This window comes from Dreissena polymorpha, chromosome 4 (genome assembly GCF_020536995.1).
Source record: "Dreissena polymorpha isolate Duluth1 chromosome 4, UMN_Dpol_1.0, whole genome shotgun sequence".
NCBI lineage: Eukaryota > Metazoa > Mollusca > Bivalvia > Myida > Dreissenidae > Dreissena > Dreissena polymorpha.
Window position 1 is genome coordinate 144,398,208 of NC_068358.1, and position 72,089 is coordinate 144,470,296.

Below are 72,089 nucleotides of genomic sequence, written 5' to 3' on the forward strand. Positions count from 1 at the left end.
AACTATGTTAATGCATGTATTTAATTGATAAACATAATAGAATAACCATCGCTTTTGCTTAGATACAGCAGACCTCATATTTGATTATTTCATATATGATACGATGTTTCCTACAAAGGTCATGTACTGAACACGAAAATTTGGTTTACTAATATTATAACCTGGCTGAAAAGCGCTTCTGAATAAATTTGCAATTAAATTAGTGGAAGCTTTTCACGTTTTAAAACATATCGTAAATGTATATGTATGATATAGTAAAAACGATTTTTTAATTAGGCTCAAACGCTGTAAGGGAACATTTTAGAGCTTAACTGTAATCATTAAATATGTTTAAGGTAAACATAAACATTGACAGATTTTCTTTGTAGAGAAAGATCAACCTATTAACAGCGGCTGTGAAACAGGAAAATTTGGGATTGATTGCAGCTTAGAATGTGGAAATTGTATAAATAATACCTTCTGTAACAATATTTCTGGCCGGTGTCCGGACGGATGTGATCCCGGATGGACTGGTCAATTGTGTAATATAGGTTAGTTGTTCCATACATTGTAATATACATTTACATATCCTCGTATCAAAATAACAAAATACAAAACAACATCTCCGTTTAACTATACTTATTATTTTCATATTAGTTGCATTTTTTAGTTCCTTTCCGTCCTTTTGACGATTCATAGTTATTCATTTTAACACTATCACAGTCCTTTAAGATTGATATTTCAATCTCCACCTCCTTCAACCTTCTGGTTTTATGAACATTACCAATGTTTAACGATTACATGATTCAGCCTCGTTTTGCATCTATCACCACAGGTAGAAATTAATGAAAAACGTGTTGAAAACGGCACTTTAATATATCCATTAAGTACAATGTTTCAAAAGAGATCATCTGACAATGAATGACGAAGGCTAAGCTGTATTCCACTTTGCTCATTATTTTATTTATCATAGACTAAACCTATTGTTACAAAAGCGTATTTTGTGCATTTAGCATTCTTATGTTAATTTGACAGAATGCGCAAATAAAACGTTCGGTTTAAACTGCTCCAATCGTTGCGGGAATAATTGCAATTCTGATGGAAGATGTTACAAAAATAACGGAATATGTATAGGCGGCTGTACATCTGGGTACGACTACAACCATGATAAGACATGTAATACCGGTAAGTAAAGTAATAAGGAAACTCGAAAAACATTCATAGGAGAGAATATCTTATTAACGTATTCTGGTATTTTATTTAATGTGAGTGGTCATTTAAATGATACCATGTCCCATGATCCAAGCGCTTAAGCGAGTCGCTGCAAAAAATGAAAATTTGGGATCGTTTGCATATTTATATTTTGCTTCTGCATCGATAATAACTTCTATAAAAACTTTTTTGTTTCAATAACTTAATGTGATCATAGCTTTAATACCATTATTTCCACGAAGATAAGATATATCATGTTAATGGCTTTGAAAAAACTATTCAGTTAACTATGTATACATTTTATAAATTAAAAAAGCACCATGTGCCATGAAAACATGACATATGTATAATGAATCATTCAATTAAACAAAACGATGTCATGTTCCTGCACTTGAAATGTTTATTCCTGCAAGGTTTGAATAAAACGAAGTTTTTTCTCGGGGTATTAAGTTTCAACACTATCCGTGTCATTATGGAATACAAATGTATGTTTTTATTTGATGCTGTTTAATTTAGCCTGTTCAACTGGATTTTTCGGACAAAACTGCACTCATAGGTGTCACTGTTCAAATAACGATTCTCTGAATGCGTGTGGAACAACAGACGGCAGTTGTCCAAAAGGCTGCGAAGAAGGATGGACTGGTCGTAACTGCAGTGTTTTGAAAAGTGAATATTCTTTAAGTGTTACTCTTAAAACGCTCTTATGTATAGTTCTTAAAAAGGTATATACACACATGGCTATATTTACGGTGCGATATGGGGCAAGATATATAATTAAAGAGCGCATACAACAATCAAATGTCCAAAACACGAAAAATATACGCCAAAATAAAGAAAACAAGATGTGATCCAAAAGCTTGCAAAAGAGCACTCATTTCGTTCTTTAATATAGGTAATAACAGAAAAGTGAATACGATATGGTATATTGTTTCTATGCTCGTTAGTTCAAATACAATTGATTCGGCACAGGATGTCAACATATTCCTTTAAGTATTTGTCTTGATATTGGTTTTAGTGTATGTATTATTATGTGTGTTGCAAAGCATGCAGTAGCAAAGTCAAGATACAGCTTCCATTACACAAATCATTTTCAGTTGACATCATGTTTTCCTACTTAAGATGTATTGTGAAATTATATGTAAATCAAAATGCACTAATGTTTTTGCAGTAAGTTACCAGGAGTCTGGTGATTCAGTGGTTGTTGTTGCCATTTCTATTTCCGCATCAACAGCGACAGTCGTCGTACTTGCCACTGTCGTCGGAGGTTGTATCTACTGCAAAAGGAAAGATCGGTAAATAGCAATGGCAATCTGACCTACACGCATATAAAACCTATTGCTAAAGCAAAGCTTTTTATGTGTTAAGCGGAATGGTCCACGGCAAAGTATATAGTGTGTATGTTTAATAGAATCTTGTCTCAATCAACAATTCCAATCATTTGATTCAATTTAAAAAATGTTATCTGGGAAAGTTAGCTGAATGTTTAAAGCGATGGACAGATTCCTTCAAAAATAAAAGAGGCAGAAAAGGAAGATGTATAAGATTCGAGAACAAAGTCCTCAAATAGTCCCCATGTTTATAAAACATCACAGCCACTTACTTAAATATTTATTCTTCCTTAGTAACAACTTAAACATCTATATCTTCCAAAAACATTGCTTACAATGTCTTCCGTTAATAATGTATATGAACATGTTGAAACACTTTTTTATTGTACTCGATAGTCTCCCATATCGTTTGATAATGCATTATACCAAGCGCTCAACAAATATTGTCAGTTTTTCTATCATTCGGACTTACGTCAGGGCCATATCTCGAAACCTATAAGAAAATATTGTAGATTAATTTAAACTATAACACTTGCCTCTAAAAATATACATTTATCTATTTGTTACGTTTTTATTAACATTTCGTCCGCGGTATTTATCTAAAACAGACTGTTGAAGTATGTTGATAGAAATTTATGTAAGGGTTATGAAGACTATGGACAGTCAACAGAACACAAAATGTATCAAAATACTAAGTGTTTATTGATGCCTTGTAGACTCGTATATACATTTAGAATCATTTAAAAGAATTTCGAAGTTTTTGTCAGTAATTTTAAATGTTCGGCATAAATTAAATTTCATCAAGACTATGATCATGCAGATTAAAATGTTAAGGTTAATAATCAAGGGGAAATGTTGTATATATATTGTGGCTGTTAACCCGTTGATTAATGTTGATTTAGACTTGAAAACATACCCGTTCTGATAAGTTTAGATTCTCACAACATGCTATTTCGAACAATTAAAATTAAGAGATTCTATTGCCTGGTTATCTTACAAATTCAACGTTCTGGATATGTTTTAGGCAATCAACAACAGCCGACACCGAATCTGTAGGGGCACCAAGTGCGTCAACGTCAAACTCTGATGATTATATCACAAACATTGGTATTGCGAGAACAGTGAACACATGATTTCAACGAACAATAACCATACAACGCACCATAAGATTGTGTAAGCGTTTGTTAACTGTACAATGGGAAGGTTATTGAACCACATTGATCAGCAATTATGACCAATACAAGAATACCTTGCGATATGCCGTATATTCAATCTATTTGCTTATATGTTTTATGTAATTTAATTTTTAAATAATTGTTTTAATCTAACGATTTTAATAAAAGTAAAAGTTATCCAAAATAATTATAGCTATAAAGAAAATATAATGATCCTGTCATTAGATGCAATTATAAACAGATTATGGAAAACCTTTTTAACAATTAAATCCATAATTTATTATATATAATATTGTAGCAGTATATTATCTTTAAAAATATTCAAACGAAAAACACTCGTTCTATGATAAGTGCAACATGCCAAAATGAGACACAAATAAAGAGCAAGAAATACTGATGCAATTTCATTACAAAAATATGAGGGTCATAATTTCCATATAATGCCCTATAATGCCACCAGAATAAACGTCATGAAGCTAGAGTATCGTTAGGTGTTTTTGTCTGCCGAAACTTAATATCATATCTCAGCATTTCATTCAGTAGCATTACAAGTTGTATTGCAATCTGTAATAAATCTCACATATTTCCATTTTGAAACAAAAACGACAAAAAAAGAAAAAATAATTGAATATTAATATATTTAGTATATTAGGTATACAGAGTTAACGACGACATAAATGTTATATCTAGTTACTTATGGTTTATGTTATATGATATTAAAATATGTAAGATACTGATATCGCTTATCTCTCTTACTTGGGCAATTGTCAGATCTCTAACTACAGCCCTTGCGATTATACCTAAGCCTGAAAACATTATTGTATGCAATGTGTGTTTTGCTATATTTGTGTAGTTCTTTCTTTCAGGTTGCATAAACGTGCACATGTCTCATCAATGCAAACGGATCTGAGTTTAAGCTCACCAGAGCCACGATTAATTGACCCTAAACAACGGTGATCTTTACAATACACATACAACAGCCAATTCAATTCTCTTTTAAAATTTTATGCTCCGATCTTAGCTTTATTCGATAGTATTATACATGAATTAACGATTTTTATCTAAAAATGAATACAATGTATATCATCGCCGAACTACTGGCGTCCGGGATACAACTGAATATAAAGGTTGGAAAGGAGCTATCGTAACAATGCCTAGCTCATCTTTATACTTTAAGACAATATACATCTTTTAAAGGCTCATAAAAGGTGACAAATCAAATTATTATGCATATAAACTGGTCTTATTTTTACCGGATTTCATGTACTCTTGCATAAAAAATGATAATTACACAGCTAAACCGAGCGCTTGCTCTATTCTGAGTAAACAGCGATGTAAATAAAGGTTAATCATGCGCAATTAATTTCCTTCTATATAACATATAAAGTAGTTGAACTTCGATATCAATTTTTACCATGATCAAGCGTATAGGCACTATTTCATCATACATCATTGGAAAGATAAATGCATTATCTTTTGAAATAAATGCATGTCATTTAATTCGATGCGTTGTAACTCAAAATGTTTACCTTAGAATAGGCACACCGGTTTTGACAGCTGTGGCGACTGCCATTTTGGGCTCAAATAGTATGACCTACATTTAAAGCCGGGAACCATCAACAGAAAAAGTAGAGCACACAAATGGCTTTTTTTCTTATTGCTCATAACTATACTTTCAATTTGATACCCAAACCAACCATTTGCAATGTATTTTACAACTCCTAGGCCGCATGCACTGATCAATGTGTGCTAAGTATCAAGTTGACTGCATGTAACCCTGAAAACAGGAGTTCCGGTTTGGAGCTATGTGACCTAAACTGATTGTTTGTAAATACAATTGACTCGGAGGACACTGTATTTTGAGCTCAAAACATGTTGTATTGCTCATTTTTTATGGTTATGTCCAATAGCATATATATATATGTATATATATATATATATATATATATATATATATATATATATATATATATATATATATATATATATAGATATATATATATATATATATATATATATATATATATTGTTTTTTTATAACCTTGATTAATAAAATAAGCAAAAAATATCTTAAAAATCGGTAATAATTACGGATCTTCACCTTTTATGAGCCTTTAACGAATCTGATTACATGACAGAATCATATATATAGTTTACATCAGTTCATTAGTTTTATAGTTGCATAACATTTAAAAGTTGAAATTTGTATATGCTATACTGTTCACAGCTACATATAAAAGTTTTATTTATTTGTAAAATAAAATCAATACTGAATTAATGGAACGAATGATTGAATGCAAATGCTCTTCATTTATTGTATTATTCAATATAAGCTTATTATGCAACGCAAACACTATTTAGAGGCTGATGATTAGTTGCTTCTCCTTGTAATGTGATAATCAACTGACGATATCTGTAATGGTCTTTAATTTTATTGAAGTTAACGAATTTAGGAAGGAAAACACCCGATGAAAGCGACGATTCGTTATTAGTTCACCCAATTGTGAAGTAACTTCAATAACTTCTCTATGCAACACGTTGACCGTCATCATCATCATCATCATCATCATCATCATCATCATCATCATCACCATCATCATCATCATCATCATCATCATCATCATCATCATCATCATCATCATTATCATCATCAGCAGCAGCTTCAATATCATCATCATGATAATCATCATCATCATCTTCATCATCATCATCATCACCACCGCAATCATCATTATCATCATCATCATCATCATCATCATCATCATCATCATCATCATCATCATCATCATTATCATCATCATCATCGTCATCATCATAAGGTGAATCATTATCATCACCACCACCATCACCAAAACAAGCACAACCACCAAAAACATCACCACCACCATCATCATCATCATTGTTGTCGTCGTTTATGTTAGTATTATAATCATTAACACAATATGTAGCCACTAATTTGAACTATAATCATCATCATCATTTCCACCACCATCATTGCTTAGTATATGTGATATTTATGTGGGCCAACGCTTTTGTATTAGGATTTCTTTCATTAAAGACTGATAGTTATTTTTGAAATCATGCGATTGTGATGAGCATGATGATGATAAGAATCAAGTGGAGTTGGAGAAGCAAGCACGCTATATTTCTTTGGATTATATTGTAGGTTGTTCAAGGATGCGTGATGATAGTGTCATGATGTAAGATAAATACTGCAACATGGTAGAAAACAAATTCAAGTGTTCTTATTCTTTTTTTGCACTACACTTGTGAACACAATCGATCACTTTATTTTTCACTAATATTTACAATCTCTTGCACGACGGTTACATTACATTCACATCTGTGTTGGGCTCAGAACGGACTACTGATATGAAAGCGTGTCATTCATGTCATGATCATTCCAAGCGTTCATCATTGAGGTTACAGTATACTAAACAATCTCTTGCGCGACGGTTACATTGCATTCACTGCTAAAAAGAATCAAAGCGCTGAAGGCACTGAAGATGTTCGCTATTGCATAATTCAACACGCAATTCATTTTTGAAAATCAATCGCAAGTTTGAAATGAACACACGCCATTCAACTTTATAAAGTGTGTGTCATAGCGCACGGGTCGAGTTTTGTGTGCACTTTTTATCATCCATATTATTTCATAGAAATAACTAAGACAAAATAAAAACAACATGCTTTTTGGAAGTTCTGAAAGCATAGAAAGTATGATGAAAATGGTAATGATAACTTAATATAAAGAAAATTTGCAGTCACCATATTAAAGGAATATTTTTTTCTTATATCAAATGACTATCTCACCAAGAATATAAATTCATAATGAAAGTTCCGTGTACAAAACTTTTGATTTTTGACACCATATACAATTCAAAATATACAACAATCTTCGTATCTTGTATATGGAGGAATAAAAGTATATAAACATTGCTGTTTATGCTTTACTTATTACCCGAGCAGTTCACACGGTGTCAACAACGCTAACATAAACATAGGTATAGAGCACTCATGCGCTTTTAGGCGTAGCTGTTTCAGTTTTCATCTTAGTGACTTTTACATAACGCCAACAGACACGCATGAATATTTTCGAATATTTAATAAGCTGATTCGAGATACAACCTCTGAATTTTTGCTACATCACTGCGTATGTGCTCAATTCAAAGGATGTAGCACTGTTCAGTGTAAGGAATTCCGGACTACTCTCTGTATGCTCAAACGACACAAATTGTGGCCCTGTTACAATTACGCGTTACAATCCATCTCGCAGAATTTCACTTTCGCCTCCAAGATGAGAAAACAATCATTAGCGAAATAGTATAGTGTAACGATAAGAGAAAATCGTTTAATTATCATACCACAATGTTTGCCGTACTTGGTCAGCACGTCTGGAAATCATTCCTTTATGTGTGGATAGGCTGCCATTATTAACAAGTTTGCTATTTTCAATTCAATTTTGTATCAAAAAGCATTGTTCTTAAATGTGGCATTTTCAATTCGCAATGAGATTTGTAATGACCCTCGTCATGTGAAAATGGGTCTTATTCCATATGCGCCCATCATATAAATAGCCCACTCAGCTATCACTCCTTCTGGTAAGGAGAAACATAACATATTAAGTGATTTTAAAGCGAACAGCATCGCCTATGGCCTGACTGCGCAAAAGCACATGTTGGGTTTAACAAACGCTTGCCGAAACGCATAAGACCCATTTTCGCATGACGGCGCTATTGACGTGTGATTTAAATGTGTCGAAAGAAAACTGCGTTTAAATCAAATATAAACATACGATATATTTCGATAGTGAAGAAAGATACTCATAACAAGGCATATGAGGACACATATGAAGTGCTCTCCCCTAGTATATATTTTATTTTACTCACACTAATGTGTGGTTTGACAATGCTAACACACATTTCATGCGGTGAATATGCAGCTTACAAGTGAAAAACACAACACAATAGTTACACTTTTGTTTAATTGTATTTAATTATTTAGAAAAGTAAATTGCTAATTTTATTTCAAAGTATGCGTATACGCCGACTACATTTTTAAAAGACATTTATTGTTATAAATATATTTAATATAATATATTAGGTTGTTTTCGGTTTTAGCGATTAAAAAGCATTTTCGAGGTTGCCTATAGTATGCCTGTAGTAATTCATGAACTCATATCCAACTGTCTATGTATTGAGAACTGTGAATATAAACAAGCTTAACCTTCTACTAACCTTCTGCTATTGCATTCGTATTATTATTATAAATTGTTTGTTATATTCGGGTTTAGCAATTATGAAACTTTTTTTGTCTATCGTATCGCTGAAGTTATTGTTGAACTTATGTTCAACGTTTTATAAATTGAGAATGTAAACAAAGACCTATAGATAATATGGGTCTTTGATATAAATAAGCGTCAACTTTTTCCCGAATCTCTCATTTTACGACCTGTACTACGTCATTGAGTTGTATGCGAGAGCGTAACCTATTGCGTTGTTATAACCCGTAAACTTTCCTTTGTTTATCGACAGACGCATCTATTAATAGCCTCATATATCATGAATGCCAAAACAACCGGGAAAAAGAACCAGGTGACCAAATAGGACGCAAAACGCAAATACCATGCGACTACGACTTTTATTATGTAAGAAAGCTCCGCAATTCCTTTGAAGTCGGAGCCTTGTGATTGCTATTACTTAAATAATTGACCTCTAACTGAAGTAAGCAAAGGAAACGCAGCAACTAATTGACCCATTCCTTCTATGTGCGAAGGCAGATTGAATTTTACTAATGTATGGTTTGCCTATTATAACACACATTATAATGCGGTAAATATGCGACTAACAAGTGAAAAACACTATAATTAAACTTTTGTTTTGAATTAAGTTATTTAGAAAACAAAATTCCAAACCTTATTTCAAAACAGCAAGACTACATTTTTTAGAGAATATTATTGTTATATTTAAATGTTTTTTTTAACAGTTTCAGCGATAATGAAACATTTTTTTATGTTGTCTATCGTATCCCTGTAATAATTGTTGAACTCGTGGTCAACGTATTATTAATTGAGACCTGTGAATATAAACAAGCGTAACCTTATACTACTGCGTTATTCTCACACGGACTCCCCTTTGTTTATCGCCAGCCTCAGATTTATGAATGAGCTGAGCGAAAATACTACGTCACGCACACGCAGCAGAAAGTGGACTATTTTAATCATTCATAAACAATCTCCTCCGCGACACGTACAATACGATCATTGTTCATTGATTCTTTTCTATAAAACACCGTTCGAAAATATTGAATGTAACACGATATTAATATAATGTTGCCATTTGTGAATACACATAATTGGAGAACTCAAACCTCTTGCATAAATTATACAACTCTTTCTTGCGCGGATACGCAAGCGGGTATTGGGTTAATCATACCTAGTCGTATCGACCTGAATTTCACACTAAGCACTTTAGACGGGCGCTAAAGCGCCCATCTAAAAACCATCGCATACCATTATATCTTATATCAGTCTATAATTATATAATAATTAATTATTATAAATTTGATATGTTTTTTTGATGTTAAGAAACCAACATACATAAATACGTCGAAGCAATGCCTAACGTCACTCAATAAAAAATATGTACAATTGTTTACATTTGTGAAGTGCGTGGACTGATTCCATCTGTGTAAATGGGCAATAAAATAGTTCCAAAGAGTTGCATTAAAACTCACAAGTTCTTGCACGATTTATCGTAAATTTAAAAGTCATATTTCTTAATTTAATGCAAGCGATCTTAAATATCCACTCAAATATACATTGAATGCGTTTGTTTGGTTTTACCTATTTGGTAGACAAAATGGCATGCTGAGCCTTACGCAGAGGTGTATATGAGAGCAAGGAACGACAACTCTGCGTGGAGATTGTAATATTTACAGGACAATAACCTAAATCCATGATCATATTAAAGTACCAATACGGTAAATACATAATGGTTCACACATAAAATATGATTAAATAGACAGAGGAATATCGAATCGACTGACTGTTATGTTATCAGTTATCCGTGGAACTCGTGCGCGAATGACATTGAAACGAATTATGTAGGCCATTAAATCATTTATGTTGTTATAACTATTGAGTTCAAAAGTATCAGATCAATATTTGCGAGCTTAAACAGTACTCGAAATGTATATCAAACATAATAACCGTTAGCAAGAGTGGAAATACAGAAAAACAAAAATTATCAAGATTAATCATGTTACTCTTACAGAGTTTGACCAGTTTATTGGACCGGAACTCTTTTTCTACAATGCCAAAGAACACACAGCGGAACATTTCGTACCCATGTCAACGAATGAGACCGAATGAAACGAACCAACGCCTCATTACTATATGTAAAATAAGAGTGCTCCAATATACATGTAATATCGTACCCATATTTAAATATAATCATATGTGCAACCAATTTAGTCATTTAATTGGTAAAAGTACATATTTCGAGATAGAACCCTTGATTCAAAGTTAGCATCAAAATTACACTTTTATTTAATATAAGTTTATTAATTTCAGATATTACAAATCAGTTTTAAAAAATAAAAAATACCGATGAGAATTTAAATAATTGTTTATCTATCATATAAATCGAGATCCAAATAATCATCATGTATCATTTCTCGTAAATAAAAATACGTATATGCTCGTTATTTTAGACGCCTAATTTATTGTATTGAAATCCCAAGCAAAACAAAGCTTAAACATATAAAACGAATAAATCGAGATCCAGATAATCATCATTTATCGTTTCTCGTAAATAAAAATACGTATACGCTCGTTATTTTAGACGTCTAATTTATTGTATTGAAATCCCAAGCAAAACAAAGCTGAAACATATAAAACGAATATGTAACTGTAGTTATGTAATTTCCAGTATGCAAAAAGTTTGGTACTAATATGTTAAATCATTTTATGTGCGTCCATCATAGTCTTCCATCTGCGTTTGAATTTTATGAAATTCTATATTATTTGTTTTAAAAAGAACAAATATAAACTGTTGGTGATATCAATGTGTGGTGTCACTTACTGCAAAATACACAACATAAAGTATTGCTTATAAAAGGTTAGCATAGGGAAAGTTAGTGATCTTGCATAAAAATGTATCTAATTCCAACAAATAGTTTTGATGGAATGTTTAAACATCCGGGTATAAAAATAATTTATTATGTAAAATGGCTATAACATCATCGGAATACAAATCGGCAATTTCTGGTTTAGCACACGATTATACAATGTAACATTTTACACGTAAATGAAGTGCTGCTTTTGTCTGCTTGAGGTTTGATTAGGCAAATCGTCTGTTAACAGACAATAACGTTAACCAGATGTTATTAAATCCGAAAAAACTGGACGACAAACGGGCACATAGGATCATGCTTTATCAATTGTTTAAATGAGAAATTGTCAATAACGGCCGTATGACCAATTATATGATTTCTTGATATCTGCTTTGGCGTACGCTCATAAATCAACATAATTTTGAACGTTTTGTTTAGTTTGATATTTTGAAGTTTTTTGTTAAGGAGAAATATATGAGTCGCGTTCTGAGAAAACTGGGCAGTATGCATGTGCGTAAAGTGTCGTCCCAGATTAGCCTGTGCAGTCCGCACAGGCTAATCAGGGACGACACTTTCCGCCTTAATTGGATTTTTGCTAAGAAGAGACTTCATTTAAACGTAAAAAAGGCATAAAAGCGGAGAGTGTCGTCCCTGATTAGTAATTGTGTGTAATTGTGCCTGTTCCTGCTTTTAGTAATATTACGTATCGTTACTTTAAATTCTAGTCAACGACTGCCTATTTTAAATATTTAATAGGACTATATTTAGGTTTATATCTTATACGCATAGCTTAAGTAGCAACCTGAAATTTAAGTATAAAGAAAGACATTATGCCCATTGTTGATTTTTAAAGTTACACAAAAACTCCTCTTAGTGATAGTTATAACTTGTGTTAATAAACCTATATCAACCATTTAAATCCGTGTGTCGACGCATTCGATTCATACGCGAAGGGGTCAACAGTTCGAACATATACTTGCGTTGTGAAAAGTTCTATGAGCTCACTGTTGAACCTGTATCCACTAGTCGGTTAATATCTGGAATATAGTTTTATTTTAACGAATTTAGAGCTAAAGGCATATTACGCACTTTACCGCGGAAATTATCTTTCTACGTTTTCGTTGCAAATATAGGTGACAGGTCGATAACGTTGGCCTTAATTATGCAACTTTTATGTTGATAATTTGCACCTGTTGTGACGATACATATAATAACATTTTCAGATCAGATCGAAAGCGAGAGAAAAGAGAAACATGGACATTATTGTGTTGTTTATTGGTAAGGTCACCATTATACTCCTAAACAAGAATTTCAGATGTAATTGTTAAAGTAACAACAAATTATGAGACAAAATGATTTGCTGGGCGAAGTTCCTAACTGTATTTGTGGTATTAATATTCTTACTTCACAGCAAAATATAATTACAATGACATGCTTCTGTAATACAATTCCTAATTTAAGTATGCTTTTAAATACAACCTTATAGGTTATATTCAACAATTACACCAACGTTTAAACGTTTTACAGTTCTACTGGCTGTACCGAAAGCAGATGGGAAATGCCAACCGTTGTTAATGTGTCCGTCGTTTTGCATGACTGTTAAAGATGGATGCTATGCATGTGATTGTGGTAATTAAACCATCTACTATTTTGTCAGCTGCACTATGGTCAGATTTACCGTTGTTACTTGATAAAATTGCAAATTACTGTAAACCTTAGTTAATCATTCGTGAGCAGAACGTACTATTACTCAAATTAGGCAGTTTTAGATAGTCCGAACATTACTGCCACTTCATGTGATATAAATTTGACATAAATGTAAGATTATAAACATGTTAACGCAAGCGTCCTTGATATCCAATATACCAAGCAACTTTATTGTGTTGGTTGAGCGACAATTAATGCACTACATTAGTTGCATACAAAAATCAAGAATATATCAGCGTGTTGTTTGAACTGTTTGTTTGTCAGATACCAATTCGTTATACTTTGCAATTTTTAATATTGTTATAAGAACAGTGTTGATTTAGAATTAAAGAAAATAAAAATAAAGTTAGCCATATTCAGACCGAATACCTTGGACAGCGATTTACGGCGGCATAAAGGGGACATAGGAAATATTTTATTTAACTATTTTCTATGACGTGCGCACGTCATAGTTATGACGTGCGCATGTCAAGGCTATGACGTGCGCACGCGATAGCTATGACGTGCGCACGTCATAGAGACTGTCAAATAAAATATTGCCTATGCCCCCTTTATGCAACTGTATGACGTGCGCACGTCATAGCTATGGCGTGCGCACGTCATAGAGACTGTTAAATAAAATATTGCCTATGTCCCCTTTATGCCACCGTAGCGATTTGATAATAAATATAAAAATCTTATTTCGAAAAATCTTGTCACGAAAAAGCAAACTTGATACCCACATTTTTTTATTCAGAAATCTATCATTAATATGTTATGTATAATGATAAGCGATGCCTGATAATCCCCGCCGACTTTCCCGTACAATAGAAGCTGGCGGTATTGTGCATGATTGCTTGGGTGGTAGTTGTTGCTCTCTGATAGCTGTGCTGCATAAACGCACTAAAACGCGATCCTGGTGGATCTTATGAATAAATCATCCATCTAAACAACTAGACATTTACAAACTACAATAAATAAATACTGCACTATATTGGTTATTTTCATTAAGGTGTAATACTTACTTCATTAAGGTGTATTACTTACTACTACTAATGAAATGTTTAAAACATATTCTTTTTTTAACTAACACTGACATGTTACAAAAACTTTCGACTCGATGTTTATTTACTTTTAAGGCCAGTTTGTTATTATTGACAATACAATTGATAAAAGAAAAGGTGTTTCAAGTTACAAAAAGATATATTTCTAGGACACACAATTTATCTGTGAAATGTTATCGCCTCAAAAGGCAGATGAAAGTGTGTGCTAGCTATTCCCCTTCTATCACTAGCTAAACAGATAACACATTATATATAATATCTAACAAAAAGATACTTTACGAGAAATTTGAGATATTTTTTTCAAATTATCAAAACGTTTATGAATTTCATCCACATGTAAAGTGTTAATTTGACGTACAATGTGTGTTCAAAACAAAATACACTTCGCCTAACAGGAAGTTTCAGCAGTTTCATGCAGCATGCAACGCTCAACATGGATCAAATAGAAAAGGGTCAAGGGTCACAGACCGGGACTCAGCTAAGCACATACACTTCCGGCTATTCCGGCACGGACATGGGGTTGAGTAGACTGCTTTCTCCTCAGACGGGAGTTGAGAGCATGGTATTTTTTTTGGTTATATTGTTTACTTAGTACTGCGGAATCACGTGTGTCATTTTTAACGTGAAGCTATATTTTTGGCACGTTTAAAAAGATTAATGACTTTTGCATAACACTTTTCTTTGCTCTTTTCTTTTAAACTTGTTGTGTATTCTTAATATAATTTTATTTAAACGTCTTAACTTTTATTTCGGAACGACACTATGAAAATGACAAAAACAGTTCAATACCTATTTTTAAATGATTACTATAATACTATGATGATGATAATGATCAAAATAATACTAATGATTATTGATAATGATGATGATTATAATGATGATGATCATGATGATGATGTAAGGGAATATAATGATCATAGAAATAAAAATAGTACAATTAACATGAGTTATAATAATAATAATAATAATAATAATAATAATAATAATAATAATAAAAATTATAATGATAATAAATAATAATAATAAACAATAATAATAATAATAATAATAATAATAATAATAATAATAATAATAATAATAATAATAATAATAATATTATTATTATTATTATTATGATTATTATGATAAGTATTAATACTCATAAAATAATTAATAATAATAATAATAATAATAATAATTTATTATTATTATTATAATTATTATTATTATTATAGAGTAATAACTAATACGATATAATTATAATGTTAATAGTGATGATGATGATGTGATGATGATGATGATGATGATGATGATTATGATGATGATGATGATGATGTGATGATAATGTAAATGGTAACGCAATAATGTTTATATTTGATTTAAGATAAGGCCTGGGTAGGATCTTCAGGAAACGTACAATCCTTGGTCTTAACAAAAACTGCCGTTTGCGGCACTGGATGTGCAACAACAGACAGAATTCCGCGATGATCAGTAAAATTTCGCGTCATATAGATATACGTAATAAAAGATATTAGTAATGAATGTAGTACATATATACTCTATATGGAGTGCTATTATCAATTTATAAACGTTCTATCAACGTTTATGTATATGTTATGGTCTGTGCAGGCCTCAATAATATATGTATAGACGTCATATATACTTATTTTTGTATAATGATATTGATTCAGGATATAATGGGATGTCGCCGCAAATGGCACCTATGCCAGGGATGAATTGTCCTCCGATGGGGAACCTTTGCCCTTCTTCATGTTGGTCAACTGATGTCTTAACAGGATGCATCAAGTGTTCGTGTGGTATGATATACATATAATGTATAGGATTATAACAAAATAGATAAAATAGATAATACGAGCTACACTAATGTCTTTATTGCAACGCTTGATAATTAATATACATGTATATCTTATTGAAAGTTAACTACGGCATGGATTGTCTTTTTGTAGAAATGAACGTTGCCAATTCCATAAAACCAAAGTCAACAACATCCCCTGTGACAGCACAAAATAACAGCAACTCAGAATCAACACACGCAGTGCTCAGGCCTACGCTTCAAGTACCAACCCGCCCGCCAGCATCAAAGAATAACATGTCAATCGAACCAACAACATCAACAGTTCATCCTTCCCTCAAAGGTACCTTTTCAACAAAACAAGTCAATCAGCAGATCCCATTTGCACAAACCATTTATCCAATTTTGAAGCAACCGTTCGATAATCTGCCGACACAAACAGCAAATGCACACAAACAACAGACGCCAGTATCTCCAACCAGGAAATGGCACCACTTTAGCACAGCGCTGATTCCATTTTCTACAAAAGAACCAATCGAAACGAATGAGGTTCTCGAAAAGCCGTTTACCCCTAACAGCTCATTAATAATCAAAACCTACCCAATGACAGGACCAACGAACACAATCCTGTTGAGTGAAGCTGATACTATGATCACTGCGTTTCCACCAAGCCCTGTCCACAGGTTGACCTCAAATAGTGCTACAACAACCACAGCTCTAAGCAGGGCTCATCCCTCAAGGCCTACAGACACGATTCTGTTCCGTGAAGCTGACAGTACGAAAACCTCTTCGTTTTCACTAATCCCTTCACAACGTTCGTCGCCACATAGTTTTCCAACAACAACAATTCTAAGCAATACCGATCCATTGGTAGCTGCCATTCCTTTAGACACCCTCGGAAACACAGACCACAACAATAATAAGAATGCCATTAACCATTCTGGAATGGGTTTTTACAACAACAGTAACTCTGGAAAGGGCTAGTATGAATTCCTTACGTGGGATTACTGTAGAACAGTTTTGAATAAATCCTGAAGGAAATGCATCTGCACGAATTTTATTTCGGATATTTTTGAAGAGGTGCACGAGTTTTCTTAACATGTACACGTAATGTTATAAATGCGATACAGTTCACAATATTCCGTTCTCAATAAATGTATTCATGTACGATTTTTATTTACGTATAGGGTGTGACTTTAGTGTATGCAATTATTATTCTCATATTGTCCAAGACTAAAAATTAAGCTATTTATTTTATTTCACATTTATGTCTTGTTCTGAGAAAACTGGGCATGATGTATGTGCTCAGTGTCATTCCAGATTAGCCTGTGCAGTCCGCACAGGCTATTCAGGGAAGACAATCTCAGCTTTTATGGTATTTTTAGTTTCAAGAAAGTCCCTCCTTACCGAAAATCAAGTTTAGGCGGACAGTGTTGTCCCTGATTAGCCTGTGCGAACTGCACATGCTAATCTGGGATGACACTTTACGCAAATGCATTAAGCCCAGTTTTATCAGAACGCGGCTCATTTGATCATTGTACGCGTATAATTGGTGTAAACCAATTAACATTAAAAGCTGTTTAGTTGCATTTGCCATACAGTCAGAAATGTTTACCGCACTACTTTTCTGTTGGGAGAGCAGCAGCAGTCCATATAAATACTTACTACAAAATATAATAAAACAAACAAAACAAGTCATTGGAAAAGGATATTTAAAACATGTGCAGGTGTTATGGGATTTATGATAGTATCATTATATAGTTTCGATTTATGCAATTATAATTATTGAAAATGCTGAAGACTCAAATTTTTTTAAATTGCTAGATGGCTAGTTACATAACTTTGCTTTTCATGCAAATTCTTGTATTGTTTGATGTTTTTTTTGCACAGAACCATCGAAAAACATTATGTTGTTTGTGGTTAAGTTTTGCCTATATTTCGAAAAATGGTACAGAGTGGTTGACAAATGAGATTACAAAAGAAAAATTTTACTTTATTATGACCGAACATTTCGCCCCCAGGTAAGCTGAACGGCCGAAATCGTTTTTAATAAATATATTTTTCTGACCACAAACCGACCATAATTAAACATGACCGCAATGGAATATGGGATATACCCAACAACATTGAAGGAAAATATGCGTTAATTCATTATTTATAACGCACCGATATGAAATTGCTTTAATCTTTAATTCGCAAATCAATTTATTTGGATTTATGGTAATACCAAAATGCATACGAAAGGATTTAGTATTTTTCACAAAATGTATTTAGATAATGGATATTTGTGATTTTAATACTTTTAGATACGAGGTGAGCTGTGACATTAACCCAGTTTATATCGCGATAGCTAGTGAATCATGTAGAGTAATTCTTCTGGTACGTGTGCTTCACAATGGGACCATTCTGTTTGTAGCAAATATGTATAATACTATACAGCTATAATATGATTTGAACACTATATTAACGTGAGCTTCCATTGAAGATCGCTGAATCGGTGATACTTAAAGGACATTTAGAACCCGGAGAAACGCAAATAGTATGTTACTACTAGAGTGCTCTAGTTACATCTTTAATATGTAATTAACCTTTAAGTCTGACCGTGATCGTCAAGACAGCTATCTGTCGGGGAAAAGTGAAGAATTGTTTGACGTGTTTGGCTTATTTAGAAACTAAGACCTCTGAGTAAAACTACATGTGTCAAAGTTTTGAAAGTTAACAGGTATGGAAGTGGGTTTGCCTGTGGGGCTTACATTGTTGATAGGCTCATAGTTCATTTTCATGTTATATGGTCAAATGACGATTGCAACAATGTTCTTCTTGAGAAGGTCAAGAGGTAGTTCTAGCTTTACGGGCCTATGTGAATATTTTAGGAGGAAACTATTAAGTGATTTTCTGACTCTCAATCATGTGTTCATGTGGTAAAGGTAGGAAGTTCTAATGTTGAGTTACATGATCTAGGCTTATGATCATGCATATTTTGGTACAACTTTAACATCCCTCTGAGCATTTCAATGATCTCTTCTTTTTAGTCCATATATACCATCGGCATAAAGTTTTAGATTAAATGGATCCTTCTGAACTCATTTGAATCCCCATACATTCTACCTTAAATGGCGAATACATACTCAGCTAAACTCGACAACTTTACAAAACTGGGTATTTTCTTTGCATAACATGACCGCATTCAAAATGCAACTAGCCCACAAGCAAAGCTAGTCAGAGTGAGTACTTAACAGACACGTTTGCCATATTTTGCGCACATTTTTATATACTTTGTGCAAGCTTTCGTTACAGTCGTAAAAGCTAAAATGATTTTATACTGGAGGCCCGTGTTAACACTTTTCTGTAACAAAGTGATAGTCAACTACTTAAAGTAAGTTTAACTGTATTTCATAAAAAAGCGGGTGCCATACGCTAATCCGCATTTTGAACATTTCCACCAGTTTTCATTCAGCAATTACTCAGTGTAAGAAGTTATTCCTTATTTACAATATAGATAGATGCCTTACGTTTGCACTGTCCATTGTTCATACTTAAGCCCGCGTCACAAATATGTCCGAATTCAGCACACGAGCCGTGAACGTGATGGCATACGTTGCAGTGGCATTCCATGGAACAGTTAGAACCATACCGCCTTGTTTCACAAGCTACAAATGTTGGCCATATACAGTTCAGACTTTGTTTGCTTGAAACACTATACTTACACATACATGTATGCCAAGAAGTTAATTAATCATTAAATAGACAAAATACAAAAATCACAATTGCGATCATATAAAGGTCCGGTTAATAACACGTGCTACAATATTTCAGCCGGACTTAATTTAGCATGTAATGCGCAGATATATAGAAATTGAGATAAGTGACTTATCGGAAAATATTATCTTTTCTTTATGACACATACAAGTTGAATCGAAATTTCACAAATCCTTACAGTTTATGCACCTTTAAACAAACAAAATCTGGAAGAAGAAGGAGAAGAGAAGTTTCATTAGCACGGAATGACTAAAACAAAACGGTACAGTACAATAGTACATACAACACAAACACAATTTACTAAATAAAGGAGTAAAAACCTACGAAAGTTCAATGAAAAGCTTTCATGGTTTTACGTGTTCTATAAGTGAGCAATCTTCACCTAAATTCTTGACGTAGAAACAAAATGAAATTGTGCATAATTTCCATGTTGCCATCTGTCCATGTTTCAAGTTTCATTAAAATATATGAAGAACTTTTAAGGTTATCGTAGGATCCAGAAAAGTGTGACAGACTGACAGACACACAGAGCGCAAACCATAAGTCCCTCTCCGGTTTCACCGGTAGGGGACTAATAAAAAGCAACTTGCGAGCACTGCACGAGTCTCCCCTCCAGCCATCTAGACAACCTTCTTTAGTAATGCTCTCAAATGATCCATGCATGCAATGACATTCATTAGAACATCTCGGCCCATATCTTCCTACAGGGCAATCAGGCATATAAAATAATTAAAATGTTAATGCGTTTGTGTCGTTTGGTATGTAGGATAATATCATAGTTATACATGGAAGTAAAAGGTAGATAAGTGTTTTCTAAAAAATTTAATACAACATTTGATCAAAATTAAACCAGTTAGTAGGATTTCAGCCTATTGATATTGTTGATATATAAATATTTATGTTCATCCTTACAGTATAACATCTACGCTGCATAGGATATATATATGTATATGTATATATATATATATAGTTTTTATATATATTTGTTTCGACCAGTATTTAGATAATATGTAGTTCAATGATACGTCATACACAATGAGGACGTTCGCAGTATTGAAAATAAACTTTGTGATTTTAACGTTATGCGTTTGCATTGGTTGTAAGCCTTTAAAGTCATGGACATAACTCATAGGCATATAATATTAGTTTAAACAACACATAAAGTTGGCAGTTAGATAAATACTAAATGCTCTGAAATGAAATATTAGTTCGCTTCGCGCACATTATTTTTTTGTAAACCTGATTGTGTTTAATATAATTTTCTTATTTAGAAATTTTTGCCAAATTAGTTTTGTATATGGTATATTTACATTTAACTAAATATTTCATTTAACTGAACTATGATGATGCCAACGCCTTATAAGAATACGTTACTACAATCACATTTTTCAATTCAGTAATCATTTTGCAGATGCACCTCCACGCCGGGTATGCGAATACTTCGTTTACGGATGGCACTTCACTAACAGAGAACAACAAACGCCACGCGCTAGAGGTAAGTTCCTCTGTTTTATTTAAAGTTATATCCTAAAGATTAGTTTTTAAGACAAGACACATGGTCGAGTTGATAAATGGTGTATCCTTTTGTATTGGGAATACACAATTTCACAGAAGAATGGTACAGTTTTGCCCAAAAAATAGAAAATTCGATCGGAAAACAGCATAAATTGGATGAACAGTAAACATTTTAACAAAATAAAACTACTTAGAATTATTGCAAGAAATTGTTTCTATTCCAGCATGTAGAGTAATCACTGTGCTTCAAATACTGAAATTTTGATAGCATTCAATGAAATATAAACAAAGATAGTGCATGTTGTAATAGGTGGCATACATAAAGTTGCAGCCACTTTGTTTACCGATAAAGGGCACTTCAGATTACGGAGACTTTCAACAAAGCGGGCACTCTAATAACTGAGTTTTATCTTCTACCTTAAATGCATTTTTTTATATTATTGCTATTCATACGAAACATTTTGAAAATATATTTTTCAAAAATCCCATTACTATTAATTAATACTACGTTTATTATAATTGCAATTTTCAAATAAGACAATATTTATTATTAAGTAAATGTGTACGGATAATGCGGATCAACACAATCGTGTTTAATTTTACTTATAGCAGGGCTCTAGATAACGGTAGTGAAGGGGTCTTTATGAGGCAAATACACATTTGTTCTTCATAAAATCCTATGTCGGTTGTGCTTATTTGAATCGCATCATCAAGACGATACTTATGCGTAGCAACAAAATTAAAAAGAGAATGGTAAAACTCCCTTAATTTTGAGCCCTGCTTATAGGGAGCACTTCCCTTTACGCAACGCTAACGTTTGCTCGAAGTGCGATTCACTTGACCCTAAATCACTGTATTGGTTGAGTTTTAAGAATCACGGTTAAAATTAAATCGTAAAAACAACTGATTCTGGAAAAAAGGAATGCGTACATAAAATGTTTAAATGTCATATTATGGAGTCAGTACTTAGTATACCCCCACAAACGAAGTTTAGGGTGCTATATAGGATAGAACTTCATATGCAGCATGTGTTGTGTTTATATTAAAAACAAAGACTGTTATTCATAATTTTTACACCACTGTCGTGTGATTAAATCAACCCCGTCCGTTCTTTTATTGCTATTTTCGTTTACTGGCATTGAGCCAAACAGTTCCAATAGAATTTCGGACCTGCATCGCTGCTGATATTAATCTCTGAGAGGCAGTTTAAGCAGAGTGATTATTCATGACATGCTATCTAATATGTAAGTAAATAGCCTTAGTACCTTCATTTGGACATAAAGATAAATGCTTTAGATCAACCGCTTAGAACGTAATTTAAAATATATGGTCATATAGATTTTACTCATTAGACATATCCAATTTGTTTAACATTTATCTTTCAAATTTTTACCCAAATCATAATCATATTTCAAAGGGATAAGAACATGCTTCGGTAATTCGTTTTTTATTTGCGTACTAAGTACATACATTTTTATTTATTGCCTGCTTACTTTAACAGTATTCCACAGCGAATTCTGCATTTTTGATTCACAAAAAACGAGTGTGTTACATCTGGAAAAAAGTGTCTAGATGTCGGGAAACGAAGTGCCATTGTTTTTTAGATGATCGGTAAACGAAGTGCAGATGAAAAATGTGCATGCGACTCTTAAAACATTTGAATTTTCTCAAATACATTAGTAAACTAAAATGTAACATGTTGTAACATAACTGGATATATTGATCTTTTATTTCGAATAGTAAGCACGTTCTTGATTTATTTCCAAGTATGTTTATTTTGTTTAAATATGTACTGATCATTCAATTCATGCTGATTATCGATGGAATTCTATCGTTTTTTTTTAAATAATTCACCGTTTTTCCGCGAATTTCTTTCTTCGCAATACGAAGTGCTTTACCATTAATCACCCAAACAATGTTCTGTGTTTAAAAACCAAATAAACAGAACATAAATACAAACAAGAAATATCTTTAAAAAAGATATACGGCGTTGATTGTGGTCGATGTTTATGAACGATCAAAAGTTATCTCTATGAGATAAAAAGTAGCGGATGCCTTTTTTCTGCGCAGTTCTTAGCTACATCACAAGCAAATCAATTACGGGGTGTTGCGCCAGATTTTATTTTGCTTTATGTGATATTTTTACTCAGATGTCTATATTTACAGAATAGAAAAACACAAGAAACATGAAAATAAACGAGTGCATATAGGTCAGCCGGCAATACTCGAATCTTATTTAATTGCATAATTATAGTATAGTGAATTATTGTGCTCATGCTTAATAAACTGGTCAAAATGGATAAATATTTCTAATTAATTTTATCAAAATTGGTCCTTATCATGCAAATGTTGAAAACATATTAAAAATCGATGATTGGCATACCACAATAATATTGCCGAATATCTTTATTTAGTATCTTTCTGATCAAAACAGACTTCAAGTGCACAAAGTTTACGAGCAGCGTTTATATAAAGATTTCTGCAACTGACCGCAAACTGACCTTGATACCTTGCGGATTGGAATGCAATGCATTAAAGTTAGGTAACAATTCTGCTGCTGAAACAACGCCTTGTTTACGCCAACTGTACTCGACCAAGGCAACAGCTGTGCCTAAAATATTGATAAAGCGACTAAACGAACTATTTACTCCATCAGACAAAAATAGCATAGATTCCAATTTTGTCCTTCAATGAAAAGGTCGCAACCCCTTCTGCGAACTCCGGTGATGAACTGTATATAAACTCTGACTTTCGCGGGCTGAAATGCAATGCAAGTAAGTACTAAATATGAGAATATAGCCTTTAGTATAAACGCTTATGCGCTGGTAATTCTCTGAAAATAAAAGGTGAACGCACAAACTGTATTTATGTCGAAAATTGATTGTAAAACTGTTCTATCTATTGAGCCTTTTCATTAGAGATAAAATTGTTTCATGCAGTAAAACAGTGTTACAAAGACGCGGATATGTTTCCAATGTTCTGGTGTTATACTCAAATCAGCCAATGGAATAAATGAAGTGTATTTATTCGTACCTAGCCGCGGGAAATTGTATTTGCATATTATTGGATACTTACAAAGGTCAAGTCAGGGTGAAAAGCTGGCTTAATTCAGCTTACGCCGAAAAAGCTGAAGAACTCACCCCTCGCGCGTGGCGTTTGTTGTTCTCTGTAAGTGAAGTGCCATCCGTAAACGAAGTATTCGCATACCCGGCGTGACCTCGTCAACTCGGATATACACTGCTTACTTTGTACTGACAGATAAAAGCATGCTGGGATTCGGAGTACGAGATTGATTGTTCAATTCACAACGACGACCAAACGCAGACGACTCCTATCAACACTATCAAATGAAAGTAAGGAAGGAATGATAACGATATACTTGTGTGTACTTTGAATAAATGCGTTATTTTGCCCATAACCTCAACATGGTAACAAACACAAGTATTGTATAATAACACATACAATAAAGCGATCATTAAATCACTGCGATCAACATGTTGTGTTCTATAAAACACGTACACCTCCATGTTTAAAATAACTTAAGAAAAGTGGCAGTGTCGCGAGCCTTTCACCCGTCATCCATACATTGTTTTTATGTTCGCTTTTGCAACGAAAATATAAAACGAATGTACGCTCTGTGGGGCGATATTATTATAAATCACACGTGTGATCGACGATTACCAAGTTTCATAATAAAGCAGTGCGACCATGAATGTTTTAATGTTTGAGTCCTTTTACGTTGCACATATTTCTTTGGAACTATATCCATCCTCCTCGTTAAATTATTAAACACCACGAGTACCGCGTTGGTGGAGGAATTACGAAATAGGACTAGCGACTCATTTAAGTACACATGCTCTTCAGTAACAATAAAGCTTATGTATACAATAACATATACGAATATTTATTTCTAGGTGATATTAACAAAATGTCCGTTTACATCAGTTTTTATGTAAATTATTATGTTTGAAAATTACGCTAATTTTCATAACTTAAGTATCACTATCAAAATCATGTTAAGTCTTGTCTCAGCGTACATGCATCGATCGGTTTGTCCAAAAACTCGAATACGTTCCACATGATGAATCACGGGTAGATCGTATGTATATGTTTTAGCCTGCTTTTACACACCAGCTCAAATTATGCAAAGTTAAAACGAGGGATTCGTTCATGGTTTGATACATTTACAATCATCAGAAAATTTATTAAAAAAACAAAACAACTTATGTTTTGTTTATGAATACCTTAGATAAAAGGTTTTGTGAGGAGTGGTGACTCCATGATCTAGCTGATTGCCTATAACGACAGTAACAAGTTTAAAGTGAAAACACAATGTAATTAAGATGTTAATAGTTTTACTTTACGCATGGAAAAGGTATGCAACCCTAGGGCACAATTACAAAACACAACACAGGCTGTAGCTGATTTCAAAAAACATATTCCAAGTTTCAAATCCATGACCTGTAAAGTTTGAATGTTGCAAGACACTACAATAAACTCTAACTCGAATAGATGTGTGAAAAATGTGAATAAATCTTTTTAAACACAAATGCTTTTATTTTTGAATGATGCAACTCAACTTCTACTTATGTATGCATCGAGGCTCACTTTAAGAAGATATCTTGGTTTAAAGTTACAGCATTTGATGTGAATACCATAGAACTAATCTTTGAAACCACTTTTGAATGTTAACTTTTCACTGCTTTTAACTGCTAACCCTGAAGTCAGGTCAATATACATTCTGATCCCCCACAACTTACTACACCAAGTATTTGAACTGATCCTGTAAGATAGAAGGTACTTTACAACATATCAAAAGTTAACATAATCGGAACTTCGCAATTGTTTTCCAAGATGGCTGCCAAAAGCTATTAATGATATTATCTATGTAACTATCCACACAAAGTTGATGATATTGGTGTCTATACCTAGGTTTCTGGAGGCAATAAAACACACCAAGATCTTAAGACATAGTGAATTATTTTACACACATAATGGCGTCAAAAATCGCCACCGACAAAATAAAGACAACAAGTCCATTAATTTTGACTTTAACGTTATGATAGTAATGTTTACCGCCATTGTTTGGGAGACAAGGAACGCGTTGATTTGATGGTTGATATCACTAACCACTGAAATAATAATGATATCAAAATTATGGCATTCAGCTGTCCACTTTCATTTGATTTACAATCACCTTTGTCCATAACATTTGTCTCAGAGCGTTACGTTGTCGGTGTCGTCGTCGTCCTCCTCCTCAGTACCAATCTCTTTTTAAAATGTTATCAAAACAGCTCTCCGACCATGTATAATATTGTTAAAACAAACGACACTTTACCTACATGTATGTTAAAATGGACAAGCACCTTTGAAACAATTGAATTAAAGGACTGGAACCATATTTTCGGAAAGCCATTTTCTATAACCAAAGATTCATCACTACAATCGTTTCAGTATAAAATTATACTCCGAATAACATGTATTGGTACAAACTTTTTTTGAATAAAATCAATTATATAGCATCTGCAGAATGCTCTTTTATGTCATAATAAACATTCTGCCGGAAACAATCGAGCACATTTTTGAGGGAATGTGAAAAGCACAAGTGTTCCTCTCAGTCTTGCATTCCTTCTCACTAATTTTTGATATACTTGTAAAATGAATAAAATTAAAAACCCACCGTTATCGCAGCAAAATCGTACTTTGCAATCCAGTGAACTATTTTAAAGTAAATTAATGCCATCTGAAATCAAGATTCTAACGTTATAACTTCAAATGAAGAATTGGGTATTTTGCTAAGTCTGTATCGTTAGAAAATTGTGCCTTGTATAATGTATCCCTATATTGATAACTTCACAACATGTATCAAGTGGTATGTTGCTATTTATGAAATTATTTTATTACTCTTATTATGTAACTGTGAGCACTTGGCGACTAAGCAATACTGTAAATTTTGCGTTGTGACATGCATAATTTAGACATATTATTTAATACTTTAAAAGATACTCATGTATTGCTATTATGACAGTTCTTTTTAGTATGCAGATATTAGCACTTAACTACATGTATCTTGCAAAATTGTAAATCACGCATTATGATCTTCTATAGTTATATATACTATTGTTGCACGGTGTGGAGGGGGATTTCCTCGACCACCACAATCCTATTGACGAGGTAAGTTAAATGTTTAGAACGGAAAACCAACTGTTTGGATTGCCAGATTTTAGTTTAATAAGTGGCACAAACAGCAGTGCAGGGGAGTCAATAAGGACTTTAGCTGCATTAAGAGGACTTACATCATACAAAAGAGTTATTATGGATTATTTACCATTGCCTTTGATATTTTTATTTAATAGTATACGCGTTGGCTATGGACTACGGTTGCATGTGAAATTAGGAGAGGTTGCTCATAAGCGACGAGTGTTTCACAGTAACCACATTATTTGTTCAAATGTAAGAAGGCAGTGATTCTAATTAATCATTGGACTTGCCACCAAATCAGATCCACCATCAAGCATTTGCCAATATTGTATCTGTCCTCTTGAGACTTGTTCGGAAGGAGGACTGAACAAGCAAATAGCTTTATGATATGAAGAGGTGTTACTAATTTTCGAAAGGACGACTCTTTCCCGATCCCGAAAACCATTAAAGTTAAAGCACAGCCTTAATAAGCGAATATTCTTTTCGTACCAAACATGTTCGAACTTCAATTTGTTATGAACAATATATGGACTGGGGCTTTCAATTTAGATCGCTGAATCGATTGCGACGAAAGGCAATTCTTCACGTTTTTATGACTTTAAAGTCAAAAGCTGTCAAAACGTTTTGCATTTTCTACCAGTGTGAGTGTCAGTGTAAGCTTAAACTGCTTAATATTTATCACCCAACACTGAAACATCCACAGACGACGCAATCATGCAATGATTTTAAGGGGGCCACACGGCGGAAACTTCTTCAAACAAATTATGAATTTGAGATAATAATAATAATAATGTGGTATAATATCGGATACATATCGCTGTATATAAGAAGAAAATATGATATCAATTCTGATATAAAAATCATTTTATTATTTGGGACCCATTTGTTACGCCTTTAAATGTCCACATTTTGACTTAATATTTATGAGTATGTTATATAACCTTAGGTTGAACAGGGTATTTACAAAGCATATTATCTAAGTTGGTTAAAGCGATGTCTGCAGGCGATTCTTTGTAAGATAACATATTAAACAACGCTTCAGACTGTTTTCGGCAAGCAAAAAGAATATTAAATTACACGGCTTCGAGGTGAGCGCTTAGGCAAAAGGCTCGACATAAAGTGGGTAATGTATGTACAGTAGTAGGTACGCGGTAAAACGAATATAGAACATTCGTCAAATAAAATAAGATTTATTAAAATAATTTACAACATAAAAAGTACTCTAGAAATATATATCAACAAATAAAGATACACACAAAATCCAAAAACAAACAAACAATTCTGTTGTAAATAAGCATGTAACATCAATTTTCAAACAAACAGAACATTTAATATTTCAAACTCTTTGTAGACACTGTTCCAGCAGTTTTTTAATATAAACGTATATATATATATAGTTGTATGGTTTCGTTAGTGTTTAAAAAGTACCCATATTCGAACTTGACCTAGACATCATCAAGATACAACATCTGACCAAGTTTGGTGAAGATCGGATGAAACAACTTGAATTAGAGAGCGGGCACTTAATACGGACCGACAGACCGACCGACAAGCTCACTCCAATATACGCCCATAAACTTCGTTTTTGGGGGTATAATTAATTGAGGCAAAAGAACTACAATAACTTATGCAATTGAAACACAATTGAATTTCATATAAATATGCATTAAATTATTAAGTATAGGCGTAAATGTAACAGACTGAACAAGAGGTGTGTTTGTCAGAAAGACAATGCCCCCGATTGCGTCGCTTTAAAGCCATATATTTGACCATTGACCTTGAAGGATGACCTTGACCTTTCACTATTCAAAATGTGCAGCTCCATGAGATACACATGCATGCCAAATATCTAGTTTCTATCTTAAATATTGCAAATGTTATCGCAAAACTTTAGTTTTGGGACAGAATGACAAAGTGACAGAATGACAGACAGACAGGCCAAAAACAATATAACCCCGATCATTCGATCCGGGGCATAACAATCAAACTAGGAATACATTGATTACATAATAAACACATGATGTACAAATGAGGTAGTTACGGTTATATTGTTAAAGAATGAAATTACGGTTATTCAATGATGTATGTACTTTTTAACTGCTACAACATTGTTCAACCTTGTTGTTATCGAAAACCACTTCACTTTGCGCATGAAATATTGCAAAATAATGCGCGATGTATTAATCATAATCGATTTTTATTTGATCTCAATTTTTCAATAGGGCTACGAACAGATATTTGCGAACGTTCCGTAACCAACGAACTACACGACGGGACGAATTTTTACATAAGGGGCATGATTTAAAGAGGCATAATTTGAACAAACGGTTTAGTAGAATACCATTAGCTGATATATTCCATATGTTACACATCTTGGTTTTGACGTTTTAGAGAATAAAATTAAATAATTTTGCTATATTAATATTAAAACATTACGTGACTCATGGGCCGCGGTAAAAACTGACACCCCTCAGGGGCAAGACTTGAACGAGTTTAGTAGAAGACCGCAAGACGATGATATATTTTAAAATTATAAAGCCACGAACCCTGTTGTTTAAGAGATTTTTTAAGTTTTCATTTTAATCGAATTTTATACAAGGTTACGTACATATTAAATGGAACGAAACAATTTGAAACAAGAGGGCCAATATGGCCCTAGTTCGCTCACCTGAGCGGAGTCGCTTCATTCAATCATTACCAAACGTCAAACTAAGTTAAATGTTTAGAACGGAAAACCAACTGTTTGGATTGCCAGATTTTAGTTTAATAAGTGGCACAAACAGCAGTGCAGGGGAGTCAATAAGGACTTTAGCTGCATTAAGAGGACTTACATCATACAAAAGAGTTATTATGGATTATTTACCATTGCCATTGATATTTTTATTTAATAGTATACGCGTTGGCTATGGACTACGGTTGCATGTGAAATTAGGAGAGGTTGCTCATAAGCGACGAGTGTTTCACAGTAACCACATTATTTGTTCAAATGTAAGAAGGCAGTGATTCTAATTAATCATTGGACTTGCCACCAAATCAGATCCACCATCAAGCATTTGCCAATATTGTATCTGTCCTCTTGAGACTTGTTCGGAAGGAGGACTGAACAAGCAAATAGCTTTATGATATGAAGAGGTGTTACTAATTTTCGAAAGGACGACTCTTTCCCGATCCCGAAAACCATTAAAGTTAAAGCACAGCCTTAATAAGCGAATATTCTTTTCGTACCAAACATGTTCGAACTTCAATTTGTTATGAACAATATATGGACTGGGGCTTTCAATTTAGATCGCTGAATCGATTGCGACGAAAGGCAATTCTTCACGTTTTTATGACTTTAAAGTCAAAAGCTGTCAAAACGTTTTGCATTTTCTACCAGTGTGAGTGTCAGTGTAAGCTTAAACTGCTTAATATTTATCACCCAACACTGAAACATCCACAGACGACGCAATCATGCAATGATTTTAAGGGGGCCACACGGCGGAAACTTCTTCAAACAAATTATGAATTTGAGATAATAATAATAATAATGTGGTATAATATCGGATACATATCGCTGTATATAAGAAGAAAATATGATATCAATTCTGATATAAAAATCATTTTATTATTTGGGACCCATTTGTTACGCCTTTAAATGTCCACATTTTGACTTAATATTTATGAGTATGTTATATAACCTTAGGTTGAACAGGGTATTTACAAAGCATATTATCTAAGTTGGTTAAAGCGATGTCTGCAGGCGATTCTTTGTAAGATAACATATTAAACAACGCTTCAGACTGTTTTCGGCAAGCAAAAAGAATATTAAATTACACGGCTTCGAGGTGAGCGCTTAGGCAAAAGGCTCGACATAAAGTGGGTAATGTATGTACAGTAGTAGGTACGCGGTAAAACGAATATAGAACATTCGTCAAATAAAATAAGATTTATTAAAATAATTTACAACATAAAAAGTACTCTAGAAATATATATCAACAAATAAAGATACACACAAAATCCAAAAACAAACAAACAATTCTGTTGTAAATAAGCATGTAACATCAATTTTCAAACAAACAGAACATTTAATATTTCAAACTCTTTGTAGACACTGTTCCAGCAGTTTTTTAATATAAACGTATATATATATATAGTTGTATGGTTTCGTTAGTGTTTAAAAAGTATAGGCTTTCGATATTAAATCATAGGACTACAATCAATATTAACACAAGAATGAAATGGCACACAGTTGAGACAAAGCAATAGAAACTAGAGCTTTGTCACAGACGTGACGAATACCCCGACATGCCGCATTGACACCGAATATTGTGCACGTTGTCTTAACAAAAAAAGCATAGCATGCTCAATTTTAAAAAACAGTAAATTACCCCGTGACCTTGTTTTTGACCCAGCATGGCCCATGTTCAAACTTGACCTACACATCATCTAGATACGACTTCTGACCCAGTGTGAAGATCGGATGAAAACTACTTGAATTAGAGAGCGGACACCATGATGGATGTGTAAAACGTACTAAAAGACTCCGTGACCTAGTTTTTGATCTGGCATGGCCCGTGTTCGAACTTGGCCTTAAGATCATCTAGATACAACTTTTGACCAAGTTTGGTGAAGCTCGGATGAAAACTACTTGAATTAGAGAGCGGATACCATGCTCAATGTTTAAAACGCACTAAGTGACCCCGTGGCCTAGTATTTTTACCCGGCACGACCCATATTCGAACTTGACCTAGACATCATCAAGATACAACATCTGACCAAGTTTGGTGAAGATCGGATGAAACAACTTGAATTAGAGAGCGGGCACTTAATACGGACCGACAGACCGACCGACAAGCTCACTCCAATATACGCCCATAAACTTCGTTTTTGGGGGTATAATTAATTGAGGCAAAAGAACTACAATAACTTATGCAATTGAAACACAATTGAATTTCATATAAATATGCATTAAATTATTAAGTATAGGCGTAAATGTAACAGACTGAACAAGAGGTGTGTTTGTCAGAAAGACAATGCCCCCGATTGCGTCGCTTTAAAGCCATATATTTGACCATTGACCTTGAAGGATGACCTTGACCTTTCACTATTCAAAATGTGCAGCTCCATGAGATACACATGCATGCCAAATATCTAGTTTCTATCTTAAATATTGCAAATGTTATCGCAAAACTTTAGTTTTGGGACAGAATGACAAAGTGACAGAATGACAGACAGACAGGCCAAAAACAATATAACCCCGATCATTCGATCCGGGGCATAACAATCAAACTAGGAATACATTGATTACATAATAAACACATGATGTACAAATGAGGTAGTTACGGTTATATTGTTAAAGAATGAAATTACGGTTATTCAATGATGTATGTACTTTTTAACTGCTACAACATTGTTCAACCTTGTTGTTATCGAAAACCACTTCACTTTGCGCATGAAATATTGCAAAATAATGCGCGATGTATTAATCATAATCGATTTTTATTTGATCTCAATTTTTCAATAGGGCTACGAACAGATATTTGCGAACGTTCCGTAACCAACGAACTACACGACGGGACGAATTTTTACATAAGGGGCATGATTTAAAGAGGCATAATTTGAACAAACGGTTTAGTAGAATACCATTAGCTGATATATTCCATATGTTACACATCTTGGTTTTGACGTTTTAGAGAATAAAATTAAATAATTTTGCTATATTAATATTAAAACATTACGTGACTCATGGGCCGCGGTAAAAACTGACACCCCTCAGGGGCAAGACTTGAACGAGTTTAGTAGAAGACCGCAAGACGATGATATATTTTAAAATTATAAAGCCACGAACCCTGTTGTTTAAGAGATTTTTTAAGTTTTCATTTTAATCGAATTTTATACAAGGTTACGTACATATTAAATGGAACGAAACAATTTGAAACAAGAGGGCCAATATGGCCCTAGTTCGCTCACCTGAGCGGAGTCGCTTCATTCAATCATTACCAAACGTCAAACTTGACCTAGATATTGTCTAGACAAACATCCTGGTCAAGTTTCATCATTATTGAACCAAAACTCTGGTATATAGAGTGTTTTTGTTTTGGTAAGATTTGACCTGGTGACCTTGAGTTGACCTCCCTTACCAAACATCAAACCTTGCTTACAAAAATAAATATTATGACCAAAATTCATAAAATCTGAAACAAAATTGTGACCTCTAGAGTGTTAACAAGGATTTTGTATAATATGATGAAAATTTGGACAATCTAAGAGCAATAATTATGGCATTAATTATGTGATATATATAAAACCAATCTTTTCACCAAGTTTCATGATGATTGGACAAAAAATGTGACTCTTAGAATGTTCACAAGCTTTTTATACTATATAAATATAAGAAAACTGCCCCCCCCCCCTGGCAGCCATGTTATTCAACTGACCGGAACCATTTTCGAACTCAACTCCCATATCAAGGAAAAAATATTCTGACCAAATTTCATGAAAATTGGCCATGTGTTTTCACCAATCTGGATCATTTTCGAACTCGTCTGAGATATGAATAAAACCAATGTTTTGACCAACTTTCATGATGATTGGGCAACAAAAAAATGTGACTTCTAGAGTGTTTACAAGGTTTCTCTATAGCCAAATAAGGAAAACTTCCCCCCCCCTGGCAGCCATGTTATTCAACTGACCGGAACCATTTTCGAACCAAACTCTCATATCAAGGAAACAAATGTTCTGACCAAATTTCATGAACATTGGGCCAAAAATGTGACTTCTAGTGTTCACATGTTTTACACTATATACATATAGAGAAAAATGCCCCGCCCACTGGCGTCCATGTTTTTTCACCGATCTGGACCATTTTCGAACTCGTCCCATATATCCTTAAAACCAATGTTTTGACCAACTTTCATGATGATTGGGCAAAAATTGTGACTTCTAGAGTGTTTACAAGGTTTCTCTATAGCCAAATAAGAAAAACTGCTCCCCCCCCCTGGAAGCCATGTTATTCAACTGACCGGAACCATATTCGAACTCAACTCTCATTTCAAGGACACAAATGTTCCAACCAAATTTCATGAACATTGGGCCAACAATGTGACTTCTAGAGTGTTCACATGTTTTCACTATATACAAATAGAGAAAAATGCCCCGTCCACTGGCGGCCATGCTTTTTCACCGATCTGGACTATTTTCCAACTCGTCCGAGATATCAATAAAACCAATGTTTTGACCAACCTCCATGATGATTGGGCAAAAATTGTGACTTCTAGAGTGTTTACAAGATTTCTCTTTAGCCAAATAAGGAAAACTGCCCCGCCCACTGGCGGCCATGTTTTTCAACGGACCGGAACCACTTTTGAACTCAACCAACATATCATTTAGACAAACATTTTGACAATGTTACATGAAGATTGGGTATGAAATGTGACTTCTACAGTGTTTACAAGTTTTTCTTTTTTTTGACCTAGTGACCTAGTTTTTGACCCGGCACGACCCAGTTTCAAACTCGACCGAGATTTCATTGGGACAAAGCTTCTGACCAAGTTTCATGAATATCGGACAATAAATGTGGCCTCTAGAGTGTTTACGAACAAATGTGGACGGACGGACGGACAGACGACGGACAAAGTCTGGTCACAAAAGCTCACCTGAGCAATCAGGTCAGCTAAAAAAAACACTTTAAATAGAGGTTAACCCGCGAATTACTAATCTGCAGTTTCGTTAAAATCGGTTATTTTCATGAATGTTCTAAATTCAACTAATAATACATAGCATTTCGAAAATCAACATAAAAGAAATCAATTTTTTGTCGACATTAAAAAATAACAATATCATCATATGGTTTAAAACAAAATAATTGTTTAAAATGTCCACCGCATAAAAGTAAGATAATAACACGTATTTCAATGTAGAAACATGCAAACAATTTAACGTTACGAATACGTTTGCATGTTTCGCTGTGGATAATTACATGTGTACCTGCGTTCAATGTTATAATTCATATTTATTAAGCAACAATGCTTTTTTTGTATTAATTGATAATATACGTCCATTTGTAGTATATAATTAAGACAAAGCTGTGTTTAAAAGTGATGTCAAACAACAATACATGTTGACCAGACATGGATGCATCCACGAAATAGACAGATGCATTATGTCCAGTACATTCTAGTGACATCGACTGTCTAGCTAGCGTCACATGTCTGCCGTAAGCCACTTTTAACGACGTCTTCACACGATTATCATGTTTGACAGACAATTTTTGAATTTGCATTAGCATTATAGAGCTTATTTTCAGACACGTTGTACTACGCCAACATTCAACTGTTAGCGTGAGCTTGATTACTAAGGGACACGGCGTGATGTATACACGATAAAGTAACATGTCGGTTAAGATCGCACAGAAGAAGTGTGCACGCACGGTAGTTACAATGGCTACGAGCTAGTGCGGTGTGTGATGCCTGCCACGTTGAGCCATATTACAAAATACCGTAAAACTGACCGGTCCCTTTAATGCTAGTAGAAGGATGACGTTTCTTGGTAACAAATATTGTTTTGTACTTTTCTTTAAGTGCATTGTGGTTTTGTTTCTCATACAGAAATTATGAATCTGTCAAGGTTTGCGCATTTTTGTACAGTCCGGATGGTATCAAGCAGTCTTTCGCACCAGGAATAGTTTCTGAAAATTGGTGGTGTACTTTTCTGAAATAAGATGATATCATGGTTAAGCATACAGTCGAAACTGACCTAACGGCCACCTGAATTTACCGGTCACCTGCAGACAACGGTCAGTCTGGAATCCCCCCGACGAAAAACACTCTATATTACACTTGAATTTAACGGCCACCTGACCATAACGGCCAACGGCCACTATATTCCACTCCGAAAGTCATGTATGACCTGAAATCAACGGTCACGCGTCAGTCGTCTCGAGTCGCGAAAATTAAAAACACAGCACATTATTTGTCCGTCTATTTTGCGTTTAAAGCGTCTGAAAGCGGTCATTGTCTATGATATTATAAAAGCGGCCCGCTGCGAGTAAACAAATTATAAGGTGTTGAGGTTTCTTTTCCGGGGATAATGGTGGGGGTGTCTTCAAAAGAAAATATATCAGAGTTTATGACTTGTTGAAAGTAATTATCGCTAAATTAAATGACCGCTATTTCTTTGAATTAGAACGGTACAATTACACCGTACTATCGGTTTATGACACCGAATCCGCTTTTTAGACTTTTACGGACGTGACGTCAACGGAACGTGACAAGCTTTATTTACTGAATGAATGAGATGCATGAGTAAACAATTATACCAGCGTTGATAAAGTCATTGTTTAATTTAACAATATGAAATTAAATCAATCTAAAAGATATTATTCTCTATTATTCAATGTACACGCGTAAATTAATGCTGTTATTATGCTTTGTTAATGCAATGAGCATTTGTTTTACACTGTATGCAAACGACTGGGTGGGGTAACGACGTAGTAATACAACCAACTGACGAACCTTCTTAAAATTGTGATCCGAATTCAACGGTCACCTGTGGACAAGGGTCACTTTGATCATTTCCCTTGACTGACCGCTGAATTCAGGTTTGACTGTATTTTAATAACTATACAATATTTGTTGTAAGAAATTACAAAGTACTAATGAAACATAACAGGCGTGTCAAATGATAACGTTGATAGTTGTGATAATCATTAATGTCGCGAAAGCGTAAGGCAAATTTTTAATTTATCTACTTGAAACAGTGTGTACATAGCGCATAAATAATTTTATAAATGGGGCTTATGAGAAGTCGTTTTCTAAAATAACAGTGGTCTGGCTATATGAAATACTGTGTCCTTAGTTATCCTCATGAAACATGCAATTGAAATGGACAGCATGTCTTTCAAAGGCAAAGAACTAGTGTTCAGCATAAATACCGACCTCTTCACAGAGTTTTGGCTGGATACAGCATAGCTCGATCAAATTCCTGCCGTTATAACCAACCACGTGATGATAACCCAGCCACGTGGTACAATAATTTTCCCTTTGTTATTTTTTAATTTAGGCCTTTTTTAAATTAACAACCTAAACTTATACACTACTTTTTAAAAATATAAATGAAAATGATTCTACTTTTCATAATATAATACTATACAAAAAATATCTGGAAGGGTTTTCTTGTGATTGCAGAGATTGCATGGGACGACAACTCTGCATGGAGATTTTTATAGAGACAACAGTTGTTAATGTTCCGCATGACCTACTTAATAAAAATACTTATTTCTATTATGGACATGCTGACAGCGTATAACATTAGGCACATATGTATTCAATTCACAATAATACTGTTATGTTAAGAGACACCTATTTATTGAATAATTTTTGTTACATATTTAACAATAATTCCCCAAACACATTACGAAATAAAAGATTAACATACCAACGAAGGTATGGTAAACCCTGGGTTTATCTTTCCACATTATACCAACCACATATATTGGCAAGCCAGCACCCAAAATGGCAAGACCTCTTCCCAGTTTGTATGGTTCTTGATAAATGCTGAGGAAAAGCACCACGATGATCAACAATAATTGTGAAATCGGTATAAACAGCATGGTCTGAAATATAAAAAATTTACAATTGAAAAAAAATCTGGCAAGCAAGTTTAAATCGCATGGACCAATGAAAAGGCATATTATGTTTTAGTAATTTTGATTATATTTTATTACATTCAAATTAATGTCAGGATGCTGTTCACGCTTGTTCAGCCCCATCGTCGGATACCCACGTTCGACCCATTCCTTTAATCTCCATTTATCGACCATGGGATATTACAGCTCGTTTCACCGTTTTAGGATGTGTCAAATCCAGTAATTTCATTGGATCCCTCACGGTTTCATGAGGATATTTTTGACCAATGATACAACTCGTACTATAGAGACTTCGGGTTTGTTGTCAAAATTGCGTCGTCCGTAGAAATGGAATTTCGTCGTGCATGCGTATACTTTGAAATTGAGAATTTAAACGACTTTCAGAGTAAAAGTATCTCTAGTCTCTAACATGGGCGTGATGTCTTTTTAAGCACTCGGACAGGTGGATGGAAAAGCTTGGTGTATCAAATCGCAAGTATCCAGGCGAAGCATTGACACCTCCAAAGCGAAATTCTTTTGTAAACTGCAATTTTGTTGGTCTACTGAAAGGTTACAGTTAATGTCAAAACGGCGTGTATTGCTTATATTGTCCCACGGCTTATGCTGGAGAGTAACGGAATTAATTAGTGGTGGGTATCCGACGATGGTTCAGCCCAAACTATAACACAAATGGGAAGAAATAGTTTTTAAACACCATACTTTTATATTATTTCAAATAAAGACAGATTTCAATATCAATTAAGCAGACATTTCACAATATCCTGTAGTGTATAAATCAGTTCACAAACGTTGTTATAACCTGTATGCTCTGATATAGCAGAGATGGAATAGTGTCAAGATGTTTTAAATAAAACTAGTGAATAAATTACACAATTGCTTAGCAGCCTTACCTTATATGGGCGGGGAATATCTGGTGCTTTCCAGCGTAAATACAGTAGAGTAACGACAACAGACAAGCTCAAAAGAATGGAGAACAGGCTCACGAGTTCGATCATGGTAAACAAGGCACCTGACAACAGCATCACAATTGACCACACTGTCTGAAAATAACAGTGAAATACTCAGAAAAGGATACACTATTATTTGTATTGCCTGTAGGTTGAAGACATACTTAAAAAACAATACATACAAAATCTAAACAAATGATTAAGAAAGCATATACAAAATTGATTGTGATTAGTTTCATTTTAAAGAAACACTGAGAATGACTGCATAATAAATACATAACAAATAAAAAAAAACACATGTTATTGTATTTACTATTGCTATGATTTAGTTGAGTTTAATCTATGCATACACCTCATTACCTGAAAGAATTTTTTTATTAAATACAGAAAATAGGTGTTTGCAAATATTAGTATTGCATTTGTTTGTTATCTCAAAAACTTATTATCTTTTGAAATGACAAAAAAGACACTGCATTTTTTTCTGCTAAAGTCGCTTTTTTGGACAGCAAAAAGTGGATGATATATATTATCTATTAAAATAGCAGAAAACCCGATAAACAGGTTCACATACAAGCAGAAATATAGCAGGCCATGGAGTCATAAACTTAGTGCTAATCATTGAAAACAGCAATGGAGCCTGCCCGTTCCGTGATGCAGCAAACGGAATTCTGAAATATATTTTAATTTGTATTTTACTTCATTAAGTCAGTAAGGACAGATCTAACTTCATTATTTTACTTTATTTAAATTGCATATATGTAGTGCAAAGTGTTAAGACTTAAATGGATTTTTTAAACAAATGTGATGATTTGTTTAAAAATACTTTTCTATTAATTTCTATGATATATAAAGTGATATTAGTCAATGACAGAATTTTCAAACATATAATAATATTCGTTTAAAGCACAGGTGGTGAGCATGTTGCTATGATATTATTTAGTGAAAACATCATTTTGAATGATAAATAATCATATTATAACAATCAACTTTTCCGGAAAAAAAATCACTATCAAATATATATATAAAAGGTATTCAACTCGAAATCACCCGAAAGCAGGTTGCATCGCTTTGAACAGCCATTCCTTTATCAATTTTGCAGCGATTTTCACGATCTTGGTCTTATTCAACACAGAAATGAATTTCATTTCTGGAAATGTACATGTCTTGAAATAGTTTTACAAATGCTGGGTCAACTTTTAAGAAAAAAACACGAAACACAACTCGCGTGACCTACTTAACATCAATCAGACAGGATTCAAGACTGAAATCTTCACGGAGTAAAGGGCATTTTCCCTGCAAAGTTCACGGACCTCCATACCATAATTTAACAAGACTATCGTCAAGCAATATAAGTCCCCTACCGGCTCCACCATTGTCAGAAATTCCAGATATTTTTATATATATATTTGTTGCCATAGCAACCAAATTTTTTTATTTAGGAACAAAATGAAATAACTTGCATAATTTCCATATTGCCATCTATCCATGTTTCAAGTTATTGCAGGATCCAGAAAAACACACCATTTTCAGCAGTATGTCTAGTCTATTTGTTGCCATAGCAACCAGAATTTTTTTACGTCGGAACAAAATGAAATGACATGCATAATGTCCATATTGCCATCTATCCATCTTTCAAGTTTCATGAAAAAATATTAAGAACTTAAAAGTTATCGCAGGATCCAGAAAAACCACCATTTTCAGCAGTATGTCTAGTCTATTTGTTGCCATAGCAACCAGAATTTGTTTACGTCGGAACGAAATGAAATGACGTGCAAAATGTCCATATTGCCATCTATCCATCTTTCAAGTTTCATGAAAAAATATTAAGAACTTCAAAGTTATCGCAGGATCCAGAAAAACCACCATTTTCAGCAGTATGTCTAGTCTATTTGTTGCCATAGCAACCATAATTTTTTACGTCGGAACGAAATGAAATGACGTGCATAATGTCCATATTGCCATTTATCCATGTTTCAAGTTTCGTGAAAAAATATTAAGAACTTTAAAAGAAATCACAGGATCCAGAAAAACCACCATTTTCAGCAGTATTTCTAGTCTATTTGTTGCCATAGCAACCATAATTTTTGACGTCGGAACGAAATGAAATGACGTGCATAATGTCCATATTGCCATCTATCTATGTTTCAAGTTTCATGAAAAAATATTAAGAACTTTCAAAGTAATCACAGGATCCAGAAAAACCACCATTTTCAGCAGTATTTCTAGTCTATTTGTTGCCATAGCAACCATAATTTTTGACGTCGGAACGAAATAAAATGACGTGCATAATGTCCATATTGCCATCTATCCATGTTTCAAGTTTCATGAAAAAATATTTAGAACTTTAAAAGTAATCGCAGGATCTAGAAAAACACACCATTTTCAGCAGTATTTCTAGTCTATTTGTTGCCATAGCAACCATAATTTTTGACGTTGGAACGAAATGAAAGGACGTGCATAATGTCCATATTGCCATCTATCCATGTTCCAAGTTTCATGACAAAATATTAAGAACTTTTAAAGTTATCGCAGGATCCAGAAAAGTGTGACGGCCGGCCGGAGACAAAACCATAAGTCCCCTCCAGTGAAACTGGTAGGGGACTAATAAAACGTATGAAAAAACATTCTTACCGTGCTTGCGGTTGCATTATGCATCTAAACTAACTGTCCAGCGCCGTTTGAAACCTTTGTTTACACACATTTCAACTAACCGACATTTTAAACACACGAGTGATTTCATTGGTTCAATGCGAAGGTGTGTCTATACACCTTAAGATTTCATTCATGAATCCTGTCTGATCGCTGTCAAGGAGGTCATGCGAGTTGTGTATCGTGTTATTTCTTAAAATTTGACCCAGCATTCGTAGAAATATAACAAGATATATATACAGTGTACATTTCCAGAAAGGAAATTCATTTCTGCGTTGAATAAGACCGGGTTCATGAAAATCGCTGCACAATTTATAAAGTTATGGCTGTTCAAAGCGATGCACCCTGTTTTCGGGTGATCTTGAGTTGGATACCTTGTTGTATATATATTTGATAGTGAAAATTATTTTTTTCAGAAAAGTTGATTTTTTGTTATAATATGATTATTTATCATTTAAAATGATGTTTTCACTAACATCATAGCCACAAGCTAACCACCTGTGGTTTAAAGACCATGGATACTTAAATGACAAGATGTACCTTGAATGCCCCAATATTGAACAGTTGAGTACCCCAATCGCTGTCAGAGCAACTAGAATGGAGATCACAGGCTTTAATGGGGGATAGAACCTCTCGAAAAATACCTGAAAATAATAATTGGATGTAAGTACAAAAACAAGAGCACCGCATAACGGGTGCCACGCTCGGCTGCGAAAGCTTGTCAGATTTTTTTTTTTTTTTTAGAGGTCACAGTGACCTTGACCTTTGACCTAGTGACCCAAAAATGGGTGTGGCATGTAGAACTCATCAAGGTGCATCTACATATGAAGATTCCAAGTTGTAGGTATAAGCACTTTGATTTTAGAACCTATGTTAAAGTTTTATATTGGAGTCACAGTGACCTTGACCTTTGACCGAGTGACCCAAAAATGGGTGTGGCATGTAGAAGTCAACAAGGTGCATGTACATATGAAGTTTCAAACTTGTAGTCGGAAGCACTTTGACTTTAGAGCCTATGTTAAAGTTTTATATTAGAGGTCACAGTGACCTTGACCTTTGACCTAGTGACCCAAAAATGGGTGTGGCATGTAGAACTCATCAAGGTGCATCTACATATGAAGATTCAAAGTTGTAGGTATAAGCACTTTGATTTTAGAACCTATGTTAAAGTTTTATATTGGAGTCACAGTGACCTTGACCTTTGACCGAGTGACCCAAAAATGGGTGTGGCATGTAGAAGTCAACAAGGTGCATCTACATATGAAGTTTCAAACTTGTAGTCGGAAGCACTTTGACTTTAGAGCCTATGTTAAAGTTTTATATTAGAGGTCACAGTGACCTTGACCTTTAACCTAGTGACCCAAAAATGGGTGTGGAATGTAGAACTCATCAAGGTGCATCTACATATGATGTTTCAAAGTTGTAGGTGGAAGCACTTTGATTTTAGAGCCAATGTTAAGGTTTTAGCAAGATGCCTACGGCGGACGGGTGACAGCGGACAGCGAGCTGGCTATGACAATACCTCGTGTTTTCTCCTAAAACAGCCGAGCTAATAAGCCTAAGATCGCCGTGGCGTAGTGGATATGGTGTCCGCCTAGCGATCGGGAGGTCACGGGTTCGATCCCCACTGTGAAAGTGTTTCTTAGATCTCCCCTATAGACACCAATAAAACGGACTCAAGAGCGTTTCATATAAGAGCTTAAATAAGATTCCTATCGAGTCTAAATAAATAGGTTTAAAAAATCAAGAGCTGTAAGAGGACAGCACGCTTGACTATTCAAGTGCTTGACAGTATAACGTAAGCCATCATGGGGAAATTGTTCATATTCAATAATTTATTAGACGATGTTTCAAAAATAAAAAAAGGAAAATTCTTCTTGGTTGCGATGGTTGGACGGTATTTCAAACATAAAATAATAAAAATAAATATTTGTGATTTTTAACTGTTTAAAAAAAAATAAATCGGGGGTGAGGGGGGTGGGGGGGGGGGGTATAGTATAGTGTGAGGGTGTGGTGGTCATTTGTGAGATGATCTAAAAAAAAAAAAAAAAAATGTAGGGGGGGGGGGGGATTCGGGGGTGGGGGGTATAGTATAGTGTGAGGGTGTGGTGGTCATTTGTGAGATGATCTTTAAGAATAAAAAAAAAATTAGGGGGGGGAATTCGGGGGTGGGGGCGGGGGGGGGGGGGGACGGGGTGGGGAGTATTTTTGGGGGTGACGGTTGGACCGTATTTCAAACATAAAATAATAAAAATAAATATTTGTGTTTTTTAACCGTTTCAAAAAAAACAATTTCGGGAGGGGGGGTGGGGGGTATAGTATAGTGTGAGGGTGTGGTGGTCATTTGTGAGATGGTCTTAAAAAAAAAAATTTAGGGGGGGGTGATTGCAGGGGGGGAGGGGGGAGGGCACGGGGGATGGTTTGGGTGGAGTCTATAGTGGTATGTCAGGTAAGAGTAGTTTTGTCAAAGTATCAATCAAATCTAATCATAAATAAAGAAGTTATGGCATTTTTAGCAAAATTTAATAATTTAGCCTTGAGAGTCAAGGTCATTCAAAGACCAAGGTAAAATTCAACTTGCCAGGTACAGTAACCTCATGATAGCATGAAAGTATTTGAAGTTTGAAAGCAATAGCCTTGATACTTTAGAAGTAAAGTGGATCAAAACACAAAATTTAACCATATATTCAAAGTTACTAAGTCAAAAAAGGGCAATAATTCCGTAAAATTGACAACCAGAGTTACGTAACTTGTCCTTTAACTGTACCCTTATGATAGTTTGCGAGTGTTCCAAGTATGAAAGCAATATCTATGATAATTTAGGGGTAAAGTGGACCAAAACACAAAACTTAACCAAATTTTCAATTTTCTAAGTATAAAAAGGGCACATAATTCTGTCAAAATGCCAGTCAGAGTTACATTATTTTGCCTGCACAGTCCCCTTATGATAGTTAGTAAGTGTTGCAAGTATGAAAGCAATAGCTTTGATACTTAAGGAATAAAATGGACCTAAACACAAAACTTAACCAAAATTTTCAATTTTTTAAGTATAAAAAGGGCACATAATTCTGTCAAAATGCACGCCAGAGTTATCAAACACTGCCTGACCAGTCCCCTCATGATAGTAAGTAAGTGTACCAAGTTTGAATGCAATAGCATTGATACTTTCTGAGAAAAGTGGACCTAAATGCAAAAGTTAACCGGACGCCGACGCCGACGTGATGACAATAGCTCATTTTAGATGAGCTAAAAATATTAGAGGGGATAGGTTGGGGGGGGGGGGGGAGGGAATCTGGGTAGGGGCGTAGGGTATTGTTTGTGTGGAATCCACTGTGGTATTCAGGTAAGTGTTGTTTTGTCAAAGTAATAATAAAATGTGATCATAAATAAAGAAGTTATGGCAATTTAAGCAAAATGTTTAATTATCTAAGTGTAAAAGGGGCCAGTATTATGTAAACATGCTTGATACAGTTGTCTGCTCTTGTTTATAGGTTGGGGTCATGTTGGTAAAGAAGTACGCAAAATATTAAAGCAATATGTCAAAGGATATAGGAAAGATTTGGGGTAGTACGCAAACTTTAACATTTATCAATAATATGCATATTCTAAGTATAAAAGGGGCAATAATTCTGTGAAAATGCTTGATACAGTTGTCTGCTCTTATTTATAGGTTAGAGTCATGATGGTTAACAAGTATGCAAAATATGAAAGCAATATGTCAAGGGACATTGAAAATAGTTGGGGTAGTACGCAAACTTTAACATTTGCTGCATATTCTAAGTGGAAAAGGGGCCATAATTATGGCAAAATGCTTGATAGAGTTGTCTGCTCTTGTTTATAGGTTGGTAATCAAGTATGCAAAATATGAAAGCAATTAGTCAAGGGACAAAGAAAATATTTGGGGTAGTACGAAAACTTAAACATTTGCACGCTAACGCTAACGCAGACGCTAACGCCGACGCCGGGGTGAGTAGGATAGCTCCACTATATATATTTTATATATAATAGTCAAGCTAAAAAGAAGCCTTTTCAATACAGACATTTTCAAAGGAACATATACAACAGAATAATTTGTGTACAGGAGTGGGTGCCAACTTGATGCCAACCCTGAATGATAGCATGTTTGAAGTTGTGGACAATATATAGCCTTCTTAAGTTACAGAAAAGAGAACAAATATCAAACCCCTGTACATATACACAACTAAATAATACGCTAGCTTAACAATGAACACAAAATAAACAAGAGCTGTCACCATAGGATGACTTATGCCCCCTATAAACGCTTGATAGAAGTTATGAGCTTTTTTCGAAACCGAAATGCAGATTTCGAAACCTAAACGCGGACCCTATAAGTTCAAGGTCAAGGTTACAGGGGTCAAAATTTGTGTGCGTATGGAAAGGCCTTGTCTGTATACACATGCATACCAAATATGAAGGTTATATCTCAAGGGACATAGAGGTCATGAGCATTTTTCAAAACCTAAAGGCAGATTTTGAAACCTAAACGCGGACCCTAACTTCAAGGTCAAGGTCACAGGGGTAAAATGTTGTGTGCGTATGGAAAGGCCTTGTCAATATACACATGCATACCAAATATGAAGGTTACATCTCAAGGGACATAGAAGTTATGAGCATTTTTCGAAACCTAAACGCAGATTTTGAAACCTAAACGCGGACCCTTACTTCAAGGTCAAGGTCACAGGGGTAAAAACTTTTGTGCATTTGGAAAGGCCTTGTCCATATACACATGCATACCAAATATGAAGGTTATATCTCAAGGGATATAGAAGTTACATGTATGAGCATTTTTCGAAACCTAAACGCAAAGTGTGACGGAAAGACGGACAGATAGACAGTCCGATCACTATATGCCACCTTTTCTTTGAAAAGGGTGCATAACAAGAGCTGTCACCATAGGATGACTTATGCCCCCTATAAACGCTTTATAGAAATTATGAGCTTTTTTCGAAACCTAAATGCAGATTTCGAAACCTAAACGCGGACCCGTAGTTCAAGGTCAAGGTCACAGGGGTAAAGATTTTTGTGCGTATGGAAAGACCTTGTCCGTATACACATGCATATCAAATATGAAGGTTATATCTCAAGGGACATAGAAGTTATGAGCATTTTTCGAAACCTAAACGCAAAGTGTGACAGAAAGACGGACGGACCGACAGACGGACAGTCTGATCACTATATGCCTTCTTTTCTTCGAAAGGGGGCATAAAAATGTTTTGATGGGGATTTTGTACCAAATAAATTCAGAGACAATTTCAAGGAAACAATCTCAATGATGTTGATATTATTTCCAGAAAAGGTTAAAAGACTGCAGACTCTGTAAATGGTGTTAACATATTTTATTAAACACATTTTTCACAGAACTTAAAGCCTTAAACATGAATAACAGTTTCAAGAGTAAACACTGGAAAGTGTTGCATTTACAAAAATGTTGATATATTGCATTCTGAAAATGAAAATTAAAAAAAGAGATGCGTCTGTCAATAACACAATGCCCCCTACCGCCGCTTTGATCTTTTTGTTATCATTTGGCAGGTACAGATAATTATTTCCCTTTAAAGCTTATTACTTTCCTTGGATTTGTTTTATTGACCTTTGACCTTGAAGGATGACCTTGACCTTTCTCACTCAAAATGTGCAGCTCCATGATATACACATGCATGCCAAATATCAAGTTGCTATCTGAGGGACATAGAAATTATGAGTATGTTTTGAAAACTAAACGCTTAGTGTGACGGAAAGACGGACAGTTCGATCACTATATGCCCTCCTTTGGGGGCATAAAAAAAGAAAACTTTAAACAAGAGGGCCTGAAAGGCCCAAAGTCGCTCACCTGAGATAACAAAATATTATTGGGACAAATCTTCTGACCAAGTTTCATGAAGATCAGACAGTAAATGTGGCCTCTAGAGTGTAAACAAGATTTTACTATAGACATATAAGGAAAAATGCCCTGCCCTTTAGAAGCCATTTTTTTCAAGCGAACATAATTATTTTCGAACTCATCCAAGATATCATTGAGATCAATCTTCTGACCAAATTTCATCAAGATTGGACAATAAATGTGGCCTCTAGAGTGTTAACAAGGTGTTACTATAGCAATATATAGCCATATAAGGAAAAATGCCCCACCCCTGGTAGCCATGTTTTTAAAGCCACCAAAACTATTTTTGAACTCATCCAAGATATCATTGGCACAAATCTTCTGACCAAGTTTCATGATGATCCGAAAATAAATGTGACCTCTAGAGTGTTAACAAGGTTTTACTATAGCCATATAAGGAAAATAGCCCCGCCCCAGTGGTGGCCATGTTTTTCAACCAAACGGCATCATTTTTTAAACTTGTCCAAAATATTATTGGGATGAATATTCTGACCAAGTTTCATGAAGATCGGACAAAAAAATGTGGCCTCTAGATTGTTAACAAGATTTTCCTATATCCTTATAAAGCCATATAGGGAAAAGTGCCCCGCCCCTTGGCGGCCATGTTTTTCAAGCAAACGTAACCATTTTCGAACTCATCCAAGCTATCATTAAGACAAATCTTCTGACAATATTTCATCAAGATTGGACAATAAATGTGGCCTCTAGAGTGCTAACAAGGTTTTACTATAGCCATATTAGGAAAAATGCCACGCCCCCTGGCGGCCATGTTTTTCAACCAACCAGCATCATTTTCGAACTCGTCCAAGATATTATTGGGATGAATCTTCTGACCAAGTTTTATGAAGATCAGACAATAAATGTGGCCTCTAGAGTGTTAACAAGATTTTACTATAGCCATATAAGGAAAAATGCCCCACCCCTTGGCAGCCATGTTTTTTAAGCAAACGTAACCATTTTCTAACTCATCCAAGATATCATTAAAACCAATGTTCTGACCAAATTTCATGACGATTGGACAATAAATGTGGCCTCTAGAGTTAACAAGGCAAATGTTGATGCCGCACAACGGACGACGGACAAAAAGCGATCACAAAAGCTCACCATGAGCACGTTGTGCTCAGGTGAGCTAAAAATTCACTGTACTAGTTCTTTCGTATTGCATATGTTGTGATAATCTTAAATGTTCAGATAAGAATCTTTATATCTAGAGAATTGAAGTCTATATATTAAGTTTGAAATAGTTTAAGACAATGTTAATGCAAAAAAAAGATGTATTCGCCATAAATGAAAATAAGTTTTTAATTAACTTCTATTGCTTTATTTTTTAAAGGCTGTACTCACCAAAGCGACAGTGGTAGACTGCATGATTTCTGATTTACTGAGGACAACATAATAAGCCAGATTTGCCAGCGTGAATTCGGCAATAATAATCGAGAGACTCCAGTATACAGCTCGTGGCAAATCTCTGGAACACATTTAACACATTCATGACACTTTGTCTGTATTGAGACCTGTCCTACCATTTGAAAATATTGAAAGTGTCCTACTAATTTATTTTATTATCAACATTAACTGCAACAAAATAACCAATCAGCCTAACTACTTTTCAGTTGTATTTTGAGATTGTTGAGAACATTTCTATCAAGACAATTGATTATATTTTTATTCACATCTCATCCTATAACTGACCATGAGTCACATGAAGGAAACATAATTTTGCATTAACAATTATATTTGTCTATAAAGCATTAATTAGAACCTACTATGTTAACAGTAACATGACATTGGTTTCCCAAATGCACAACCGGTAGGGTTTCGGAGATCAATGCAGATACTTGACGAACATGCAAAGTTACATCAAAGTATTTTTGGTGGAATACATAAGACATAATCATGTCGGGTGGCTTTTCACAAGCCAATGGACATATAGAATCAATATTAAAGCTTTATTGAAATATCTTAAAAGTGTCGGAGACAGAATGTTAATGATTTTCAGAGACAGTATTATCATAGATAATACAATAGTTTCCAAACCTGCCGGGGTCTTTGACCTCTTCCAAAAGGTTGGTAACAATCTGCCTTAAAACAAAGAGGTATATCAATTATTGTGACGTTGCCAACACAAAAATGCATGAAGCAAAGGTATTGTCACTAACTTGTCAGTAATACATATATTAGCAAAAAATCAACTATATTGCATATTGTCAGGTAAAACATGTTTCATATGAAATGATTAGTCACCTGGTAATGCAAAGATGTTATTGTTGTCATTTACTTACTATTATTGCTTTTTCTAGTCTAGATTCATGTCCTAGCATTACCTGCAAAGTCTATTTTAAGCTCCAAATTGCCAGAGTACAAGTATGAAAACAAACCTTTTTGATACATTGAACTTATTCAATAAATTCTGTATTCTATAATACATGTACTTTTAAATATTTTCAATATAGTTGCGACCCTTTTCAAGCTTTACACATCACTCAACATTACTGTTTTTACATGTTTATAATACCAAAGTGATTTAATTGTGAGGTTATTTTCAGCTCTGACATTAACCATAATGACTATACAGGGAAAGCATTATTAAACAAGACTATTGCCAAGCAAATATATGTCCCCTACCGGCTCCACCATTGTCAGAATTTTTTTCTTTTTTTATATTTGTTGCCATAGCAACCAGAATTTTTGACATAGAAACAAAATGAAGTGACGTGCATAATGTCCATATTGCCATCTATATGTGTTTCAAGTTTCATGAAAAAATATGAAGAACTTTTAAAGTTATCGCAGGATCCAGATAAAACACCATTTTCAGCAGTATTTCCAGTCTATTTGTTGCCATAGCAACCATAATTCTTGACGTAGGAACAAAACGAAATGACATGCATAATGTCCATATTGCCATCTATCCATGTTTCAAGTTTCATACAAAAAATATTAAGAACTTTTAAAGTTATCGCTGGATCCAGAAAAGTGTGACAGACACACAGAGCGAAAACCATAAGTCCCCTCCGCTTTGACCGGTTGGGGACTAATTAATCTAATGAGACATACGCACTCAATTTTCATATTCATATCTTTAAGATATTCTGTGAAAAATTTGTAAAATATTTGCAATTTACATTCATGAATATTTATCATATCATTTTATGACAGGTTATGCAGAAATTCATGCACTAGTAAATAAGTTAATAAAAAGTTGTACCATCCACCATATGTGAAGACTGAGAAGAACAAGGACATTGCAACAGTAAATGGTTTTGTTTCTGTTCCTTCCCAGGGCTCAGATAAGTTGGCACTGCCATCTGAAATACAACCGGTATACCAGACTGCAGTAACACAATCATATGGACATAATAAAATTAAGTCAGATAATTAAACTATATCAAGTTTCTTTTTATTTATATGGACAATCATGAAATGATGTAGATTATAAGCTATTCTTTGTGCTCACTATAAGTCCAATAGGGGCTAGTGAAATGTTAATCAAGCTCCTAGATAGTGATCATTTATATTGTCAGGCTATTTAATTTTTTTATCAACTTTTTTCTATAACAATTAGGGTTAGATTTTTAACAAGCCGCTGTTTGTAAAACATGCATGCCCCCCCCCCCCATATGGGCTGTCAGTTGTAGTGGCAGCCAATGTGTGAATACAGTTTTTGTCACTGTGACCTTGACCTTTGACCTAGTGACCTGAAAGTCAATAAGGGGTCATCTGCCAGTCATGAACAATATACCTATGACGTTTCATGATCCTAGGCCTAAGCATTCTTGAGTTATCATCCGGAAACAATCTGGTGGAAGGGCGGACCGACCGACGGACCGACATGAGCAAAACAATATACCCCCTCTTCTTCGAAGGGGGGCATAAATAAATTACCATTAAGCATTGGTAATTGTGGATTTTTTGTTAATTATTACTATTATAGCATTATAATAATTAATAGGGATGGCATCGAATACATATATCGGTATTTGAATGTTCGCAAATCCAATCAATTCAATATTCGAATATTCGCATAAAAAGGCTGGATTGATTGAACTTCTTCTACTCTGATTCTAATCCAGTTGGGATATAAAATATGAATTGACACAGAAATATAATCGATTATACAATTTTTGGGTTAAGAAATAGATAGAAAATGTAGCTTAATTGTAAAAACAAACTTTGAAAAAGCCTATTTAAGTTATGTCCGTTTGCTGAATACGAGGCTGTTTATTAATGTTGTTATCGAATAATTGTATCGCTACCGACTAATACTATGACCGATACTGTTATCGGGCACAAGTAGAAGGAAAATCATCATGTCATAAAATTTCATTTTTATTTGAAATTTTAAAGTCACAATAGCATCACAATAGCATGAATGTTAATATAAAGAAACATATCAATAAAGCATGCAAAAACACCAAATATTTAGAAACAAATGTAAAGAAAAACATCATGTCATAGAAATTTATTTTTATTTGAAATTGTAAAATAACAATATCATAAACGTTCATAAAAAAAACATATCAATAAGTCGTGCAAAGTACATCCCAAAGCCTTTTGGTGGTGACAGCGCCATTTTATGTTCGGGCCCTTTCTTATAGCGTGTATTGCGCAATTTGAGTAATTCACACATTTAAATGGCTGTTCATATACTGTGATCACAGAAACTTAATTATTATTCGCCAGTCAACTGAAGCCGTTAATTGGCACCCATTGACAAACAACAGTTTGGGGCCTTTCTTAGAGTGTTATATTGAATTGCGCCATAAACGCTGATACGGTCCGCGTTATCAGTTTGACACGAAGAACGTCACATGAAACATGTTAATCCTAAATGATTTCCGGTGCCAAGTAAGCGGCTCGCAGGACATTAAATATTATGGCAAATAAGTTAAAACAAGAGCACCGTCTTGCGGGTGCAGACCGCTCATCTATTTTCTTTTTAAAGGTGAAGGGACTATCATTTTCAATCACAAAGGAGGGAGGGGTGGATAGAAGAGGGGTGCATTGTGTGGGGGTGTGGACATTTATTACATTATCTTCCAAAAATGCGAAAAAAAAGGAAAAAAAAATCAGGGAGGGGGGTGGTGGTGGGGGGGGGTGGGGGGGGGTGGGGGATTCTTTGGTGCGATGGTTGGACGGTATTTCAAACATAAAATAATAAAAATAAATATTTGTGTTTTGTAACCGTTTCAAAAAACATAAATTGGGGGGGGGGGGGTGAGGTGGGGGGGGGTATAGTGTGAGGGTGTGGCGGTAATTTGTGAGATGATCTTAAAAAAAAAAAAAAAAAAAAAAATTTGGGGGGGGGGGGGATTCGGGTGGGGGGTGGGGGGAGGGGGGGTGTTTCTTGGGTGCGATGGTTGGATGGTATTTCAAACATAAAATAATCAAAATAAATAGTTTAGTTTTTTAACCGTTAAAAAAAAATGGGGGGGTAGGGGGGGGCACGGGCGATGGTTTGGGTGGAGTCTATTATGGTATGTCAGGTAAGAGTAGTTTTGTCAAAGTATCAATCAAATCTAATCATAAACAAAGAAGTTATGGCAATTTTAGCAAAATTTAATAATTTGACCTTGAGAGTCAAGGTCATTCAAAGGTCAAGGTAAAATTCAACTTGCCAGGTACAGTAACCTCATGATAGCATGAAAGTATTTGAAGTTTGAAAGCAATAGCCTTGATACTTAAGAAGTAAAGTGGATCGAAACACAAAATTTAACCATATATTCAAAGTTACTAAGTCAAAAAAGGGCCATAATTCCGTAAAAATGACATCCAGAGTTATGCAACTTGTCCTTTTACTGTACCCTTATGATAGTTTGCGAGTGTTCCAAGTATGAAAGCAATATCTATAATACTTTAGGGGTAAAGTGGACCAAAACACAAAACTTAACCAAACTTTCAATTTTCTAAGTATAAAGGGCCCATAATTCCGTCCAAATGCCAGTCAGAGTTACATAACTTTGCCTGCACAGTCCCCTTACAATAGTTAATAATGGTTGCAAGTATGAAAGCAATAGCTTTGATACTGTAGGAATAAAGTGGACCTAAACACAAAACATCACCAAATTTTCAATTTTCTAAGTATAAAAAGGGCACATAATTCTGTCAAAATGCCAGTCAGAGTTACATTACTTTGCCTGCACAGGCCCATTATGATAGTTAGTAAGTGTTTCAAGTATGAAAGCAATAGCTTTGATACTTAAGGAAAAAAATGGACCTAAACACAAAACTTAACCAAAATTTTCAATTTTTTAAGTATAAAAAGGGCATATAATTCTGTCAAAATGCATGCCAGAGTTATCTAACTTTGCCTGCCCAGTCCCCTCATGATAGTAAGTAAGTGTACCAAGTTTGAATGCAATAGCATTGATACTTTCTGAAAAAAGTGGACCTAAACGCAAAACTTAACCAAAATTTTCAATTTTCTAAGTATAAAAAGGGCACATAATTCAGTCAAAATGCACGCCAGAGTTATCTAAATTTGCCTGTCCAGTCCCCTCATGATAGTAAGTAAGTGTACCAAGTTTGAATGCAATAGCATTGATACTTTCTGAGAAAAGTGGACCTAAACGCAAAACTTAACCGGACGCCGACGCCGACGCAGACGCCGACGCCAAGGTGATGACAATAGCTCATAATTTTTTTTCAAAAAATAGATGAGCTAAAAATGAGTTAATGAGAATATCAATTCTGTGATTCACATACTGACCATTCAATCGAATATTCGAATAATTTTGCCATCCCTATTAATTAATATAATGTCAAATACCCTGAATGGCAAAATACAATTCATTTCTTCCAAAGAATCCAGCTCAGAATGCCTCATTTACAAACTAAATAAATTTTTGATAGCAGCAAATTTAGTGGGTGGTAGAAACAAAGATTACTGACTTTAGGACTCGTGAATAGGTTGTATTTCTTGAATTTAATATAATTTGATTGATTTGGTTAGTAGACAGGGCTTTTTTCTTGATTTGGGGAAAGGGCCTGGCCTTCAATTTTGGAGAAAAGATTCTAGACAAAACTGAGGAAAAAAAATACATAAGTATGCTTACAATTTGGGGGAAATTTGCATCATTTTTAATAAATGCTCTGTGTGGAATGGGCCTTTCTCTTTGGGGAAAGCACCTTTATAAGGCTATTGCTGAAGAAAAAAAGCCCTTGCAGATCATATTATTTTCATGTATAAACAAAATATATATTATAATAGAAGTTGTTACCTTGTAAAAGGCTTATTGCTCCGCATATTATGATCAACAGCAGAGCCAGCAACTTTGTAAATGTTAAGACACTTTGGACTTTAGTGACAAACTTGACATACACACAGTTGACTGCAACAAATGTTACTGCAACAGAAAAGCAGAAAAAAGAACTTTGAGTAACATAAGTAACATACGAAAAATATCATATTAATTAATACACATAAAGTTCCAAGTATTTTGCATTTCTATGGCAGACTTGATGCATTATACATGAACCAATTTATTTGATAAGTTTGAAAACAACTTTAAACAAGAGATGCGTTTGTCAGAAACACAATGCCCCCTATTGCGCCGCTTTGAAGCCATAAATTTGACCTTTGACCTTAAAGGATGACCTTGACCTTTCACCACTCAAAATTTGCAGCTCCATGAGATACACATGCATGTTGCTATCTTCAATATTGCAAAAGTTATGAAGAAGGTTAAAGTTTTGGTTAAAGTTTTTTAATTTGTTTTTTTGACCATTGACCTTGAAGGATGACCTTGACCTTTCACCACTCAAAATGTGCAGCTCCATGAGATACACATGCACGCCACATATCAAGTTGCTATCTTGAATATTGCAAAAGTTATGACCAAGGTTAAAGTTTTGGTTAAAGTTTTGGGACACACACATACAATGACAGACAGGCCCAAAACAATATACTCCCGATCTTTCGATCCAGGGGCATAACAATTATTTTGTTGGTTTGTTTAAAAACCATCTAAAGAAACATACATTTTAATACTTATGAATAGCACATCAACCATTATCCCACTTGTAATAGCAAACTGATTTATTTAGGTTAAACACACTTTAAAGAATGGCAATAAACATGCTTTCTTAAGATTACAGTGCCTGTTAAATGTTTGATAAACAAACCCCTTTCATCTTTAAATTCTCAGTAGAGTTAGATCTGACAGGCCAAATAAGGCCTGGTCGAGTAAGTTGTTTGGAATGAGTTAACATGATACCATTGCAAAAATGCCTTATTAGTTGAAAGTTATTTATAATTAATCATGGTCATTGAAATAAATGTACTTGGTAAGAATTACAACATTAATTTGTGGATAAGTTCTGATGCAATACAAGTACAATTAAGTGCATATTTGTCATAATTGTGTATCAGTGTTTGGAAACTGTTTAAAATTATATAATTCCTACATTAATTTCATAATATAATATATTTATTATTTAATACAGCAGTAAAACTTTCAAAAATTATGTTATTTCTTCTTTTAACTACACAAAAACTTGCTGCGCCAAAACTGATTACAGACATTTTTTGGTTTGACTAATCAAAATTCTAGACCAGTGATTAAAACTCATTGAAATTCCTGCATCAATGTTTTTTTGGCCAATGCTGTAGTTTTCTTCAAAGAAAATGACCATTTTGTACAAATTTGATTTTGCAACTCATATAGTGACAGTTTAAAAAAGTTCGCAACTAAAATTGTCACATTTAAACAAGTTCTGGACTCACATTTTCACAATTTTGAACAGTTTGCTACAAATTTTATGAGAATTTGAACAGTTTGTGACACATTTTTAAAAACAAAATGTGGAAAAAGGTATACGGACCATACGGACCATACGGCCCAGACTATATGGCCCAGATTTGCGGACTATACAGCCCAGATTTGCGAACCATACGGCCCAGGTTTGCGGACTATACGGCCCAGATTTGCAAACCATACGGACCATATGTCTTCACGCCATGTAGATTATTTTAATACACAAAATATACTACACTTCTTAGTATGCTGTGATACTGTTCATCTGTTAAAACTAACAAACAGGTAATGAAACGTTTGTGTTCATGATTATTTCTATCAAGTTATTTTATTCTCAGATTTGTAACTCATTTTAATTGTGTCATCAATTATTAATTTAAACAGTGGATAAAATGCATTCATGGATAAAATACCTTTTTATAAAATTGGACATTAATACTTTCTAAGATTAACAGATGCAGCTTGGTGAGTTAATTAAAATTTCTTACATCACTTAAATATTTTACAAAAATACACGTGTTTTTATCTTTAAAAATAAATGCTAACAACACATGTTTTATCAATGTATCTTTATTAAACACGTTTTTATACCTATTTAATACATGTTATTAAAGTTTAGCAGTCAAATGAATATTTTAAAATGTCAATAGGGGTACAACACTCGCATTATTGACTCGTATGTTTGCATATCGAATACGCCCTATTTATGACACTTAGTGATTGGTGATTACCTATTGGTGAGAATATACCATAATTGATTGACAATTGATTAACATGTCTGTAATAACCAATTATAGGTAAAGTGCGACAATCGTTTTTATTGTAGACAACATCGTCATATGCTTGCATCTCGAGTACGCCCATTTATGACACATATTATTTGATGTAAATAATTTCACTAATTGATAATTGATGTGTCATTAAAGCCTCTATAACGCTCAAATTCAACGAAAATTTCGTAAAGTATTTCGTAAAATAAGTTAATACCTAAACAATCAGTGTTCCTTATAGCAATAGCCACAGTTCCAAAAGGAACACTGATATTTAATTGTTTAAATTTGTTTTACGAAATATTGAACAAAATGTTTGTTGATTTTGAGTAGTATTGGGGCTTACGATGAAACAGTAGAACTATTGCCGTTTATGGCCACATCATTTTTATATTTATATAAGTATTTTGTCATCAATGTCATTACTTTATTGATAAAATATTGAAAGAAGTAGAAAACGAAATGAATATTAATTCAGACATGTTCCGTATGGTCCGCAAATCTGGGCCGTATAGTTCGCTAATCTGGGCCGTATAGTCCGCTAATTTTGGCCCTATAGTCTGGTCCGTAAGGTCTGCAAATGTTCAAATTTAAACCAGTATGTTGTCATTAATGTTATTACAGCAACTTTTAATATTTTATTAAATTTATTGATACCATATTGCAGATGTGGAGCACAAAATAAGTATTAATATAGACGTGGTCCGTACCGTCCGCAAATTGGGGCCGTATAGTCCGCAAATGTTCAAATTTAAACATGTATGTTGTCATTAATATTATTAATATTATTTCAGCTACTTTTAATCAATTTATCAACACAATATTGAAGGCGTGGAACATGAAAAGAATACGGGTATTCATTCTGACATGTTCCGTAGGGTCAAAAGTAGTCATTAATGTCATTACATCAACTTTAATATTATATTAAATGTATTAATACAATATAAGGGTAAAGGAAATGGAACACGTAATGAATACTAATTCACACATGTTTTGTATGGTCCGCAAATCTGGGCCGTATAGTCCGCAAATATGTGCCATATGGTCCGCTAATCTGGGCTGTATAGTCCGCTAATCTGTGCCTTATGGTCTGGGCCGTATGGTCCATGGTCCGTATAGTCTCTAATTCGTGGAAAAAACCTGCTGGCTAATAAGCTAGGCAGTGGCTAGTAGTACAGCCCCATACGGGTAGACACAAGGCTACCCGTACGGCCCTGTACTGGTAGACACGAGGCTATTCTTGTTTTCATTCAATAAACAACTAACCAAGGATCCATATGGCAAATAGACGAACAGCTGAATCATTGGGTTCACAGTCCATATAGAATGGCTTCAACACATAAATAGAGGCACTATATGCACAAAATGCCCAGTACGGCCCACTTATTAAGGACATATAGCCCCATCCAATAAGAAATCCTGGCAAAGGTCCAAAAACGTTTAGAATGTATGCGTATGCACCCCCGCTTTTGGGGAACATTATCCCCAGTTCAGTGAAGCAAAGAGCAAGGAACAAGTTCATTATGCCACCAAATACCCATAGTATCAAAGATAGTCCGATAGAGCCAGTATATTTTAGGATAGCAGTTGGTGCGACGAAAACAGAGACATGTCCGGTTACTGAGCACATTAATGACACACAGTGAAAAAGCGAAATAGAACGCTTAAGTTCCAATTTTTGCTGCTCAACAACAATCCCTGGAGATATCGTTCGTGTTGGTTCCATTTTAGCTCATAAAAATAGCTGAGTTCGAAAAATCGAAACAAACAAATATTAACTTTTAATGTTTAAACATTCCGGTAGTCGCTTAAACGCTTGTCTATCGTCTAGGTGATAGGGTGATTACATGACACTAAATGTGCACATTTTCTTATTTCGCTACACGAGCATCAGGAGAAAAACGTTAATATAGCCTTTAATTCCTTTATTTATTGCAAAAACTTTTCACGAAACACTGTGACGTAACATATATTTTTCACACACGTCATTCTAAACACAAAAACACACATAACAAAGAACGAAATTGGGGTCATCGCATTGGAGCAGTACATGAAATGCATACGACACGGAGGGAATTAAATGTTGTGCGTCATACTAAACTAACAAGTAGACAGCAACGGAGGCTTGTGTTAGGAACACTTGTCTCATAATTTTTATAGATAACTATTGTTAAAATGCGCGATTATTTCTCAATGTCTGTTTAAGTTGAAAATATAATATCATTTCTGTTTTCTCGACTGTTAAATGAATTATTTTTCATCGCGAATGTTTATTTGATATAATTTAAAACTACCAAAAAGATATAAAATATTTTTGAACATTTGTATGTTGCGATAGCCGTTTGACACCTGCTCCGAAAACAAGATAATTTATTGATTCTTATTTTTTTAAACGCGTCATTTCGTTGTTCTACGCTCTCACCGTAAAAAAATCAAAAAGGGTCAATATAGAAACAATTGACTCTTCAGGAATCGTACGTATAATGAGAAAACTAATTTTTGCCATACCAGGTTTCACAATGACCAAAATGACATCCGATACATCACCATACATGAAAAATAACATATACAAAACAGCATTTAACAGCTATATGTTGACACTCAAATATTACCTTAGATAGCTTAAATACCATATGCGATTAACTATCATAATTGAAATCTGTAATACAAACATGGTAGTTTGGTTGAACCAGACGCATACCAAGACTGGTCAGGAAAAGTAGGTAGGTTTGGCTTAGGAGAGACCAACGATAGAGTTTGAGAATTCTTGAGTTCGCAAGAAGCCACCAACTCACCCTGGCAAACACGCTGCACCCACACAAACCGTCCGGAACAGTGACCTGGCATGCTCCAAACGGGCAAGTACAAAACCAGATCGATTTCATACTGGCGCCGCAACGGTTCAAGTTCAGCACCAATAAGGCGAACAAAAGAACGTTTCCTGGCGCAGACATCGGCAGTGACGATGACTTAGTGCTCATCACCATCAAGCTGAAGTTAAAGAGCAAGCGCATCACAAAGAATCCTCGCGTTAGATTTGAATTAGAGAAATTTAAAGAGCCGGTGATAGCAGAGGTATATCAAGCACAGAAAGATGACAGATTGCAGCCTTTAATACAGGCAATGTCATCGACACCATTAACAACAAGTATGTCCTACTGTCTACTTCTCGGCCGAAAAAGTGCATCATTAAGAAACCTCGCATTAGAATTGAAGTATAAAAATTTAAAGATCCGGTGATAGCAGAGGAATTTCAAGCACAGATAGGTGGCAAGCTTGCAGCCCTGAATATAGACAATCACATCGACATCATTAACAACAACATCAAGTATGTCCTAATGTCTACTTCTCGACCGAAAAGAAGAGAGAGAAAGAAGAACAGGCCATGTGTAACGGCCGAAATCATGGACCTTTGCGACTAAAGAAGAGAGCTGAGGCATGATAAGTACACCAGCCTGGAATCTACGGCATATTACTAGAAAGCGAACAGTGAGGTAAGGAAGAAGATGAAAGAGGCCAATGCGGACTGGATTGAGGAACAATGTATCTTCATCGAAAAAGGGAAGACCGCAGTCAGCAATAAGAAGGCCTAAAGCACCATCAAGACACTCACGAAGACGAGTCAGCCCAAGGCCAGTGTTATATCAGACGCTGGCGTGAATCTCCTTACCGAGAGTGCCGCTATCCTCAACGGATGGAATGAATACTGCAGTGATCTCTACAACTATCCGCTTCAACCGGATCCCAGTCTCCTTCAGAACGACCCCAGACCAGAAGCGGGCGACGAAAGTCCGCCCATATATAAGGCTGAGGTGGTCTGAGCAGGTGGTGGACAAGCAATTCCATCAGCTTCCCAACTAAGTACAGGCTCTATAAGTCCCTCGTAGTCTCCATCCTACTCTACGGCTGCGAGACCTGGACGCTTTACGCGGACACAAAACGCAGGATACAGGCATTTGAACATAAATGTCATCGAAGACTGCTCCGAATCTCCTAAACGACCAACGAGTACGTCCGGAACATGACTGCACCACTTGTTATTCCACATGAGCCCCAACTGGCGACCGTAAAACGACGAAAGCTGACTTTGTTTGGACACATCAGCAGGCACGCTAGAGGGCGGTCGACGTCGAAGCCGACAGAAGAAAAGTGGGATGGATAATGTTAGAGAGTCGACATCACTTTCCTTGGATGAATTACTTTGAGCAGCACACAACAGAACTGACTGGAGGAGGAGTTCTGTATCGTCGTCCCACATTTCCCCGCAACGGTCAAACCGGTCAAGGAATTGATGGTGGTGATATTATTTGTAAAGCCTGTATATTACACCTCAGAGATATTGATCCTCCTATATCTATATGACCGGTTTGAGTCTGTAAAATGCGATAGAGAAACCTTAGAGTATATGGACCGCAATCTCCACGCAGAGTTGTAAAATGTAAAATCAGAGTACTAAGGAACGAAACATGCATCAGCACTCTATACACATTTACATATGAGGCAGTAATACATTTATTGATTTATTTATATATTTTTGAAGAATGACATTATGTCAGTCTGTGTTGCCTTTCTTATTAGCTGTCGTCGATGCGTTTTATTACATCCAGTTGCGATTGAACATACTGTGAGTTTTCCTCCTCGAGATAATTCCTGATAACATTAATACAAAATGTCATCTTTTACTTGAATCAATTAACGTTTGAGTCGATGACATGTTTGCAATCGGTGTTAAATCACTTATTGCGTGCCTTAAATATAACAGAACAGTATGGAAGCATATTTGTGCCACCACTTAACAACTTAAAATAACATGAAAATAATGGAGGATTTCGCGAAAAAGAAATTCTTTTCGCGAAAACAGATAAATTTTCACGTAAATAAATATATTTTGTTAACACGAATTTATGCATGTTAGTGCTCTAAACTGCCAACACATACAGATAAAATGTTCATGAAAATAATGGAAGATTTCGCAAAACAAATAACTTTTCTCGAAATCAGATAACTTCATGAAATTATGAATATTAATTCGCGAAAGATGCCAGTTATATAAAAATAGATGCTCTTCAATTGGTGAACATTGTCTTTATCCTACAGACCAAGAACTGGAGTGTACGTGCATACTATAGCAAGTAGTAAGTTTCCTTTTATTGTTTTATTTTTTATGTAAATGCATCTTTGTTGACGAAAATACATGAAGCTGTTTTTACATATTTATTTTCAGACACAAAAATGGAAATTACTGGGTGAGAAATGGATGTGCGATTTTTCTGTATTCATTAATGCAACAGTCTATACAGTGTCAATGTCACATTTAGAGTTCAAAGGTCGAAAACGGTACAGTACCAATTTCCCCCTTTGGAAAGCCACCTGTTAGACCATTGGATTTTTTATTTGAATAATAGATCTCTAATTTTCTTTATGGTAATTCCAGATCATGCCCGAATACGATATTCAGGACGCCGATCTTCGGGGTATGTCATTATCACAGCTTATTGTTTTGTATCGTCAGAGAGGTTATTCTATACGTGAAATTCTTGGAGTTATGGCCATACGACATGGAACAATAACAAGCGAACGATCAATTTTCCGAGTCTTGAGACGTTACCGCCTGACTAGAGGCCAAAGTAAGCACAGTCTCGACGAAATTATTCAAGAAATATTGCTTGAGTTATCAGCTTCCGGTGAAAATGCTGGTTACCGGCAAATGCGTCAAAGACTCCTGATTAATCATGGACTTGCAGCTACATTTGAGATGGTTCGTCTTATTTTAGGACTCATTGATTCACAAGGTGCTGCCGATGTACATATCTAGCTTTTATTTAGATTACATTAGGGAAATTGATGGCATTCCAGTTCGGGTTTACGGTGACGCGGTATAGAAAATTCTATTGTCCGTGATGTGCAAATGGCATTACGATGGACAGACGCAGATCAGTACCAGGGGATCCAAAGCTTCGTCTTTGTTTCATCTAACAGAAATGTCTGAATTGAGAGGTTTTGGCGAAGTCTTAGAGAAATGTGTGGAAATGTCTGGATGAACCATTTTAAAGATATGAGTGATTTCGGATTACTGGACACATCTGATAGTGTGCACTTAGAATGCATTAGATATTGTTTTCTTCTTGTCATTAGTAAAGACCTGAATGAAGTTTGCAATATTTGGAATACTCATTGTGTTCGTCGAAATAACCGAATTTCATGTCCTGCAGGAAAACCTGAGGTGTTGTTCTTTCAGCCAGAAGTACATGGCGCAAGAGATTGTAAAATATCACTAGTTGACCAAAGGGAATTAAATGATGTGGAACGGGAGTATTCTCAATGCCCTCCAGAACTTGGTGTATCACAAGAGTTCCTGACAATTGCAAGAGCAGCTGTCGGAGATTTGAATCTTCAATACCCACCTAGAAACAGGGAAGAAGGAACAGAGCTTTTTGCTGCAATAATCATGTACATTGAACGCCTCGTTTACCACGGAAATGAAACAAAAATGAACTTAATGATACTTCCTTACAAGCTGGCTAACTTGTGCATTGGTTGAAAAAATGTCAATTAATAGTTATAGTTGTGTCTGAAAGCAGAGCAAGTACTAGTTTTAAACAAGCTGTTGGCTTTGTATGCGTTGTCATTGCCATGTATGATTGTGTGTCAATAAAACAATACATGTTTTGTCAGTTTCGCTTTAAAATATCATTTTAATATGTGGCCAAAATGCTAGCTTTATTTGTTATGAACACCCTGAAATAAAAATAAAACACAAACCAGGTTACGGTGTATATGGAATCAATACCGTCACGGGGGAAGTACTGTTACACGAAGGGTAGAGTGTCTGGAAATATAATTTCTGGATCACTGCACTGTTTGCGTAACACTTTCAAATGTCATATGAACGATGGAATGCTTCTGTTCTGCCCATGTGTGGTAATCGCCCTTATACTGTCAAATAGTTATAAATTTTTTGGGCATACGGTATGAACAATGCAACACAAGGTGAGCCTTGAGACGGTTCTGTAAAGACTAAAGATAAACGAGAGAAACTGACTCATTACGACTGTCAAAGTTGATATCATTGTTTCTTGCAGTCGTGTCAGATGGCTGTCAGGTGTCATTTTCTCGTGTTCCCTTGAATGCAGGAGTTGTCATAAGGCACTTCTCGTCTTGCATTGTTCCGCCAATGTGGGGTGAGAATAGCAGTTTTATGCCATACAATAAGAGTGCTTCATATCCAAACTAATTTTTATTATGCAGTAGTCTACATGTGACCTTGACCTTTGAGTAACATACCTCAAACACACCAGTAAACATGGATAAATACATCAATAGTTATGTACAACTAACTATTTGTTAAGGTACATTTACACAGAGTATGCGAAAGTGCAAAGGTAAGTCAGAGATGGCTGTATTAGTTGAATTTGTTTGATGGTAATCAAGCTGATATTTAAACAAGAAACGTTCGACATCCACACACTCGACTTTTCTCAGGGCAGTGCTAGATTATTATTATAAAATGAAAATCTAAGTGAACAAATATACGTTGAAAATGGGGTATAATTCTGCCAAAATATTTCTTGGATTATCTGTCTTGCAAGTTGGTGTTCTCCTTTTGATAGTTAACAACAGCCAATTGTATAAAACTTGGATATCTTATCCGCCGGTTATCTTTGCGCACTGCTTAAATTTGTCCAAATTGGTTAAGACCTTGGTTAACTTTAACAACAACAAAACAATATCCAAAGCATGTAATGGTCTCGTGAATCTTTTTATACAACTGGAATCCAAATTAAATTATCCAAACACCAGAGATATTGAAAAAGATAACCAATGATAACTTTTATCAAAGTTTACACAACTGGCTGCAAGTGTTTAAAGTTAGAGGTGAAAACCTTTGATAGTTGTTGAAAAATGGACACCAGTCACACACTTAAACAAGACTGATGTCCTCAACTATAATGGTCTGACAACAATAACTCAACATGTGTCGAAAAGTAGAGCTAAAACACATAAACATGATTAAGTCAAGCAAGGGCAAATAAAATTGATAATGACACTGTTCATTTTAGAAATTTTTTATATAAAATAAGACAGACTTTTTGTCATATCACAGCATAGCAATCAATTTGAAATCAATGTTATCAAAAAGGTAAGAAAATAAGAAGAAAAAAAAACAAAAAAACAAGAACTTCGCGGACGAAATTGTGCTACGGACGCAGGCAGGACATGAAACATTGTACCACAAATAGAGATTTAACCTATAAGTCTTAGTGTGACCTTGACCTTGTGGGTAGGGACCTGGCTGTTAAACATGACACACTGGACAATCATGATGAACCTTTGTGCCGAGTTAAATAAAATTCACTTGAAAGATGACGAAGTTATTCTCCAGACACGAATGAAACATGAAACTGTATCATATATGGAGATTTGACCTATAAGTGTGACCTTGACATTATAGGTAGGTACCTGGGTGTTTAAAGGGATCTTTTCACGCTTTGGTAAATTGACAAAATTGAAAAAAGTTGTTTCAGATTCGTAAGTTTTCGTTTTAGTAATGATATTTGTGAGAAAACAGTAATACTGAACATTAACCATGCTCTAATATAGCCATTATATGCATCTTTTGACGATTTTAAAACCTAAAAATTATAAAGCGTTGCAACGCGAAACGATTGAATAATTTGGAGAGTTCTGTTTTTGTCGTTAAATTTTGTGAAACTACGATGATTGCTTATATAAGGTATAAAATACGCCAAGAATGTGTACTCGGCGGAATAGCTCAGTAGGCTAAAGCGTTTTTACTTCAGGACTCTGGCAGGACTCCAGGGGTCACTGGTTCGAAACCTGCTCCGGGCAATGTTCTTTTTCTTTTTTTATTTTTTTTCTTGATTTTTTACTGGAGCTTTTACGATCCAATGTTTACATTTATCAATATAAAGCATTCAATGAATAAGTTAAAAAAATGCCAAAATCTGTGAAAAGGCCCCTTTAACGCGACACATTGTCTAATGATGGGGAACAATAGTACCAAGTTAAATGAAATGCGCTTAATAAATTACAAATTTATGCTACGGACACGAAACATTGTACCATATAATCATATATGGACATTTGACCTATAAGAGTGACCTTGACCTTGGAGGTAGGGACCTGGGTGTTAAGAGCGACACATAGTCTAATGATGGTAAAAAAAAATAGAACCAATTTAAATGAAATGCGCTTAATAAATGACGAAGTTATGCTCCAGACACGAAACATTGTACCATATAATCATATATGGACATTTGACCTATAAGAGTGACCTTGATCTTGGAGGTAGGGACCTGGGTGTTAAAAGCAACATATAATCTAATGATTAATGAAACATTTGTGCCAAGTTAAATGAAATTTGCTTGATAAATGACGAAGTTAGGCTCAGGACACAAAAGCTTGTATCATATTGTCATATATAGACATTTGACCTATAAGTGTGACTTTGACCTTGGAGGTACGGACCTAGGTGTTAAGCGTTACTCATCTTCAAATGATGGGTAACATATGTGCCACGTTAATTAAAATTCGCTTAATAAATGACGAAGTTATGCTTTGGACACAAAAAATTGTATCATATTGTCATATATAGACATTTGACCTATAAGTGTGACCTTGGTCTTGGAGGTTATGACCTGGGTGTTGAACGTGACACATCGTTTAATTATGGGGGACATTTGTGCCAAGCTAAATGAAATTCGCTTGATAAATGACGAAGTTATGCCCCGGATACGAAACACTATATCATATTGTCATATATGGACAGTTGACCTATAAGTGTGACCTTGAAATTGGGGGTAGGAACCTGGGTGTTAAGCGCGACAAATAGGCAAATGCTGGGGAACATTTGTGCCAAGTTAGATGAAATTTGCTTGATAAATGAAGATGTTCTGTTTCGGACACAAAACATTATATCATAAAGTCATATATAGACATTTGACCTATTAGTGTGACCTTGACTTTGAAGAATGGGACATGGTTGTTATGTGCCACTCATCATCAAATAATGGGGAACATTTGAGCCAAGTTAATTAAAATTTGCTTGATAAATTACAAAGTTATGCTTCGGACACCAAAAACTGTATCATATTGTCATAAATAGATATTTGACCTATAAGAGTGACCTTGACCTTGGAGGTAGGGACCCTGGTTTGTAAAGCGCGACATATCGTCTTATGATGGGGATCACTCTTGCCAAGTTAAAAGAAATTTGCTTGATAAATGACGAAATTATGCTCTGGACGCGAAACACTATCATATTGTCATATATTGACATTTGACCTATAAGTGTGACATTGATCTTGGGGGGTAGCAATCTTAATTTACGGCGAGACACATCGTCTAATAGTAGGGAGCCTTCGTTGCAGGATGAGTGAAATTTGATTAGTAATAAATGGCAGAGTTATGATCCGGACAAAAAAGGGACGGACACACAGAGGGACGGACGATCGCGATTCCCATATCCCCCTCCGACCTATCAGGGGGGATAACAACTTAAACTGAAGTATATAAAATGCGAAAAAAACTTGAAAATTTGTGAAATACAGAACTATTTCAAACTCTTCACAGACAGGCCTTTTAAACTGAGTAAGCTTTATTTAATAATCTCAAAGATGACAATGTATAACATTTATGTTCATTGGTATTTGCTATTTTTTTTTATTAAAATGTTACTAAAAGTATACATTTACATTGTATAAAATGTTACTAAAAGAATACATTTTTATCAGAAAACTTAAGTTTTAACTTTGTTCTCAAGAATACAATTCTAAAAAAATTACCGTTTTACATAAAGGGACACAGTTTCCTTTTCATTAGCAGGAATATTTCTACCAGCTATCAAGCAATGTTTGGATGAATTGAAAATGTATTTTATAGTTAATTTTACAATATTCATTAGTTTCAGCCTTATCAAAAATGACTTCCATTGTCATAAATTTGTTCATTTGACACTATTGCTAAAATATACACTTTCATTGTGTAAAAAATGAAATCTGGAAAAATTTCAACAAACTATGTTATATATAAAAATATCCAAATATTTACCAATGTAATGTCAATCTGACATTTAGAAATTTGAAATCAATATCCAAATTTGAACAAATTAATATCCACACTTAAGATACCCTGGTTTAATAAGTGCTCTATAAGAATTGTAAAAACATAGCAATTATAAAACACAATCCAACAGTACACAAGTATACATGAACATATATGCTGGCATCTCATGTTTAAAACCCTCAAGTCAAATATACAAGGCCAAGATGGCGCTAAATAAGTCTATGTAAAACTATTTACCAACAGGACAGCAAGGAAATCAAAAGAAGAAATACTTTGTGCTCAAGTGTGTAAAACCTAATTTCCAAAATAATGAAAAAACATCATAATATCATGAGTGTCACCCTGCTTGGGTATTTCTTAATACTTTTCATTAAATATTGATTAAAACTACATAGTACATAGTATGAGCTTGGTTACTGCTGTATAAAAAACCATCTGGGTTTTCATTGGTTAATCAAGCGTACCCAACTACTCCCTCGCCATAAATCAGTCCAAGAAATATAATTTTATTAAGTAAAACCGTTTTTTGACATGTTGAACTGACACTTGCAAATGGGGCATATCGAACCCCTTTCTTTGCAGCTGCAAACGTAGCATGTGCTCACAGTCTAAAAAGGTATCGCAATATCTATCTCTGAAAATCTGGCATGTTGGAATTCAAGGATAGGTAATACTCTGAAAAGAAAAAAACAAAAACACTCACAAAAGACCATACTAACACTTTTAACACTTCATGTTGAAAAATTAAGATCTTACAAGGTTTTATAAAGTGCCTCAGACACAGCAAAAAGTAAAATAAAAGCTCTGGGACAGCTGTAACAAAAAATATAAGTTTACCAATGAAAACATTGATTTTTATGAATACGTGCCTTCCCAAATTATATTTATAAAAGAAGTGTAGAACAAACACATTTTAAACATTTTTAATAACAATTAATATCACTATATTATACAATTAATAGATCTATTTTGTATAAGTTAATTAAAACATACTAACAGACCACGCGTAGAACACCACGTTAGGTATTCACGTTAAAGGCTCTGAAGTGCATCTATTTTTAGACCTGGAAATTTTCGCGAATTTTTTAAGGTTTCGTGAAAAGTTTTCACGAAAAGTAAGGTTTCATGAAAAGTTATCTGTTTTCGAGATAAGTGATTTAGTTTCGTAAAAACTTTAATTTATCTTTATGTGGTGGCAGTTTAGAGCACTAACAGGGAATAATTCGTGTTAACATAATTTATTTTCTTTTCGTGAACATTTATCTGTTATCGAGAAAAACGTTTTTTTTTCGCGAAATCCGCCATTATTTTCACGTTATTACATCTGGTAAGTAGTGGCACAAATATGCTTCCATAGAACAGATATGTATTACGACTTATACATAGTACATCGTCAGTCTTAACCATACTATAATAGCCATATCAAAAGGTCATGTGAAAAGTAAGTGATAATACAGTATTTAGTAATGGACATATATAAAACATAATACATGACAGTAGTGGGAATACCCCAAAAACGGTGATCACATTTTACAACAAAAAATATGCGAAAGGGTGGCAATCAGCTATTATGCTGTTGACATATACGGAAAATGAACTAAATACAAATTAGTCATTTTAAGTATATAATTTAGGCTATTATGCTATTAAATTGAAGGAAATAGCCAACATATATTGCACTGGCTATATGAGGCAGCAACTTGTATAATGAAACATGTCTATTACACATTTATAGAGACACATTTTTAGTTCCGTACAATAAATGTTAACAATAGAGTATCTAAAAAAATTAATGAGCTATACATAGGTATTGAGCATTATGCTTATTATATTAGAAGTAATTATACAAATTTGATATTTAATATTATATACATACCATTAAACAAACAATTGCACAAACAAACATACAATAGAACCGGCGGATAACGACACTCAGTTGGTCGTATTTGTATTCTGAACAATATTCAATATGGATTTTCTGATCAACAGTGCTTCTTTAACAAAAACAGATAACTTAATAGCTTCTTCTTTTTTTACAGAGTCTCATTAGGCTTAGGAATTTATACACTGATGGTCGCTTGAAATAATAAGGTTTTATGTATGTTTTCCTGATATCGTTATGACAAGGGCATATTAAAATAAAATGATATTCGTGCTCTATATCACGTGAGCTACAACAAATATAATATCTTTCTTCCCTAGCAATGCGATTAGTTATGGACCTACCCGTTTGGATTCTTAATGGATGACTAGACATTTTTAATCTACAGAAGGAAAATCTGAGACTTTTAGGTAAAACATCTACAAACATTAATTTAAATTTTTAGTACAACATTAAAACAGGATTTTCAAGCGAGCGTGATCAATCTTGTTTAAAACAATCTATGACTCCGCATTTAAATTCAGTCAAGAAAGCGTTTTTGTTAATATACTGATAATTTTCAAACACGTATGCGAACACATAATCATTTAGGAGATGTTTTACATTGGTTACCCAATATCTCTTCCCGTTAATACAATCTTTGAGAGCCTCGTTATAAACAATTTTTAATATAATATTGTCACTGTCTTTGATTTTAAACCAATATTTAATTATTCTAATGTATCTATGGATATAAAGTGGATATCTGCCCAGCTCACCATAGACTGCAGCAGAACACGTATTGCTGTTTACTCTTAATAGTTGTTCACAAAATTTAAGGTGAATTCTTCCTGTTTCCTTTGATTTGGTAAATCAAGCGGTCCTAATCGACCAGAAGCGAGTTCGAGCCATCCGAACAAAAGAAAGTGTGAAAATTGTGACCGAGACTGTGAAAAAAAATCGAGCTATCCGATAATTCGAGCCTCGCGAATTCGAGCCATCCGACAAAATTGTATATGAATATATAGCAATAAAAAATCGGTGCTTTGATAAGAGTTCGAGCCAACCGGAAATTCGAGCCATCGGGTTTCGACTGTATATACAACCGAATGTAGTTTGAGGTACAATAATCATAATTCGTTTATGTAAGACTAATCCATTGTATTTCAATGTGATCCCTAATTAAGATAACATGCCATAATATGCTATTCATGTTTTAAAAATCATTGCAATACGCCGGGGTGCCATTTTTAATGTTTCTAGACATGCAATAAAATATAATCCTCTTTTAATAGCAATTTTACGTTCTCTACAAATTACGAAGACTTTACAAAGTTGTGCATAATATAGAGGATATTTGTTGGATTCGATGGATTATCGATTTTAATTCACGAGTGATCATAGAAATAATATTTTCACGAGTGGCGCAGCCACGAGTGAAAATATATATTTTATATGATCACGAGTGAATTAAAATCGATAATCCACCGAAACCAACAAATTTTCTTTTTATTTTATGCTTTCTTTTCACAGTTTATATACATTGTTAAAGGGTTTAACGAAAGAATTTCGCTTGGAAAATGACGTCATTTCGTCAAAAAAATGACGTCATTTAACATAAACAGTGAAAATTATCGATAATTTTCACTGATAATTTTCATTGTTTGAA

At 34.6% G+C, this 72,089-nt stretch overlaps 4 protein-coding genes across 4 annotated transcripts in view; 3 read left to right on the top strand and 1 right to left on the bottom strand.

Annotated features, from left to right (window-relative positions):
* Nucleotides 1-4,428, top strand: part of LOC127878867 (protein draper-like) — a 4,579-nt gene extending 151 nt beyond the window's left edge. Inside the window, exons 2-6 of the mRNA XM_052425393.1 lie at nt 369-530; nt 1,015-1,164; nt 1,708-1,857; nt 2,360-2,483; nt 3,544-4,428. Of these exons, the coding sequence (XP_052281353.1) occupies nt 369-530; nt 1,015-1,164; nt 1,708-1,857; nt 2,360-2,483; nt 3,544-3,652 (695 nt within the window). The 3' untranslated portion in view covers nt 3,653-4,428. The remainder of the gene's footprint in view (nt 1-368; nt 531-1,014; nt 1,165-1,707; nt 1,858-2,359; nt 2,484-3,543) is intronic.
* Nucleotides 4,429-13,024: 8,596 nt separating this feature from the next.
* On the top strand, nt 13,025-15,937 carry LOC127878868 (uncharacterized). The gene is made up of 4 exons (XM_052425395.1): nt 13,025-13,087; nt 13,337-13,438; nt 14,955-15,121; nt 15,923-15,937. Exons 1-4 carry the CDS (start codon nt 13,063-13,065, stop codon nt 15,935-15,937), a joined length of 309 nt encoding a protein of 102 aa, XP_052281355.1. The 5' UTR covers nt 13,025-13,062.
* A 78-nt stretch (nt 15,938-16,015) lies between these two features.
* On the top strand, nt 16,016-17,518 carry LOC127877261 (integrator complex subunit 6 homolog). Its single transcript, XM_052422942.1, has 3 exons — nt 16,016-16,029; nt 16,230-16,355; nt 16,506-17,518. Exons 1-3 carry the CDS (start codon nt 16,023-16,025, stop codon nt 17,333-17,335), a joined length of 963 nt encoding a protein of 320 aa, XP_052278902.1. The 5' UTR covers nt 16,016-16,022; the 3' UTR covers nt 17,336-17,518.
* A 14,410-nt stretch (nt 17,519-31,928) lies between these two features.
* LOC127877257 (large neutral amino acids transporter small subunit 2-like) lies at nt 31,929-59,282 on the bottom strand. Its single transcript, XM_052422937.1, has 10 exons — nt 58,741-59,282; nt 55,169-55,294; nt 51,157-51,256; nt 49,986-50,030; nt 49,293-49,416; nt 42,587-42,690; nt 39,969-40,065; nt 39,341-39,490; nt 38,240-38,417; nt 31,929-36,514 (listed from the first exon to the last, which is right to left on the bottom strand). The coding sequence occupies exons 1-10, from the start codon at nt 59,198-59,200 to the stop codon at nt 36,462-36,464; spliced, it is 1,437 nt and encodes a 478-aa protein (XP_052278897.1). The 5' UTR covers nt 59,201-59,282; the 3' UTR covers nt 31,929-36,461.
* Between the last annotated feature and the right edge of the window lie 12,807 nt (nt 59,283-72,089).

Coding starts and splice junctions, on each gene's coding strand:
- LOC127878868 (XM_052425395.1), top strand. CDS start 13,063: ATGGACATTATTGTGTTGTTTATTG. Junction 13,088..13,336: donor CATTATTGTGTTGTTTATTG/GTAAGGTCACCA, acceptor AACGTTTTACAG/TTCTACTGGCTGTACCGAAA. Junction 13,439..14,954: donor ATGCTATGCATGTGATTGTG/GTAATTAAACCA, acceptor TTCGCCTAACAG/GAAGTTTCAGCAGTTTCATG.
- LOC127877257 (XM_052422937.1), bottom strand. CDS start 59,200: ATGGAACCAACACGAACGATATCTCCAGGGATTGTTGTTGAGCAGCAA. Junction 39,491..39,968: donor GGCCTGCTATATTTCTGCTT/GTATGTGAACCT, acceptor TGTTATTTTCAG/ACAGTGTGGTCAATTGTGAT. Junction 36,515..38,239: donor GGTTTACCATACCTTCGTTG/GTATGTTAATCT, acceptor ATCTTATTTCAG/AAAAGTACACCACCAATTTT.
- LOC127877261 (XM_052422942.1), top strand. Junction 16,356..16,505: donor ATGCATCAAGTGTTCGTGTG/GTATGATATACA, acceptor GTCTTTTTGTAG/AAATGAACGTTGCCAATTCC.